Source organism: Sinohyriopsis cumingii, chromosome 15, assembly GCF_028554795.1.
Source record: "Sinohyriopsis cumingii isolate HCF-2022 chromosome 15, ASM2855479v2, whole genome shotgun sequence".
Classification (NCBI taxonomy): domain Eukaryota; kingdom Metazoa; phylum Mollusca; class Bivalvia; order Unionida; family Unionidae; genus Sinohyriopsis; species Sinohyriopsis cumingii.
The window spans coordinates 84,212,649-84,284,737 of NC_142975.1; the positions used below are offsets into that span (position 1 = coordinate 84,212,649).

The 72,089-nt window shown below is 35.3% G+C and overlaps 1 protein-coding gene and 1 long non-coding RNA gene across 10 annotated transcripts; one reads left to right on the plus strand and one right to left on the minus strand.

The window, feature by feature from the left end:
- The first annotated feature begins 3,967 nt into the window (after positions 1-3,967).
- LOC149782227 (uncharacterized) lies at positions 3,968-25,669 on the plus strand. 9 transcript variants are annotated; one of them, XR_016414279.1, is made up of 10 exons: positions 3,970-4,489; positions 4,992-5,113; positions 9,394-9,463; positions 12,195-12,309; positions 22,537-22,662; positions 23,008-23,097; positions 23,950-24,146; positions 24,647-24,804; positions 25,000-25,106; positions 25,559-25,669. It is a non-coding gene; the product is annotated as an uncharacterized LOC149782227 (long non-coding RNA). The 9 variants fall into 9 exon arrangements; XR_016414278.1 differs by having other exon boundaries at positions 3,983-4,489; positions 4,992-5,118; positions 9,394-9,605; XR_016414274.1 differs by having other exon boundaries at positions 3,999-4,489; positions 9,394-9,605; positions 22,981-23,097.
- Positions 25,670-34,374: 8,705 nt separating this feature from the next.
- LOC149782228 (uncharacterized) lies at positions 34,375-42,629 on the minus strand. Its single transcript, XM_089935094.1, has 6 exons — positions 42,544-42,629; positions 41,104-41,333; positions 39,982-40,071; positions 39,529-39,706; positions 35,524-35,612; positions 34,375-34,461 (listed from the first exon to the last, which is right to left on the minus strand). Exons 1-6 carry the CDS (start codon positions 42,596-42,598, stop codon positions 34,375-34,377), a joined length of 729 nt encoding a protein of 242 aa, XP_089791220.1. The 5' UTR covers positions 42,599-42,629.
- Between the last annotated feature and the right edge of the window lie 29,460 nt (positions 42,630-72,089).

Genomic DNA, 72,089 nt, shown 5'->3' on the forward strand with positions numbered 1-72,089 from the left:
ACACTGGGATAATTAAACGGGAAATGCACGAAAGAATTTGAAATACAACGATCAGTGATACAAGGATGTCCACTATCAATGCTAGAATACGTAATGGCAATATAAATCCTACGTCACACGATAAGAAACAACCCAGATATACAAGCAGGGGCGTATTAACCATTAAGCAGACTAAGCACGTGCATAGGACACCAGGGCCAAAGGGGGCACCACAAAGTTGAGAAAAGGGTGAAAAGAAAGAAAGAAAAAAGAATGAAGATTTGTAAAAAAAACTGATACAACTAGTGCAAATTGATCATGATGTTCTGTTTCTTGATCATGGTACACCCTAGGGTTATCTTCTCAGGTGTACGTGGAAAAGAGGGGGGCACCAAGATTTGTCAGTGCTTAGGGCACCAGTGAGCCTTAATCCGCCCCTGATTATACAAGGCATACAAATACCAAACCTAAAAAAGAATTAGAAAATGCTCTAACATGCATATGATTGCAACATCTTTATAAGAGAGGGGAAATGCTATAAGCGTCGGGTTCCTAAATAAACCACAACAAGCACGAAATCTTAAAAGTAGTTAACTGGAGGGGCAACCACCCTGGATTATCGCCCCCCCCCCCCCACATACACACACACTTACTGAGAGACACTGTAAAGGCTCTAGGGGTTTACTTTGGTAATAAAAAAAGAAGCTGTAGAAAATTATGAACATATTATCAATAAAATAAGAGAAAATGTGAAAATCTGGCCATGGCGCCATTACCTATCATGGAGCGGGCCCAAGTGGCCAAGACTTATTTATACTCAAATATTAACCACATAATTAAATCCATAGATATGGATAATACAATTTTAAACAAAACAGACAACGAAATAATAGATTATATATGGAATCATAAAATGCATCATGTAAAAAAAGAGACATTATATAGGGCCAAAAGTAGAGGGGGCTTTGGATTGCCGAGCCCGCTACTACTATAATTAACTAACATAATCAATAGATTTTAAAAAAAATGCACTCAGACCCGGCTACAGCGTGAGAAGCACCGTACATCTACTGGTTCGGCTTCACCTTGAGAAACCGACCAGAGATATACAAAAATAACAAATTAATATTAAAAAATCGAAGTGCCACGCAAACATATGAGAACTAATTTTAAAATATATAGACACAAAACATTTATGCAAAATTTAATAAGTAAAAGTCACGCTTGGATTAGGGAGGAGATAACCAAAAATATAAAATGTAGAGTAGAGCAGGACAACTGAGGGGGTAAATTGGACAAAAAATTTGAAAAATTGGGGAAAATAAGATCTGTCAAAACACAAAGTATAATTTTTAAATACTTGCACAACACCTGGCTAACAGGCGAAGAAACAATCAAACATCGTATGCGGAGGATAATGCCGAAATGCCCTTTATGTAAAACAGCGAACTTCACCAAACTACATACGATTGTCCAATGTGATAAAACTAAACATAATAGGATAAAGTTAATAATGAAAATTTGCAAAAAATATAAGTATAACAAAAATAACATTGTATTCATAGATTTAGACTACGAAAACAAAATCGTTCTAAAATGTATAGACTATATAGTAACTATGATGATATCCTGTGGATAGGTGATAAAGATTTTTAAATAAGATACGTGGTAAAAATAAGAATATTAACCACAACAAGAACTCAATACGTCTTACGACGAATAGATACTTACCGTCAGGTTGATATAACGCAATTGATGTTGGAATTGGGGGAGAGAGGGGGAGGGAGGAATAGGTATTACAGACCGAAGGGTCGCGTAGCGCAATTGCGAGCTGATGCCATACCCATACCCCCTCCTCGCACCCCACAACAGCCATATTTCAAAGAAAATTTCAAATTCTATTTCAAATATTTCAAAGAAACCCATATAACTTTTTTTTTTAAAAGAGAAAAGGGAAGAAAGGAAGAAAGAAAAAAATAAAAGAATTTTGTAATTTAATTTTTTTTCTTCTTTCTCTGAAAGAAAATTCTAAAGACATATATAGGAAGGGATACAGGGAAAATATAAGGGGGAAGTAAATGGCGATGACATCATGGGGCTAAGTCACAGGGCTCAGTGAAGTGCACAGGCCCATCATGAGTCTTTGAAAACACCCAATGTAGAACATAAACAGACAAAATAAAGACACAAATACATACTGTATAACACTTAGTTTAAAACCCTACTAACTTCTTCCGCACTGCATGGTTGACCACTATAGAATAATGTGGTCTCATAAATACGTTTGGATCTTTCAATAAAGCATAATCAGATAAACTAAATAAAGGAGGCCTAACGCGACCCAGGAAAAACACATAGAGAATAAAGAAGCGTGAACCTTGGATCGAGCGTAACCTACCTATTAACATCTTTAAAGACTATTATGAGGAACGACACATATTATCACTCGAATAATAAAATAGGAAATTATTTTTTTTAAACAAAATCTAAATAGTACACCATTCCATCGTCAAAATTAGAAAACCATAAAACAAATTAAAAGATACAATATAACATCATAAAGGAAGAAATACAACTGGGAAAGATATTTGATCTATACTTGCTGTCTCAAACATAAAGAAAATATAGCATACACACAATATAACACCATTACATATAGCTAACACTGAGACCTAGGCGACATATAGCAAAGGTTACAAAACATTTCAAGGGAAGGAACTTCGAGCAAGGTGAGGGAAATCAGACTCGGACGAACAACCCTTTAGATAACACTATGGAAACATAAATACCCCATCAAAAATTCTAAAAACTAAATTTTTTATATAAAATTTTGTTTTAATAAAACGTAGAACACATCTGAGGGGGAAATACACAAATATAAAATACTTTTTATTTTTTTTTGGAAATGGGGGCATCTGTCCGTTGCCCCCACCCCACTCCCAAAAAGGTGTGTGTGTGTGTGTGTGTGTGTGTGTGTTATTATACCCATTACATTACTTGCAAAATATATACGGTGCTGACATTTTCGGCAAGAGGGAGACCTACCGATATTCTGCATATAATTATTTTAATGTTTTTCAGAGCGAGAGTATTGGGGCCTGATCTGTTCAATATATTTCTCAACTGATACAGCAGGTATAATCAGAGGCGTAGCTGGGGGGGGGGGGGGGGGGGAAGGGGAGTACATATGTCCCCGGGCGCCAAGGTACAGGGGCGCCAAAATGAGGCTTACAACGTTACATTATAATAAGTAAACAAGGGTAATATTCAAAAATGTGATTAAACGGGGAGGGGGCTGGGGCGCCAATTTTATAGTTCGTCCCCGGGCGCAAAATATCATAGCTACGCCTCTGGGTATAATAGAGACCCCCCCCCCCCCCCCCGAGTTTGCCACAGAGCGCTCGTGTAATGTACGGTTTAATACAAAATACATGATTGTGGGCAGGAATATACAAATTTTGGTCGATATACATGATCGTTGGTATCTATTCAAACGAGGGCCATGAAATACATTAGCAAATTCCTACAGTATTTTAAGGCAGGAGATTACGAATTATTTAAACCACGTTTTTCATCTGTCACAGATTTTATAATCATTTTGAAGTGGCTGGTTTATCTCGAGGAAAACGAGCGGTAAGTGTTATACAAAACAAAATCTTAATAGCAATTTGATCACTTTTGCGTCATTTGACAGTAAGAATAGTAATAAATAGAGGATAATTTCTTTTCCTACGTTAGGCCTAATACCTGGTATGTTTTTTAGTGTGGTACACACACAAAAAACAACCCCAAAACAACACTAACAACATTTTAAAAAACCCACAAAAACGAGTGCCGTGCCGAAGCCACGGGCTAAAATGCTTTATTATCATTTTTTTTTTATTTATAGCATCAATCACAAATTGAAATATATACAGTATTAGCGTTGGAAAAGAAAGTTTTCTTTTTGTTATATTTTTTTTTCTCACCCTAGCGTAACACTTTCTGCAAATGACCTTAATAAAGAAAAATAATAAATTAACCTAAACCACTTTGAATGTCGACCGTATCTTTTATTTACACGGCATCATGCGCGGAAGAAAATACCAACTGAACCGGGATTTCAGACAGCAGATGAATTAAAGTTGATTCATTGAACATCATTAGCAATTGTACAATCAAACAGATGCAACAATGAAAAGTGGAACTATGAAAAATCGAGAATGTTAGATTTGCGAAGGATTTATTCCGAATCATTGTCTGCTAATAGAGAATTCATGTCAGTTGCTGTGTCGGCGATGCCCACACAGCGCGCCGTCCAAATGTGAAGTTGCGTTTTGCTGACAGACATAACACTGTGCCATAATTTATCTGATGGCATGTAAAGAAGCTGCTTAAATTATAGTATTTAAAAGTTTCTTCATTTTGTAAGAGCTCAAGAAATTAATTCTGGTTTGAAAGACAAGATGACGGTAAAACTCAGAAGACGTAGCTGTACAGTACCGTTGGTGTTGGAGACATCATAATAAAGGTAACTGCGTTAACTTCGCTTTTTGTTTGGTAATTTGTTGGATATTATCTTTTGCTGATCTTCTTTGAGCTTGGAGTAAATTTTACATTCTGAACATTTTTATTTGCACTTATCTGCTTAATATGTATTGCTGGGATATCATATAGAATATGAAGTCAGTATAATGGTACTATATTTTACATATTTGAATGATAAAAGACTGGTAAATGATATAATGATAAACTACAAAATAAATAATTTGCCCATTATCCCAAATATGTTAATTAAAACAAACATTGAATGTAAATTCAGATATAATGAGCAGTTGTAAGAAGTAAGAAATAACATTTTATCCATTGAACCTGTTATGTGTTATCATCATCAGTTTTAAAATAAACACATGGAGACAAGTTTGCTTAAATTCTAAAATTAACACACACACACACACACATATGGTATTTTAATCTAATACAGAAATGGTGACATTGATATATGCAGACTAATAGTTTTTTTTCTGCTACAGATATAAATTAAAAAGCCTAATTCTGAGAGTTTCACCTACAACATTCATGATGGGAAAGGGCCACTAATTAAGAGCTGACATATGTGGAAGAAAAATACCATCCATGTTGAAAAGGGCTAGAGGTAATGTGAGAAAACATAATTTATCAATCTTATTTAACATATTGTTGATATTTTATCTCAACTGGTCAAAAGGCTAAGTGGGTTTATGTAATGGTCCAGAGTGTGTTATTTATTTCACATCCCCTTCTGTCTTTCAACAGTAAGAAATTAGCTACTTTGGAGTCCATAGTTATGATCAATTTGTTTATATAAAACTTGGTTTTGGGCTTAAATCAACATCTTGGATAAATCTAATAATGAGCAAAATCCAAGTATATACATGTGATCATGTATAAGATTAGTTGAGTTTTTTAACCAGCCTAAAAGCCATACTTCCACAATATAGGCTAAAATCATTAAGTTGTCCTTGAAGTTTGATGAGTGTTAACCATTAATAATAATAAGGTGATCTTTCATCTGAGTATGTTACCACCGCATGCAATATTTATACATGTAGTGCAGTTTTTACTAAACTTAGAATACATGCTTATATAAATGAGATCTAGATTGAAGAAGTGAAGATGCATGCAAATACATGAGGTTATAACCACTACTGCTGATTCAAGTTTGATCATGCTTGGCCATTGGGCTTATATAGTCAAGTTTCACAATGATGCTTATTATGAGTGTGATAAAGGTATGGTAGTGAAGTGACCTTGCATCTGATTGGCAGAGTTTCTTATGATTTGCACAACAGTGTTTATGATCCAATTTAGATCTGACTTGTTTAATTATTTGCTTGTATGTCTGAGGCTATAAGCAAAATCTATGCATATAATGTGGTGGTTCTACATCTCACTAGCCATTCTTGCTACTGCTCTTAAAACTATTTCTCATTAATTTTATCAGACTTGGTGAATAGATTTATCTCATCAAGATATAGCAAAAGAGCAATTTTGTAAAAAAAATATTCATTCATATTAAACTCAAATTCTGCATCTGATTGGTTGACCTTGCAAATACTATAAGGGCTCTATTTCTGACAAAAAGATTATTTTGATCTAATGTAGCAGAAATGCTTATATGATCAAAACATTGAACATATTTGATGACAAATAAGAAATAGTTTTTCATGCAAATTTGATAAACATTGATAAATCGGTTCATATCATTAAAAGCTTGGAAGAGTTTGATTACATGCGAGACCATCACATATTAATCATTCTTTATTTAGAGAATTATTTTTGTCAGGATTTAGTAAAATATGTAAAATCAATATGGACTGGTTTTGTTATGTACAGCAACACTAGTTGTTTACTGAATACTGAGGGAATTGGAGTAAGGCAAGGGTACATTGCAGTAGGTAACCTGGTTGACTTGATAACAGGATTTTAACACAAACATTTTTATCAGGAGTCTAGCATACTAACCATTGATTCACTGCAGATCCTGCCCCCATTAGTTACCTTTTAATACATTAAGCATTTGGGTTTTTTATGTCACAAATCCCATAGGGATTAAAATTAACATCATAGGTCTCACTGGATAGTTTCGTATTTTGACATCCCTCTAATTTTTAAGGTAGAAGGCATGAACCTAATTATCACAAGCCTAGCATTTATAAATTTACACATAAGCTAAATCTATAATGTGGTTCAGATTTACTTTGAGTTAGGCATGGAAATAGGTTGGCTTGTTGGTGACTGCCTGTCACAGTTAGATGAGCATTGGAGATCATATGCGTAACTTAGTCTGCAAATGAGTTGCCGACTTTTATTTGTGTCTGCTACAGAGGTAAATATAAAAAAATCTTGATGGTAGAGGGGTGATGAAAAGTATGCTAATTTGTTATAGTACTAGTGAACTTTATTCATGCATAAGGCACATACTGATTCTTTTAGTTGCCTTGTCACAGAAAAATATTGAAAATAGCTATTTCTAGTAAAAATATGAATGTAAAATGTACCTGCATCCTTTGACCCTACCAGAACCAAACTAAAAGCTCAAATTTGTGCAGCTGCTTTTGCTCATCACAAACATAATTGGTAGTATAACTGCTAACCCTACCCTCTAGCACACATTTAAGATCTTTAGAGTTTTTAAATACAGCCAGGAATTACATCACAATTAATACTTCCAGTTCAGTACCCACGAATGTAGTTCTAGTCTATTTTTAGAACATTTTTTCCTCTCTCATTTTGGTGATGATAGAAGAGTTTTATTTATGCATTTTTGGTAGGGATTTAAAGGTAACTGTTTATTCTTGATAATATGAGCTCAGGGTGTTGTTGTCTGTATGTATTTTGGCGACAGTGCACAGTGAGTAATAAGGCCTTGGTGATGATCCGGAAGTGAAATACGTGTTCTGGTTACATGCTGTTATGTTGACAGTCAATGATCTAAAAAAAGAGCAGGTCAACCTTTGATAAGAACTTCACCGTGAAGTCATCTTTGAAGGTATTTTAGATTAACATATGATTTGCATTGATTGTCACACAGTGGAAAGGTCAGTACTGAGAAACAAATGTAGAGAACATATAGTAAAATTAATTGTGTACTATGTCCTGTCAGGGCAGTATTGGAGCAAAGTTTAAATTGGTATAAAATCTTTATTATTAATGATAGACACATGAAATTTTAATATGTCATGTATATTGACTTTTAAAATATAAAAATGAAATTAAAAGTAAAAAATTAATTTTTATTTTAAAAATTTTAATAAAATTTTAAAAAAAATTAAAAAAATAATTAAAAAACACCTAAAATGCACATATATAATATTTTTGGGAATCATATTAAATGTTATCAGCATGTATGTATTCCTACACCATACAAAAGCTCCAATGTTGGATTTTTGTCACATTTTGTCAGAGAAAATATCTTTGTAGTCAAAATGAGACCTTCATTAAAAATACATGAAGACAAAATTATAATTTGTATTGGCCATTCAGACTATTTATTAGGGGTCCAATCAGTTAATTTATGTGTTTACGATGGGGTCACTTCCTGAGTAACAAACATCTGCTTGTATAGCCTTCAGTAATTCTTTATAAACATAGTTATAAGGTATTTAGTGAGAGGACAGCAATGAAAACTTTATACTAGAACCTACTCAAGTTCTGTACTAAATCATTTTAAGCTGTCTGAGAATGAAATACAGGTCAAAGGGATAAAATATGCTTCCCCCAGGTATATTTACCCTTGGATGTAAGAAAAAAGCAAAATGATGTAAGTTGAATACAAAATGCATTCCATTTCATTGTTCAGTTAGGTTAAGATATTATTGGTGTAGTGCGGCATTGTGGCCTATATGATGTTATGGGAATTCTAATGATCCATCTTGCTTTATGCATTATTAATTACTAATACTATTTGTTAACTGACACTCTAAAGATTACATAAGAAGCATTCAAACAAATTATTTGAATTTAACTTTGTACATGGTTACATATCCCACATGTACAAATATCCATCCATTTTAGAATGTTTGGGATCAAAAGTTCACATTCAGTACATCATATAGGCTGACATTGTACCTATAGTGAACCTGTAAAGCACATTTATGGCTATGTGCACTGAAAATATCCCAAAATGTTATTTTCATCATGAATATGCCTATGTATGGTAACATATTTCAATTTAGTACTTTGACAGAGTGCGGTATTGAAACATCAGCTGATTTCTGATTCCACTCAATCAATGAGCTTAATAATTGGTAACTAACACTCTTCAAAATACCATATAAATGTTCAAATAGATCATTTGAATTATGTTTGCACATTTGATCTTAACAAGTACATTGTATATGTCCCACATATGCAAATTTCCATCCTTGTTTACAAGTTTTGGGGATGAGAATTTCACATTTAGCTGATAATATAGGATTTATTGGTGCTTATAGTTGATTTGTAGGACCACATTTGGCTGTATTCACTTGCAATATCCAACATTGTTATTTCCCTCATGAATAAGAATGCTTATAGTAACACATTCTAATTTAGTACATTGTCACTTGACTTTCCTGTATACTGGTATGTAATAATGTTTACACCAATGATCAAACCTCACCACCCCAACATTGCCTTAAACTTTATGATACATAGTCTACCTGATTAGTCATTTAACTTGTAAATGGCTAAATGTGCTTCTAGAAACCTCATATACTTTTAGGATGAATTTAACACTTTAATACATGGCCATTGCTTCACATTTCTGAGTGTCACTCTGTCAAGTTTAATATTTTCCCCCATGCTTGCAACCTTAATGTTAATTTGAAATCACCATATCTAACACATTTTAACTTCATTTACATAGATCTTACTGTTTTCTAGAATTAAGTGAAACATATTGTATCTTTTCAGGTCTAGCCTGGTATCTGGAACAAAGTGTTAGAGTTGGATCAGCTTGGAAGCTCTCCTGAGTAGTCTGGTGGTAATAGCATGGTTTCATAAGGGCATGTGCAGTGTACTGCCATAAGTGACCAAGATTAGTTCATATCACCACACTGATATATGGCACCTCAAAGACATGGCTTAGGTTTTCATGAGAGAGATCAGCACCATTTTTCAGTAAGGTAGAACCTCCCTAGAAACTATTTTCCTATCCCATTGCCACCTTTTGTTGTTATCGACATTGAAATGGAATGCATTTTTGCTATAAAACATGGTAGTGGTCCCATTAGAACTTTAAATCTGAATGTGCTATTAGTTATGGAAACAACTGCCTAAGTACCTGACACAATAAATGTGGAACATAGCACCTGTCAGTGTTTCTTTAGTGTGTACACCTATATGCATCTGGACAGGCATATTGCGGTTTGCTGCCAAAATCACTATGAGCTATGATGCTTCACTACCCCTGGGGAAAATGTTATCAGTTATACAGACCCAAACTACCATTTGTTTTAAATATCATTCATTAGTCAACTTTTCTGTCTAAAATTTGTCAAACTGTGTTTTAAAACTTGTATGAAAATTTAAGTTTTCAATAAAATTTAGTTTTTAAAATTTAAATGTTTATTTAATTTGCCATTAAAACTGAATTTATCAACATTTGTAACTTTCAAACATATTTTCAGACAGGGCTTATCTTGTATCACAATTAGGTTTTTACTGCATTGAAAAATTCCTATAATTAAGGAAGATATAGCAAATTTAGTTTTGGTTTCTCAAGAGCACTTGGACCAGAACTTGCACCCTGTGGAACACCAGCACTACATACTTTCTGACAGGTGTCACATGTTTTCCTTGCAAGGAAATTCAAAAAGACTTCATGTATAAAGTTGAAATAGGTATAGCATGCAAATATAAAAGTTTGACTAAAATTGGCATAAAACATGGAGCCTGTCAGGAATTACATCACAATTAATACTTCCAGTTCAGTACCCACGAATGTAGTTCTAGTCTATTTTTAGAACATTTTTTCCTCTCTCATTTTGGTGGTGATAGAAGAGTTTTATTTATGCATTTTTGGTAGGGATTTAAAGGTAACTGTTTATTCTTGATAATATGAGCTCAGGGTGTTGTTGTCTGTATGTATTTTGGCGACAGTGCACAGTGAGTAATAAGGCCTTGGTGATGATCCGGAAGTGAAATACGTGTTCTGGTTACATGCTGTTATGTTGACAGTCAATGATCTAAAAAAGAGCAGGTCAACCTTTGACAAGAACTTCACCGTGAAGTCATCTTTGAAGGTATTTTAGATTAACATATGATTTGCATTGATTGTCACACAGTGGAAAGGTCAGTACTGAGAAACAAATGTAGAGAACATATAGTAAAATTAATTGTGTACTATGTCCAGCCTTCTAATTATACAAGTTTCATTACATTGGTCAATAATTAGTCACATGTGATGACACTTGTAACTAATCAAACCACAGCAACTGAGAGCAGACTAAGCACTGATATTTATATGGTACAGTGGCAATATACAATCTGTCTGCCGCAACACATGAAACAAACTGGACAAATCTGAAAGCCTTGAATTTGACTTTATTTATCTGTATGGTAGAACAGAACCTGAGTTGAAAAGCTTTTAAAGAAAGACCTTGATATCAAACCTAATAATAACTGCAGGAGTTATATTATGGATAATTAACCATTCTCTCAGTTTCAAACTGGGCATTCTATCCCATGGGGTTCTAAATGTAAACCAAGTGTAACTGATATCCTAATGAACTGTAAAGACCATAGCAGCACAACAGCAGGGGACCAGATATGTCCAGATCCAGAAATCATAGACCAGTTTCAAACTGATGATGAACCACATACAAATTACACATCTGCTAGAACTTATGTTATGAAGATAACTTAAATTGCATTATTATTAATCCTCCTCCTCACATTCATCATAATTGAGATGCATCATATATGTTTTATTGTAAAATAGTTTATGCAACATAATTCAGTGAAGACCTTTGCTGCCAATTTACCAGTGAACCATTTGTTTCAATGAACATATTTTATGTTGTAACAAGGAGCATCATTTAAACATTATGATGCACTTATCATACCTGTATATGAAATCTTAATACTAACACTTATACTTGCAATACTACTACTAATAAAAACACCTGCATTGATAATTTGATTATGTTCAATTGGACTTGTATCAAAATGATCACCAGCTGTATGAAAAAACATATTTTAATATATAGATATTGGATGGAATACTAGTTACCACAATTGAATAGTCATATGATAAATGATATATTATTTTAAACAATTTATATTTGCAGTGAAACATACTTTTACATTATTTTCCCTTAAATTTCATTTATAGAGCAGTATACTCTGCATTCATTAAATTACTGAAATGGTTAATAATACAACAACAAATACTGCAACTTCCAGAATCACAAAAATCAAAAGATATAAACAGAAACTTCCCTACATGTATCAACAGTTGTCACTTAATAGACAGAACTATGAAGATTTAGAATAGGATGTTAACAAATTAGGTATTCAAGTTAAAAAGAAAAAAATACCAAGTAAGCTTACTACCAAAAAATCAAACAATAACAGTGAATTTTAGTACATTCCCAGGAAACAGAATATATGATTTTTCTTAACTTGATCTGATACATCTTAAATCTATAGAAAATGATTCATATTCTATGACTAAAATATTATGTAAACAAAAATTCCATCACTTTTTTCAGATGCAACATGCATACCCCAACCCATCCTTCTTGATCATAAAGTATACCAGCATTCCACTATAAGATGGGGAGCTGTAGTGGCTCAGTGGTTAGCTTTCTGGACCTGTGAAATAAGGTAGGTTCAAATTCTACCATCAGACCAACCTGGGTTAGCTACCATGGTGTGTCCTTGGGCAAGGCACTATACTTAAAGTGCCTTGGCACTAAATAACTTACTTGTGTTGGTTTACCATAAAAGGCCAAACCAAACACAAAAAACAACAACTTTAAAATATGAGTTTTGTCAATACTAAGTAAAGGAAAATCATACTGAAGAAATGTTTTTGTTAATACAGTTTAATGGATCTAAAAAATCTCTTTCTTCTGCAGGAGTTTAAAATGTTAAATTAAAAAGGTCATGGTACACATTGCTTTGTTCGTACACATCAGGCTCCGTAACCCATATCCAACTAAAACTTTTAGTAGAGTCTGAATAAAACATATTTTAATCTGGATGATAATATTCTTTCTCCATTCATATACTACACCACCAAGATTGATCCAAATAAGATTACATTTTACTATAACACTGAGGATGAGTATGACTCTTAGCAACTGACAAATGTGGAGAGAATGGAGTTAAACTGAACTTTGATTTCTTTTCAACCATAGCACAAGATGATCATTTATTATGAAAAAACCTGAATAAAGTTGGAGTTCATAACCATGACAGTCTTGATATAATATAAATTCAATATATTATTGTTGTCTTGAGGTATAGTTCTGTATATTACAATCTCACACAAGATCAGGGTATATTTTAGTACCATACAGTTAATTCGGGATTGTATTAATACCTATTCTGGTGAATGAACATTAAATAAGATTTACTATTTTGGAACCAGTTGCAATAAAGTTTACTAAACAAGAGAAAATATGACTTTACTATAATATCTAAAATGTAAAATCTGCAAACAGAATACTTGCTTGACTTTACACTTCAATTATTTATTTGAAATGGATTTATACAAATGGCATTAAATTGGGTTTCAGGCTGGTAATGACAATGGTAGTAGTGAATAGGGACGGTCTAGGGACTAGGGAACTTCCATGTTAAAAAGGGTATATCCACGGGGGGACTATGTAATTTAACATGGGAGAAAAAAAAATATCCATTCTAGGGACAAGGGGAATTTAACATGGGAGAAAGAAAAAAAACTATTCACTCTAGGGACAAGGGAAATTGAACATGGGGAATAAATCGTGGGACTGTCATGGGACTAGGGGAAATGGAACAGGGTCGGGACCCTGTTTTAATAAGGTCCCGACCTGATGGGTCTATGAAAATGGAACAGGCGAAAATTGAAACAGGGAGGGGTCTCTATTTTTTTATTATTTTTTTAAACAAAAAAATAAAAAATGGGGTAGGCAATTGAAAGTCAAGATCTTTTCGAGAGATAGGAATGGCCCTGAAAAGGGCCTTTGGTTTTATGTTAATATACCCTTAACATAAAGGGCATCTGTGACATCTTCCTCTTGACCTTAGGCTGCGCCTGACTGCAGGACCATAGATTAAGACTCTTTTGAGGCATCCTTGATGCTCCACATAAGATTCTTCGCATCCATAGGCTGGTGTCTGTCCTGTGGATAACTGTCCAGTTGGATCGGACATACATTGGTATGTCCGTCCGGAACATCATCGAAGACACAAGCGTTGAAGATTGTACGTCGGTCCACATGTTGGGGTACTGAGTAACAGGTGAAGGAATGCAGTGAACTGTACTTATTTATAGGGAGAGGAAGGATTGAAACGGATTGAGTTTGTTGACCAATCCAAACACGCGTTACAAAATTCAGTCAGCCCACGTCCAATCCGAAGAGAGCAGTCTGTGACGTCACATAGTCTATATAGATTCGCTAGCGCCTGTGCGCAGTCAATCTAAGCGACAGTTTTTCAACATGACGGAAACTCAGAAAACGATCAATTGGGGTGCACTGATGGTGGAGACTACCCAAGGGAACCAGACTTACTTTCAGAAGAGGTGAATTGGGATTTTGTGGATTTTTTTACCTTGCAAGAATTTGTTCCTGAACCTTCGTCACCTTCTCCTTCATTACCGCACATGGAAAATTTTAGACAGAGACAGAAAGAAGAATTGGAGAAATTTATACAACAGCAAAAGGAAGCGGAACAAGCTTTTCTCCTACAGCAACAGCAGCAAGAAGAAGAGGTAAGAAAAAAACAACAACAAGAAGAAGCAGCAGCAAAGAAACAAGGGTATCAAAATCAAACGGTCACGGTACTGTTAGACATTTTAGCGGAGTTAAGAAGTCTGAAACAAATGTATCAGACTTCTTTATTACGGCTGAAGAGAATACGACCTTCCCAAGCTAAACACTCCAACCCTGTGACTACGCCTACCGCACCACCCTTAGTGATTTCAACGAAATCATCATCAACAGTACGCAGTCCAGAAGTAGGCCTTGGCCGTGGCAAAGGCTTAAGACAGTTAAAGTTGATTGTTTAAACTCACCCCTTACACCAAAAAAGGCCCTTTTCAGGGCCATCCACGTCTCTCGAAAAGAGATAGACTTTCAATTGCCAATAACTAAAAAAAATCATTTTACCCAATAGTACCTGTCTGTGTATGAGTGTGCGTGAGTGTAGGTTCTTATTTTAAAATCAAAACCCAAAGACACTTACCTTTTATAATTAATTTATTCTTTTATAAATATTTACAATTCACAATTCACAACAGAGCACTTTAAAAAGTTCATAGACTTATTCTGTCTCATTGTTCACTCTCTGTTTTTTTAATTTCTTCACCGTCATAGTCTTTTCCTCCTCTTCCTCCTCACTTTCTTCCCTTCTTTTCTTCTTCTGTTTCTTTTTCTTCACCTGTCTGTTTTCTTCCTCTTCTTCTTCCTCTTCCTCTGAAGAATCCCTCTCTTCTTCTGACTCCTCTTGTTTCTTTTTTGGGCAGTCTGGTGACCAATGTCCTTTTTCTTGACAATAATAACAGGTATCTTGACTTTTGTCTCTTCTAACCCCTTTTTTTTCTTTTTTGACGGTCTGGACACTCTGAAGACCAGTGCCCTTTCTTCTGACAGATATAGCAAGTATCTTGACTTTTATCTTGAAAGGAAGGAGAGTAGTCCCTCGGCTGGTCTGAAGAGAATTTTCTAATGACCCCTCGCAAAGCTCTTATTGAACGTTCGATCTTGGTAGTCTCTTCCATCGTTGTGCTCAGTTTGAGAGTGAAATGAATAGTGAAAGGACAAGACACATACCCTTTATATATGCTGGTCTGCTATGACTATAAATTAGTCCATGGTGTTTAAACTTTAGTCATTTGACTTTTTGCTATCGAGATGAAATGATCCAATTCATTTGAGAAGAAAGAAGAAGAAAGTAAGAGGCAGAAACGTGATCTATCGCCTCGTACCAGGGCTGAAGTCTTGGCACAAATTCATGCCAGTGATTTTGAAGAGGACATGAGTGAACCAGAATCCAAACCCTCTAAACAAAGTTTACCACCCTTAGTCAACCCTGAAAAGTACTATGACATTCGAGAGACGGAAAAGCGTCCCTCTAGAAAATTTAGAACTACGGCTTACAAATACACAGTGAAGTTTAAAGATTTCAAGTCTGAAGTACTGTTAGAGAAAGCAGAAGGGTTCATCACCGACATGTGGGATTCTTTGCTCACCACACTCAAGCGACAATGTCAACCCAAAGAAGATGATTGCTTGAGACTTTCCATACAACATGACGGCTTGAAATCCCCTGTTTGGATCGAGTTTAGCAGCCCTGCAGAATTGACCACTTCCAAAGTCATGGACAAGATTCAACACGTGCAACAATCTAATGACCAGTTTGACATCACCGATGGAAAAGCCACACTGGACATGACCCACGTCTCTCCTCCTCAAGGGACCGGACAATGCAGAAAGACCTTATTGGTCAACAACCTTCGCATTACCAAAACAAGTCTTGTCCAAATTAACATGTGTTTAGCCCGAGCCATCGTGGTGGGATGAACCTATGCCGACAAGAACGACACGGTAGAATGGAAAAGAGCCTGGGAGAACATTCGAAAATCGAACCGAGCCAAACAACGAAATGAAGCAGAACTTCTGTTACAACAAGCATGCCTGTCCAAAGACACATCCTGTGGCATTCCTGAGATGCAAAAATTGCAAGATGCCCTAGCTCCACGATACACCTTGAAAGTGCACCCTCAAGAAGTGCGCGGGCCTCTGTTGTTTCGAGGGAAAGACTTCAAGGATGGAAAATACATTCACCTCTATCATCACGATGACCATTTCGATACCATTACCACTATCACTGGATTCCTGGGATACAAATATTACTGTGAGAAATGTGACTTATGATGGTTATAATAATCGAGAGCAACACAAACATTGTGGATCGAAATGCTCAGAATGTTTGGCCTCTCAACCCTGTCTGAGCGAAGGGCAAGAACCAGTGCATTGTCCTGCTTGTCTGCGCACATTTGTCAGCCCTGCCTGTTACCAACAACATCTGAAGATGCAAGGTTCACAGAAGAAATGTGCTTGTCAACTCCTGAGATTGTGCCCAATGTGTGGACAAGGTCTATGTATCAACAGTACCAAGGCACACGTATGTTCAGGAAAGAAAAAATGTCACATTTGTCACTGCATCGTGGACTTGGAACACCAATGCTACATGCAAAAATACCAATCCCAACCAGAGAAAGAGGATGGTCACAAGAAGAAGAAAGGCAATTTCATCTTTTTCGATTTCGAATGCATGCAAGAGACCGGTATTCACATTCCTAATTTATGCGTGGCTCATTGAGCCTGCGAGAAGTGATTCAAGAACCTATCTTGAGTTATTGCCCTCACTGCAGTAAGATTCCTGGAGGGCGTGAAAAAATCTTTCAAGGACCGAACACACTAGCCGATTTCACACAATGGGTCTTAGACCCCATCGACAAGACATGGAGCCAAGAGGACATTGAACATAATGGAGAATGTCATCACCATGCCACGGTGATGGCTCATAATTTCTCCGGATACGATGGACAGTTTCTTTTGAGATGCTATACGGAACGTGGCACCGAGCGTCCTAAAGTCACTTTGAACGGAGCCAAAATCATTTTCTTGCAAGTGGGACAAGTGCAGTTTAAAGATTCGATGAGCTACTTAGCCATGCCTTTGAGTCGAATGCCTAAAATGTTTGGAATGACAGAAATGGCTAAAGGGTACTTTCCACACTTTTTCAATACAGAAGCCAATCAACACGCCGTTCTACCCCATTTGCCTCAGGCTCACTATTACGACCCTGACAACATGCGTACCGAACGAGAAACTTTCTACGCTTGGTACCAGGCTCACGCCTCCGACCCTTTCGACTTTCAGGAAGAAATGCTAAAGTATCGTCATTCTGACGTGGACATTTTACGGCGATGCTGTGGAAAATTTCGAGAACTGTTCATGGAACACGGAGGGGTTGATCCTTTGAAAGAAGCTTGCACCATTGCCAAAGCGTGTTCCTTAGTCTACCGACAACGATTCATGCTTGAAAACACTGTGGCTGTCATCAGTCCTCAAACGACCAACTATGTCAAACGTCAATACTCGGTCAAAGCCCCATGCTGGTTGCATTACTTGTGCGACAAGGAAGACAAATGGATTCAGCATGCCCGCAACGGACAGGGCGAAAAGATCATCGGAATGCATTCGGTCGATGGCTGGGACTTAGAAAACCCCAAGATCATGTACGAGTTTAACGGTTGCTTATTTCACGGATGTCCCGTCTGTTACCCTGACCGCGGCACTAAAAATCAGTTCTTACAACGAACCATGGAAGACTTGTACCAGGCCATTTGTCAGCGACGCCTAAAGCTAGAACAGGAAGGATACCAAGTGGTGGAAATGTGGGAACACAAATACGATCACCGTTTGAACACCGATCCCGAGTTTAAACGCCGCATGGAAAGTTACCAGTTCATGGACCCCCTGAACCCGAGGGATAGTTTGTACGGAGGAAGGACCAATGCCACCTGTTTGCTGTACCAAGCTGATGAAGAGAAAGGAGAAGAAATCAAATACTTGGACGTGTGTTCACTGTATCCCTACGTGTGCAAATATTGTTGCTTTCCTGCAGGGCACCCACAATTGTTCACCGAACACATCGACCTAAAAAACATTCAACACTACGAAGGCTTGATAAAGTGCAAAGTTTTGCCTCCCACGAACCTATACCATCCCGTCTTACCTCGCCATTGCCAAGGCAAACTTATGTTTCCTTTGTGCCGTACTTGTGCTGAAACGTGCAACCAAGATCAACCTTGTCATCACACCCAGGAAGAACGGGCCTTGACGGGGACATGGGTCAGCGTAGAATTGTTCAAAGCTCTGAACATGGGATACCAACTGTTAGAAGTGTACGAAATTTGCCACTTTCCCAAGACACAATAATTCCACAAGGGTGACCCCACACAGAAAGGCATTTTCGCAGACTACGTGGATGCCTTTTTGAAACTGAAGCAAGAAGCCAGTGGCTATCTGTCCTGGTGTCACACTCCCGAAGACCAAAAGACATTCAGAGAGAAATTCTGGGCACAAGAAGGCATTACTTTAGATCACATTGAGAAAAACGAAGGCAGGCGATCGTTTGCCAAAGTGATGTTAAATTGCTTGTGGGGTAAAATGGCACAATGACTGTGTTTACCCAAGACGGAGTATTTGACCGAACCTTCCCGCTACTTTCAGATGATTCACGACAAAGCCAAATTCATGAAACACGTGGACGTCGTTCGTGAGGATTTGATCTTGGTGAATTACGAAGAAGATCTGAACTTTGTAGAAGATGACCCCTTTGGAAATGTCATCATTGCAGCTTACATGACAGCTCATGCTCGCTTAAAATTGTACGAAGCTTTAGAACTGTTAGGGGAACGTGTCTTGTACTTTGACGTGGACAGTTGCATTTATATCGATCACCCGAGTCAACAGCACCCTGACATCGAAGGAGACCGTTTAGGAGCCTGGACAGACGAGCACCCCGATGACAAGATTCTAAGTTTCGTCAGTGGTGGTCCCAAAAATTACGGCTATGAATACTGGGACAAACAAGAAGTGCACACGAAGTGTAAAGTGAAAGGACTTACTCTGAATTATCGTACCAGTCGAGTGGTCAACTTTGGCGTATTGAAAGAAGCCTTGCAGTCTAGAGAAAGTGACCACCTATCAACCCAACAAGATTGTACGTTTACTCACACACCACATCGTCAGTCGACCCTTGGAAAAAGTCTATCAAATCATGTAGCAGAAGCGAGTGCGGCTTCCCACCCACTTTACTTTGCCGTATGGACATGTCGGTATAAAACATTGGTTGTAAGAGGATAGCCACCCACCAGAAGGGTGACTTCGCCACAGCAAGAATCGAGTGAGAAATCCAGCGAGAACTCCAAGTTCAAACCCTACCATTTTCCAGTCTTCTTACCTGACTATTGTGATTGTGCCCGTCGATTGGACATGTTTCAAAAATGGCCTACGGATAGGGAAGGATTACCTTCTTCGTATGTTTTAGCTAGAACAGGATTTGTCTACTTCGGACCTGAGTCAGGATTGGGATACGAAGTACAGTGTTTCGCTTGCGGACTGAAGTTTCGAATGGATCTATGTATCTACAAAGATTCAGCTATTCTGGAACATACTCGATGGTCTCCGCACTGCCCTTACCTTTCAATGGCCTTTCCACCCATTAAACTACGGTACAATTATGACGGTACCTTAGAGACGGTACCTTCCAAAACTAGACGTAAACACATTGCATCCTATTTCATTGTTGTTTCTTTTCCACATAATAGCTTATTTTTTTATAAAATGTTAAACTTTACTAATCTTTTTTCAAGATCACTTTAGTTTGCAAAAATATATCTTGTCATTTATTGGCATTCTACATTGAATTTTGTAAACTAGCTATAAACCTGACCTAATTACTCAACTTAACTGCTGACAGAAACAGTCTACAGTAAATGTATTTCATTTCTATAGCTCGATGGATAAACATTACATCTTTTAAAGCTGTGCACAGAATAGGCTGACATATCACGAGTCAGGAAAACATGGGGGTGGTATCCCCTGTGTCCAAAATTAATATCATTTTGAATAGAATATTCTAGTGACAATTGCCTCTTTTCAAATGGTAAGCATTGCTTTTTTTTATTTTCGTCAATCTGTCAAATTTGGTATGCATTTTGCTTTAATATTTGAGATGGAAACCTTAGGTGCATAGAAATGTCAGACAGCATTGTACATCATGGATGGTGTCCAACATACTTTTATGATCATAAAACAAAATCCCATTGTTTTAGTTATGGCCACTGATTTAAAAAATATTCATCCAAGCTAAATATAATAATAATAATAATGAGGACTTTGTATAGCGCCTAATCTTTAGAAGCTCTAAGCGCTTTGCAACATTAGACAACATAAAAACATACACAATGATATGATTACAAAAACAAACACCATGAAATTAGAAAACATAAAAAACATGCTGAGAATATTTAAGGTAGTTAACATTATTAAGTCATTAAGTTTGTTTTTGCAGTCAGAATAAGTAGTTTTGAGAGCACTCTTGAATAGGATCACTGCGTCTTTGTGTCTAAGTTCAGTGGGCAATTCATTCCATGTTGCTGGGCCCTGGTATGCAAAAGAATGCTGTCCATGTGACTCTGTTTTCATAGTGAGAATAATGAGTATATGATTGTCGGAAGAGGAGTGTAAGTATCTTGCTTGTGTGTACACATAGGTGAGGTCGGATAGGTATGTTGGACTAGAGTCTGTCAGTGAAACGTAGCACAGAGAACTAATGTTGTGCTTGATTCTGGATCGAATGGATAGCCAGTGTTGGGTACAGAGCAGCGGGGAGGTGTGCTCTGATTGTGGTACTCTAAGTATGATCCAAGCAGCTATGTTTTGAACTTTTTGAAGTCTCTGCAGTAGATATTAAGATGAATCAGACAGAATTGAGTTACCATAGTCCAGTCTTGAAAGTAGTAATGAACACACAAGTGTTTTAGTGGCATCAACTGAAAGATATCTGAGAATGGAGCTGATGCGTCTCAGCTCAAGATATGCAGCCTTGCATATGTTCATGACATGTTGGTGCAATGTGAGAGTACTGTCCAGAGTAACACCTAGGTTTTGTACTGATTGTGTGAATTTAATGTTGGTGAGGCTGATATTTATTGTGTGAGGTAAAGGATGTGAATGAGAAAGTCTTTGTGTTGTAATCAGAATGGCCTCAGTTTTATCATCATTCATCTGCAGCTTGTTACAAGTCATCCATGATTTCACATCAGAAATGCACATCTCTACACCTTGGATGGTAGCATCAACTTCAGTTGGGTGGCTAGATTTGTATATTTGGGTGTCATCAGTGTACAATTGGTGAGACACTGGATGATGATCTATGACACTTGAGAGCAGCTGAGTGTATAGAGTGTAGAGAACAGGTCCAAGAACAGACCCCTGTGGAACACCACAACATAGATCAATTGGGCTGGAGTGTAATCTATTTGCAGACACAATTTGTGTCCTGTGGCAAGGGCGATATGCAGATTGTACATTGCTAAAAAGACTGTTTGAATTCAGACAAGATGCAAGCTGGGATTGAACAACCTTTTGTAAGATTTTTTATATGAATTGGAGATTAGAAACCGGGCAGTAGTTCTTTCAATTGTTATGGTGTAGTGTTAGTTTCAGCAGAGGTTTTACAATGGGAGTTTTGAAAAATGATGGAAATCATGCTGATGAGAGAGAGGTATTAATACCATCAGTTAGTGAAGGCAATACTGGATCTAAGCACTCAAGCAGCAGTAATGTTGGAATTGGATCAAGTTCACATGACTTTGGTGCACTCTAGGATGATTACTTAAAAATGCATTTATTGGTGGTGAGAGACTAAATACATGACTTGATACTTGTGTTTAGCATTAATTGGAAAGCTGAAGATTAGTAATCTTTTGACATACATATCTTAATTGTACCATTTAATTTACAAAATTCAATGTAATTTGCATTGGTAAAATGTGTAGCACAAGAAAAGTCATTATGAATAGAGATAAATCATATCTTTGTTTTGTCTGGAGCTTGACTAATTTATTGCACATTTCTGTACACTATTTTGTCTTTAATCCAGGATTATTCACCGCATTCGGATGCATTTCGTGGTGAAAATTCACCAGCTGGATTTAAAAGTGGTGAATATTGCTAGCGATTGTTCTGCAAACCCTGTATGTCACAAGGAGTCAGTGTATTCAAGGACTCATACAGTATTTACAAGTTCTCATTGACATTTCAGATGAAAATGAAGAACTGAAAAAAGATGAAAATCTCAAGTGGAAACCTTTCTGGTCAGCCATCTCATCCAAAACCTCCTGAAATGGAGAGTATTTTGCAGACTCCAAGATTTCCTCTTATCCTGCTGGTATGTTCTATTTAGTTTATCTGGTCTCTTTTTATTTTTTATCAATTGCTTTTATACCATGCCACAATTGGAAATTCTTTATCAAAAGTATGTATAAATTTCATCATTTTTCTGTCTGTTTAATAAGATGTGTTTAAGAGTACTTACTTACTCATGATGCTGTATGTATGAGATTAGATGTTTTGTTAAAAAAGAATGCATTTTGTGATATATTGTATCACTGCTTTATATACAGTGGTCATTGCAACCAGTATGCATTTTGTTTACATGCCAAAAAATCCAGTCTGATTTCTTTGTTTCTATTTTACTGCAATTAAGGAGTAGTGATAATCTTTATACTCTTAGCTGCATCCAGAAGGACAACACCATCACCATCCCCATCCACTCTGGAGTGGAGAATATAAAGATTTCTCTCTGCCAGTTCCTCTGCAAGTAGTAAGTATTGAGGATGGAAAAAAAATGTACATTATAGAATAATGAAACAAATACTACAGGTGTTGACTTTTATATAATCTCTTATTTCATTTACAGCTCTCTAAATACGAGTAGGTCAATTATACACTGTATTTATGAATTTAATTCTCATCTAAGGTAGTAGAACTGTTTTATGTTTGACAAAATGTTGGGTAATTTGTGGCCATACACTAAAAACACATTTTGTAGCATTTAAAAATGCTTATGTTCAATGCACGTAAAACTCATTGGTTTGTTGTCACTTCAGTTGATAATAGTCTTGTCATCTTGTAGACATTTTGAATGTTAGTGTTCAATGCTAAGGTCATATACATTGATTCAACATCAAAATTTGTTTGCAAAATGGAAGATTATGACATGAAAGCACAAGCTCTTGTAGCTTAGATACTGTTATTTCAGAACATTGTGAGATGTTAATTAATTAAATTATAGGTCATAAAACATACTGTTCAAGACTTATTTGTGCAAATAAACAATGAATTGTTTTTCATTGATGTGTCGACTGTTCATCATTCCATTGTTTTTTTTTATTTTTCTTTCTGATGTATACCATTGTCTTGTGTAAGTCAGATGCCTAAACCATCTACATTGAATGCAGACTTTACAGACACCAGCAGTGAAACAACATATCCAGGGAATAAAAAAATAAAGGATTATGGGAAAAGTTTTCATATAAACTGTACAAAAACCATGTATTTCATTCCATAAATATATTTCATTGTTAAACCCATGTTCACTGTACAGATCTTTTTAAGGAGTTTATAATAATGATCTTGATCTTTCAAAACTAATTTCATCACAAATCTGTTACAGATTTCCAGTTCAATGTACTTATGAAACTGGACACAAATATTGAGAATTTGTTGGAGCAGCTGGCCCTCCAAGTTCATACACAAGGCCCAGACACAGAATATAGAGAAGAAATTCTTGCAATGCCATGTGATTCAGTGGAGGAACTAGAGGGCCTTTGCCAGAGGTTGGAGGAGAATCCCAAACTCTCCAAGAAGATGGTAAATTGGGGCTTTATTTTCTATTTAAAAAAACTGTTATAACCTTTATTTGCTGTTGTGAACCTCAGTATGCATTATGCAAGTTCTGCAGTGCCTGTATAATTATTTTTGGGGGTGGGGTGAACATGTAGTGGTCGGCTGTTTTGTCTTACGGATGTAGGCCAAAACATGTTTAGAGATGAACATGTAACAGGTATTTTACTACATATACACTATTGCATATTATGTGACTACTTTAATTCAATCCTTGAGTGAATGTCATTTATGAAGTTAATAGATTCACGGTGGTTAATTTGGTTTATAATTGCTATTAGTACATTGTGTTGCATAGTTAATGTTATCAAATTTTTTTCAAGTTAGAGAAATTAAATTTGCTTGCAAAACCATGGCAAAAAATAACTATATACAAGCATATTTTGTCACATCGATCATGAAATACTACTACTAATAATAATATCAGAATCAAAAAATAGTATTATTATTATTATTATTATTTTCAGATATGCTACTTGAGCTTCCTTGGCAGGTTTACAATTGGGGATAGTGTCTGCAGGATGATGAAAAAGCTTAAAACAAAAAGACTGGCCAGAGTATAGTCCAAAGGGACGTAAAGGGAAAAAAGCATTTCAAGAGCTTGTGATATGTCAGGTTTTGATAAGTAAGTATGGCTTGATTTAAATTGTGTTTTTCATGTGACTTGCCAGAGATTTTTAAATGAATTGATAAAGTAACTTGAGACCACATTTCAAAGTACATGTTTTAAAAATATTCCATTGATTATTGCTGGCATTTAGAAAAATGCAATGCATCCTTTGTTGTGAAACTTTTTTAAAACATTGTATTACTCTTGCAGAAGCCTGCTTGAAAACTAATGGCAAAGCAAAGGCAAATGGAATGGAAGAGACCATATCAGAGACCCTCAAATATGCACCCAACCAACGCAGAATGATAAAAAACAAGGTAAACCAAATGACTCTTATTTCATCAATATTGGATTCAGTTTCGTCTTTTAAAGCATAGTATTTGTAAAGCGGATGCATTTCTAAACTGATAACAAAATCAGCTTATCCTATTGCCCAGGACTATCAAAGCTAGAGTCCAGCTAACTACAATATGCATATATCTTGTCTGATCGGACAAGTGCCTCCATTTGGAATTTTTATTCACATGAAATATTTGGATGAAATAAATTCATCTTTGTGCAAATTGATTGCACCATCCACTTGCCAGAAATGATAAGTAAGTGCAAAGTTATCTTGTATCATGGCTTAACGATAGTAAGGGAAGCACAAGTGCAGTAAAGAAAATTTCATACATTTTTATAATGCTGATTAACATGACTTCTGCATATGTAACTAGTGCTGAGATGATATGACTTTATTTAAGCATTACAATTTTGTTTTAATTTGCAGGTGCCTGAGCAGAAGAAGTAATAGATAAACTTTACAGTGGAGTTGGAGACTGATTCTGATTCATAATCTTAATTAAATCTAGAAAATAAACATTAAAGTCATATTAAAATATCTGTTGTATTGTTTCCTTCTTTCATTTTTCTCTTAAAAACAACTGTCTGAACTTTTAGCCTGTAAATTCAGTGGATTCCTTATCAGCCCATCTACTTTTACTTTACACCATGCTACTTTAAAAAAAAAAATGAATTATCCCCATTGGGGTAGGTCCCCCCAACCCCCCACCCTACTTTGTCAACTTACCTGCCACATTTAAATCTAATGGAAGGCCCTGCTGTAAAGCCTGTTAGTAAAACTACCCAACAAGAGGATTTCATACATTTGCAACTCCTAGGTGGATGGTAATGTTTTCATTTTTGTAATGTAGATTTGGACATTCTTGCCACCAGTATGGAATATGTGTTTCAGAAACACAAGCAGCTTTCATCAGATTTGCATATAGGTTTTATATGTTGTGAGTATGTTGTAGGAAGTTTTTTTAAATAACATCATATGAGATGATGCTAGTGGAAATGGCAGAAAAGTGTCTGTATTGTTCACCAACTACACCTTGTTCTTACAAAATGTGGCTGTTACACATTCCCATGATGATGTCACTGACAGCCATCAGTGAGGAATGCCCCAACAAGCATAATACAAATTGCTTCCATTGTAATTGTTACAATTCCATTCTGACCACTCCGGTGTCCTAGTGGTTAGAGCATCCGCCTCAGAAGCGGGAGGTCATGGGTTCAAACCCCAGCCAAGTCATACCCAAGACTTACAAAAATGGTATTAACAGCTACCTCACTAGACGCTCAGCATTAAGAGGTTAGTGTTAGGACTGATCGGCCTGGTGTCAGGATAATGTGGCTGGGTGCAACATCATACTACATGTTTGCAGCATGATGCCCCAGTGCTATACATCACTATAAACTGCCACACTGCAGACATCGTAGCAATATGACTGAAAAATTATTCAAGCTACGTTAAAAATCCAATCACACACACACAATTCCATTCTGCGATCCAGAACCAACACTAATTCCGTACTACAGTTCTTGCATTTCAATCCAATTTTGCTTTTGAAATGTAGTGCCACTCAATTCATAATGAACCCATTCATTTCAAACACTCGCAAATACATATTATTCCTGTCTACAACTGAAAAATATCTATATAAAAAAACGTGTAACTGTGTTTTATGCAAGGGCATGGAGATGCACAAAAACTTGCACCTGAAGCTTGAATAAATCCCCGACTGTGGATAAGACTTTACCCATCGATTACCCCAGCTTGGGGATAAATTCCGACCGTGGCGATTTATTATATATCCTATGACTGCTCCAGCTTGAGGGCAAAATCCAAGCACATCCCTAAAAAGATAACAAGTATAGCGGCTCTTTACCTTCTGTAAATGCCACTTGAGCTTCCTGATGCTGTTGTATCTGCCATTTGACAGAATCACGAATGTGGATATATTTCTTAATTGCCTCTAGTTGTTGAGTTAGTTTAGCTGTATGAAATTCCTTTGTGCAGACTCACTCATTATTAATATTACAACAGTGATTTAATTACACATTACCTATCAGCACACCGATGAGAAGTCACTTATTTTATAACACACCAACAAGCTTGCCCCTTGCACCCCCCCCCCTTTTTTTTTATTTGGGCACCTGTGGACATGAATCTGCAAGGCTCAAATTGTCATTTTTAATATAAGATCTCAACATTTTTAAGGCCTTAATTTTAAAGACATCCTTAAAACCCCCAAAAGGTTATCAACTGGATCACCAGCCTTCGTTTAGAGTAACAGCAAGTATATATATATATATTTAGGTCTAAGGAAACACAATAAAAATGTTTGATTTAACAATGACATATTTGCCTCAGGTCTGTGATCCTGAAGTGAATATTAACTGTCCATTTATTTTCTTGGCTTTTCTTTACTAGGAAATTGATTATAGAGATTTCTGCGATGGTGAAGGCAATGTAAAAATTGGTTACTATAACATACTTTTTACGCCATGTTTGAAAAAATAAATCTAATGGAAAGGTTATAGTCTGAAAATCTTCATTAAATTAAGTTAATATAGGGGAAAAAACTTTAAGAGTTCATAAATATTTTTCAGTGCTGAATAAAGATATAACATAACACTTTCTGCTGTGATTTTAATAGTTTCTGAGAGCATGAAAAATTTCTAGAACTATAATGTATAAATGTTTTCAAAAGATTATATTAATATGAGGGAAAAATCTGTTATGAAATAAACCGACAAGATCTTGTATGAATTCATGTTATCTTTAAATATGATATTTGTGTGAAAATATCTGGAAGAAAAAACAAGATGGTGCCACTCACACATACAATGTGGTTGCCACAGTAGCCATATTAAGAAACTTTTTATCGCTACTTCTGAATGGATAATTGTGTCAGCGTGTCAACATGTGTACAAAATACTTATGTTGATGTCTAGCAGGTCCTGAATGAGAATTATGGTGCTGTACAGACATCCTATAAGGCCACCAATGTGGCCATCCTGAAAATCTTGTTATCACTACTTCTCCTGAATGAATCGTCATATCAGTGAAAGACTTCTTATGTCTAGTTGGACGTAAATGAAAATAGTGCCAATCTAACCTCCAATATGGCTGTTTTAATGGGCATCTGGAAAACCCCTTCCTTGCTACTTCTCCTAGATGGCTGATCATTTTGACATTGTGCTTTCACTAGATGACCTATTTGATGTCTGGTTGGCCGTAAATGGAACTATGCATATGGTTTTGATGTCTAGTTGGTCCTAAATGTGGTTTTTGCTGCTCATAAACTTCTAATGGTATTATAGTTGGTTCCTTAATGAAACTGCTGTACAAAATTAAAAGGCCTTCTGACTTTCTATCAAGTTGGATACAATTATCTTTACCAGCTAGGATTTCTTGATCCTCTTTTTTATACATCAACCCTTCGCATATGTAGTTAGCTAAAACAGTATTTTGAACAATTAATTGCCCTCTTGCAAATAAAATCCCAATTGCATTCTTTTACCAGTGTGAGAGCTCCTTATATAAGTAGCTAAGTATTCAGTAACTGAATTTCCACATCCACATGCATCAACTCAGAATTAAAAGTTGCAAAACATATACAAATTTGAAAATCTTGAGACGTGTCACTTTGCATGGTGGGTGTTATGATTTAAATGCAACAAGGAAATTGAATTAGGGTTAATTTCTTTAAGCTGTATTCAATCATGGGTCCCTGGATTATAGAATGGTCTAGGCATACACATCACTAATCAACTCTCTCTAGTCCAACCAATGTGTGTATATGGGAAAGCTTGCCAGTAGCGTTATGTGTGTTGATTTCTTCCAATAAATATGTTGGCTGCCATGTAAAGTCTATGATGTCCTGAAAAATGGTGTTAAGCTCCATACAAGCAAGCTAAACAATCAATGATATAATGGAACAGTAGACACCATTTTAGCTAAATATGCCAAGAATTGATTTAGAGACTTGGTTAGTGATGATGACTTAAAATTGGCAAGGGATTAAAAAGATAAAAGAAATGACCTTTCATGGCACTGTAATATAACAAATGAGGAAAAACAAAAGTTTATTGCATTTGAACCTTTTGTTTTTTCAGTTTCAATTTAAGTCATAAGGCCCCTTATTTTGCCTTACCAAACATATAGCAAGTTATTACCTCAAACCCTAGCACTAATAATGCCTCACAAGTAAGCAGTCTTTTATGAAGTCTCAGGTCTGAGTATATGTCTAGCAATACTTATGTCCAGTTTGTTTATAAAATTCTTTCTCACATGGTACAGTTTTCAGAGAGACACGATACATTCAACAAGTGTGGTAATGAAGGGACAGGCATTCTTTATTTATGCACACATCCCAAAGGGACATTGCTATGTTTGAATCAACACTGAACTGAAGAATGGAGCATCAGTTGCATCAATTAAAATATTGTGGCCCACACAAAATACTGCAAGGACTATAATCAATTTATGAGTGCAATGGGCATGAATTACTGTAGCAGACTGGAGGAAGTAATCCGAATTTATTAATATCTTGAAGCTAAATATAGTAAAGTTTTCATCTATAATCTGTGGAATCGTTTTTGCACACAGTTTGCAGGATTTGTCTTTGGGTCATCGTTTTTCTTTTTCTTCATCTTTCTAGCTTATGGTATCTTGATAAGTCTTATGGTGCCGTGCAACTGCACTTGATGATTACCACAACCAGTGACATTGTATCAAATCTTCTGGGATCAGATGATTCAATGCAAATTCCACATAACCTATCACCATCCTCATGTTTGCCATCTGACTTACTAAGTTATTTTGCCTAAATAATAATAAAAACAATCTGGTCTGATGTATTGATAGCGTTCTGAATGACCATAATATATTCTCCGTATCTACTCTAGAAAATCCTGAGTGGATCGCTGTTTGGTTTTAATAAACCAAAGTAATCCAATGAAAGGCATTTTACAGACACAAGTGTCTGTTTCCTGTATGCAGTGATTAAATGATAGTATTATGTCTTTATTTTTTTAAAACTGATGATACATATGATCACCTTCAATGTGCAATATTAGTTATGTTAATTAACGAGTGGGCAATATTTGAATTTCAAAGATAAAAGTGTATGCCATGATCACTTTAGTAGGATGATTTGTCAAGTGAGGTTATCTTTTCTGTTTGAATAAATATTGTTAACTAAACTATTTTCGCAAGTTATGACATAAGAATGATTCAAAGAAAGAAAATTCATTAAATTGAACATATAAAATGTAATACTGCAACAGAGTCTAGATGAACTATTTCTTCAGAGACACAATCCAGACTCTGTGGCAGCAAAATTATCAAATAGGACACAACTAAGAGACAATCACATTTTCAGTCACAATGGTTTGACAATTATCAATGGCTTGAATTCATTGACTGTGAAGGCAAAGTGATTTGCAGTTACTGCAAAAAAAGTTCCCAAACTGTCACAGATTTTAAATTCTACCAGTGGATTTGTAAGTGTAACTGACAAATTCAGGATTTAATCAAGCAAGTCTCATGATAGTATTATACCTAATAAAGCAAAATGTAGCACAGTATATTCATGACACTTAGGCCAGCATGTACAAAATATTCCTCAAGTTACAGTTGCTAGCACTCCACTAAGAAATGTCATTTTATAATAAATAAAAATGTAATGGAAAAAAAATCGATAAAGTGATTGCACTCTTTAACATAGCCTACTACCTAACTCAATAATGAAAATGATTTGGTTCATTATATCTTTGTGTTTTATGGAATAAATGCATACATCTGATTGAATTTTAGGCAAGAGACTGAACTTTTGGGTTAAGTTAAAATGTATGTGGAACAAATGCATTTTCTAAAACTACTTGTATCAGTGTGCATTGTGACTTTTCTTTAAGATAACTCTAAATGGTACTGGGTATATATCATTTTCTTCAACTGCACACTGTTGTCTTCCATTTGATTTGATGACTTACAGCTATACTGTCTACACAGTAGGCCTCAGTATCAGGAAAAATTCTGTATACTTCAGTTACAGCTGAAATAAGTTTTGCATTAGTACCTGAATCAGACAAAAAAGGTTGTGTTCTGGTGTGTGAATAGAAATGGCTAAAAGTAATATAGACAAAAGCCATAAGAGTACACAAGTTACATATGAAAACCACCAATTCACTTGCATGTGTGGCATACAAGTTCAAAGATTTGCTTCATGTTTATTTCTGTACACACATTGTTCAACTCCTAAGATATTTTAAGAGCTATTTCTCTATTGTATGCATAATTCATTTACAAATGTGATTAGTGGGCCACACCGAAGGCCATACTATTAGTTCACTTGGCAATATGGTAACGTCAGCTGAAAAGCATAATCATCCATTAAAAGAGCATTATGATATGAACATTAGGTATTTAGAACATATAGATTTTTCTTTTCCAAATGGAGTCCAAGTAATTATTGCCCAATCCAGGTATAATTTTGTACACAAGTAAAGAACAAAATAAGATAAATCTTCATTTATTTGCAATTGACAATACACTTCTTAATGAATATACACTTTTACATTTATTTTGTATCACTTGAATAAACAATATTTCTTTCAGTTCATTTTAAACTTTTATTTTATATCACTTGAGTAAACAATATCTCTTTCGTTTCATTTAACACTTAGAAACAGGTTCTTCAAGTTACAATAATCAACTCTGGAAACAATAAACAAACTGGAACTTTTGACCTAATTATATTACATTTACTAGGGTTAAAACAATAAATTCCTTAACATAATAAATTAACAGTTCCAGTTAATCAAACACAAAATCATCTTTTATACAGGGTGTGAACTGTTAATATTTACAGGATAAAGCTTATAGTTTCCAAATTGATTGAAGCTTACATGTTGCAGTTGCTGGCACATATCTATTTCCAGCATGGTTTGCATACATTCCACCTTTAATAATTTTGTTACTTCCCTACCCCACCCCATTCAGTAACAAGTATCAAAAATCAGGCTCATTCTAAGGCAAAGTCTGTAACTTGTGTACCACAGTCATCAGAGTGACAAAGATGCAAAACTTTATGATGCCTGTCAAAGGAAGAAAACAGTTTGTTGTTTACCCAAGTTTTGAACCAGTTAACTTGAATTCTCAGACCATCAATTGCTACAGCCCCACTAATAACAATTGTTAGGGAATAATGAGAACTCACCTTCAGTTATCTGTGTATATATATAATTTTAATAACCAAGAATACCGGATGTCTGGGAACATTATAGCATTCAATGGTAACGTCAGAACTGAGATGAGAGAATTAAACAAGCATAGTACATGACATAATATATCCATAAACTATTGACTGGGAAAAATACTACAGAACACCATTTCTGCTGGCAGTAAGATGTTGAACCTATATGTCATAAATATCAGGTTGGACATCTTGGACCAGTAATATTCATAATGGGCAGTACCCACCCCCCACCCCCCAAGTGAGAAGGGCCTGATTTGTAATCTAAGCCACCCAACCTATCACAGCCTTTATAGTACTTAAAACAAATATTGAGTAATAGTAAAACAAACTCTGAAAGTTATTAAAACCAATTTGTTATATTTCCATAACTCTGCATAGTTAACTGTGCAAGCAGACTTAAACATATCAGTGTATGACAGTTAAATTGAGCTATAGCATCGATTAACAGAAGCTACGAATTCATCAACAAGCAGTGAACAATCATCTTCACAATAAATGTCAAACATTAGCATCCATAAGCTGTCAAGACAAGTTGTTACACTGGATATATAATCATCCATTTATTTCAAACAAGCTGTGAAAAACGAACCTCACGTCCGCTATATGTACGCTGGCCATTGCAAAGGATGCTTTAATAGATTAATGTTTATCGTCGTGTCTTGACAACCATTTTGCGCGCGCACACCGGAAAGTCATGCTATATATTTGTTACTTGTGAACGTATTCGTGGGCAGTACGCTATATATTGTTCCCGGGGCCGTATTCGCGGGCAGAATGCTATATGTTTGTTCTTCGTGAACGTATTTTTGGGCAGTTACTTTGTCATCTTCAACCTAAAGGTCAAAACTGCCCATGAAATTTATATATCTGCCCACGAACCGAAAACATGAATAGGACTATAACATAAGTGTATATACTTATTTTCAACATATACATAATTACTATGTAAGAAATACAACCTATGTATATGTATTTTGATTTGAAATGTAAACTATATCATGTCCTTCCCGTAAACCCACTTTCGGGATGACTGCCCACAACGCACCTAAAACGTGTATATATATATATATATATATATATATATATATATATATATATATATATATATATAAAATCGGAAAATACCAGCAGCAGTATTGATCGTGATATTTCCACCGTGAACTGCGTTGTCACCCTTAATCTCCAAGTTAAAGTACTGGGCGCTTGGTGACGTGTAGCTGTTTAGTTCCGAGTTGGTACACAGCGTAGCAGACGCGGAGTCTGAATCATCCACAAATACTTTTACGGTCAAATGGTTACATTCGGCAGCGCTGATACCGTCCGCTTGTATAGTGAAGGTCGTCTGTTTAACGATGAATAAATACTTCAATAAAAAGAACTAGAGTAGTGAATGATTTGATAAATGTTTGCATAGTAAAATAGTACTGTCTGAAGTTACTGTTATGAAGCGACCTTAACTTTTAACATCTTGCTGACTGAATGAAATCCTTGCGACTTTCATTCCATTTTTGAATAGTTAGATGCAACGTCCAATATTCGAACAGTAGATGTTTGTATTAGAGGAATAGGACCCAATGTTGACCACAAACACACACATACACACGCACACCTACGGGTCATAGGAATACAGTCTTCAAATGAAAGCTTTGTCATAAATATTAAAAATGGATTCTTTAAAAAAAAGTTGTAAACAATGCCACAAATAAATTCTCTAAAATCTTACATTTACTCAGAAACTCGCGTGTATATTATCAATTAGGAGAAGTGTCGGCATGTTTTAATGCAGATATTACAGAGTATTAATCACTTTCATAATTCATCATCATCATCATCATCATACTCATCATCATCATGCTCATGATCTTCGCCTTCTTCTTCCTTTTCTTCTTCATCATCATCATCTCATTATTATTATTATTATTATTATTATTATTATTATTCACTCCCCTGATTATGGTTTTGTCGCTGGTTACTCTTGGCCTTAAATCTCAAGAATTCATATGGTATTCTTTATGCCATGATAACTTCGGCTTCTAGAAGTAGGTCTGGCTTCAAGGTAATTTCCATTTTTCTCCAACTTAACCTGGATTTGTCAAGTATTACTTCAAGTGCTTCCGCTACAATTGGTTCGATCTATGTCTTTTGTGCAGACTCAAGTTCTTTTTACAGATTACAGAGCTTGGTTACTTAGTACCTTCCATTGTTCCCCACGTTTGGCTCCAAATATTGCTCTATTAATGTTTACGTATCCTTGTTTCTCTGACATTCCGTGCTATTTAATTATCTGACATTTTGTGCTGTTTTCTTCTCTGACATCCTGACTGTTTCCTTCTGTGACACCTTGTGCTATATTGTAATCTGATATCATGCTCTATCTCTTTGGTCCTTCGATCTGGATACTTGATTCCCAAAAAAATATTCTCCTTCTTGTATGCAATGACTTTTTCTGAATTTTTATCCTAAAAACTCGTCTGCAATCGTTATTCCATATTTCTAAAATAGCTGAGACCGTCTTTCTTACTTACGTTGCACTTATTAAGTGCTTAACCTTGTCATCTTTATATTGTCATTTTGTACACTATCTTGCACCATTCGGACCGTGATTGTCCGGTCTTGAATCGACATGAACAGCTCTTCCTTTTCACCACTTAACACTGATGCGATCTCACTGTCGTTTTCTCCTTTAAACTGACGAAGAATTTCCGTTTGGCACCATCGCAGTGTTCATTCGCTTTCTGTGTTGGTACTCATACCCTTTGTTCTTATTAATCTACATATCCGTTTTGAACCTAAGAGCGGGTATCTGTGCGATTCAAGCCTCTTTTTCCAGTATTCGTGTTTATGTACGTATTACCTCTGTCTGATTTTCAGTGCCAACAATTCTCTTTCTTGGACCATAGCGTGTGTTTCAAGATCATGTCACGTTTTCGGAGCTCCTTTCATTTTGACATCAAACAGCATAATCTCATGAATCATGTTTCGATCTCTAAGATCTCTCCGATCAACTTCCGGATCTTTCTGGTTACATACCAACAAATCACATACAAGGATTGTTATATAGGCCTTCTTATTGTAAATCAATGCCTTACAAATGTTTATTTTGCGTTTTCTGCATTTTATCAGTTATTATTATTATTATTATTACCTGATCCTGCTGACACCAGAATCCTGCTTTAATCGTTGAGCCGGAAGATAAGTTGCTAATCTGTATTGTCCTATCATTAACTTGTATACCTGCAACGGGATTAAATTTTATCTGATCAACCTACCTTAGCATGAACCTACATAGTCTTTGATTGCTTGACTCCATATATATATATATATATATATATATATATATATATATATATATATATATATATATATATATATATATATATATCGATAAAATACTATTAGAGTTATCTTTCAAACGAATATTACTCGATCGACTATAGTATAGCACAGCATAAATTGATTTAGATATTTGAAAAATACGAAGATATTTGAAAAATACGAAGAAGAAAAAGAAAACAAATGAATAATGTTTAAGGATCGCCAAAAGGGTAGAAAAAAGTCGCAATCTGTATATATAGTTTTTAAGTTAGACACTTCGGCTTCTGACACACAACGGCACAGTAAAGCAAGCATAACAGGACAAAATTTCCACATGCAACCAGCTGATAACTTTATGTTCATTTAGGCTATCTTCAAAGGCAATCATGCGTGAAAATAACGTGACTTATTTCCCAATAATTGTCTTGTTAACTAAGCGCTGTATTGGCCTCTGAACGTAAATTCATTGATGTTCTTCCTTTAATGAGCAAGGCAATGCTGTCTATTTTATATGTATCACTGACTTTTCAATTCGAGTTATGAAGCATACGCGTAATCCCCGAAATCTTTTACACTACAATTAAAAAGGTATTCGTAGTATCATAGTTACAGGGGTGCAATTATGATGTGGATGCGCTGAATATCGAACATCACTGTTTGAAAACATTCGTGAACTAAGTTGTTTTGATTTTTCTAACATTCATTATATTACTCGTGTACTGGATTGATTATTTGGACATACCATAAAGGATATATACGGCTCTTTAAGCCTCGATAAGATGGGGATTTATATTTGTCATAAACTTGTGGGTGCCTTTATTAGAATGATATTTATATTTGAATAGCTACGGTATGTCATATTTTTGTCCATAAGTGTCTTCACATTTCCATCTCCGTTCGGGTCCGACTATTGGCCAGGAATGTTGAGAATCACATACAATTAATGAAATTTCAGAAACATTAGCCTATTCATTTCTTTTGATTACCCAATTTTATCGCCACAGCAAAATCACATGAGAGTTGAGATAAACTGAAATTTTGTTAGACCGCGAAAATTAAACATGCGAATGTCAGAGCTCATCAAATTGCGAACACTGTACAAAGGGACCATTTTCATACATACAGTACTGCACAAAGAGGAATATTTGCTCAGTAAATTTGCATAGCATGTATCTCTAAATACGGTATTTACGCAGGGAGTAATATTTGATCTTCTGAGGCATATTAAATCTCAAGTTGTGTGGGGTGATATTCACTTTACAAAACGGGAGGGTCGTCTACCCATTCATCACAGTCTTTGCTGATAACCAAGGCTCGGAAGATACGAATAATTGTAATTTGAACCTTCCGTATTTTTTCCTGTATCTTAGATAGTATCGATTTACATAGTACGTATGATCAACGTTCTTTAAACTTTTATTTTCAAATTAGGAAATTGTCCAAAAAGAGATACAAACATTTGCTACTATTGATACTTTAATTTCACAAAACATCTGCTATGAATTCTCTTGATATATTTAAACATATTTTACGGATATTTGGTGATAGCCATTGTAGATAATTCCTCAATTGCTGTCATAATAGTAACATCTATCAGACTGAAAATCAAAAGTTGTCTACTAGAAATAGCAAGATAACATATAGAAGACGGGTGTCGTAGCTACAGGTAACTAAAATGAAAACGATTTTAATAGTAAGATTGTCTGTCGAAGATGGATGTACTATGGGCAACTGAAGTAAATCTTATGTGACGTGAGTTTTCATGTCATGATTCTTGTTGCACTGTACCTCTCTAATTATTGCACCGATCATACCAAAAGAAATTAAATAGGAAATCCGATGAGTATTGATGCTTAGGTATACTATCAAATCACTATTCCGTCTGGAGCGGCCATCACACGGTTATCTACTATCCATCGCACATTTATCTACTGCCTAAAACCCACATTTTACCATCAACCCGCCGTTTGGACTGACCAAGTTATTCATCAACACGCCGCTAAAGCGACCAATACCCAATATTTACTAATACTCTGTGTCCAAGTTATCTGCACTCCCCTCGACACAACTCTGTACGATGGATCAGCTAAGTAAAGCTCAAGTTGCGTGCTTGCACGTTGTCGTCATGTGGTTTGATCAGATACATACAATATGTCTAATTAAATAGCATACGGTGTATGCGTTAAAGCGTAGGGGAGTGTGGCTCTTTTTCCTCTCGTACGATAAACCGAGTAGATCACGGTGTGGGCATGAAAAGGTCGTAAAAGCCCGAATGGGTGCACACGACTATCATCAGAACTCGGGCAGTCAGCCAGTCTTGACATATTCCATCATCTTCTTTCCTCTCCTTCTTAAACAAATAACGGCGTAAGACCAGGGTCCAATACAACCATTAGCTCAGAATCTAAAAGAATACGTAAACAATAAAAGGTGTTCCAAAGCACAGGCCATCAGGCCACCGGGTGGCAACGATCGACACATAATAATAATTTATAAATAGGACTCGACAACTGACCCCAAAATTAGTTAAGTGAACAAAGCGGTCAAAACACCAGGCCATCCAGCCCCGTTTAACAAGGTGACAATGGTTGATACAGAAAATATAAACCAAACATAGTACCCTCTAACCTGAGCCACTAAATAATACAGAAATATAAGGTGGTCAAAACTCCAAGACCATCAGATCATACAGCACGAAACGGTAAATATCAATCCTTCAAACAAAATACACAAAACAATACGTTGGTACCTCTAGGTTTGAAATAAAAAAACACGGCTCTTATAAGGTGGTTAAATCACAAAATCATCAGACCACAGCCACATAAGATGGCATTGATTCAATAAATAAGAAACTAATCCAATGATCAAAGACCAAACGATTACTAGCTTAAAAATGTCCCGAGTAAGGAAAACCATTGCAGAAACCATTGTCTCCTCTAAACTGCATTCTCTACTAATACATAGCATGAAAATACAGGTAACCTTTTTCCTAATTACGTCCAAAAGGGACTATTGATGCAGGTTATTGGATAAGAATAACAAGTAGGTATTGGATAGGAATAAAATAAAATTGTGCTAGACAGTATAAAATGTTTACATTATATGTCATCTAGAGATCCATACATTTGTCATTATGGAAATGGTGAACAGTAATACATTATAGGTGCTGGGTAGTATATAAAAGAACTGACATACTATCTAAAATTGTTAGCATTAAATTTCCCGTAGAGGTCTATACATGTTTGTATAATGAGTAATGTTAAATGCCCTATGTGCCCCAAGTGGCATATCGCATTACTGCCATCTATCTATACACGTAGTGGAGCAATCTATCTCATTATTCAAAGCAGTGGAAAATTCACGTTTCTACCTGTGTTCCAAATTTTAATTTTGTACCTTAATTGGTACTGCATCTATGCCCACTTCCAGTCACCCTCTGTGTGTGTGTGTGTGCGTGCGCGTGCGTGTGTGTGTTTGTATGTGTACGAGAGAGAGGGTCAGATCATGTTTTGTATGATAACGTTATCGAACATGGAGATTCCTTACGTTGCTTTGCGGTGATGTTCGTTTTGCAATTTCTCGGCTAGTGTTGTTTGTTTCAAAGCAAATCCATCAGGCACAACAAAGGACAACATAGTAGTTCCTATAGTGTGGACGCAATGACTGAGACAGAGACTGAGAAATGAAATATAATATTAGCACCTCTGTTAGATTTGCCTGGCGCGTGGATGATTAAAATGGATCCTAATCCCCGAACCTTGTCTTAAAACAGCTCAGGGAATACAGCCCCATACCAGCAATGAATATTAAAGCATGTCCTTTAAATGAATCTTACGTGCAATCACATAATATTTATCCAGATCGACTTCTTCATCGGAACTGATATTCCTCCCGTCATACGCCATGTGTTCCTGAAGGAAGTGAAGTGTATCGTTAGTATCGAGAGTCATATATTTTTGGACGGAAACCGGTGTGATTTGGAAATCCTTTTCTTCGATCTTCAATATTCCTTCCTGTAATAATAATAATAATAATAATAATAATTATAATAATAAGAAGCAGAGGAAGAAGAAGAAGAAGAAGCAAAGGAAGAAAAAAGAAGAAAAAGAATCACCATCTCAAACAGGAAGCAAATTCTTAGCCAATTTTAAAAATATGTGGACAAATAAAACTCCATTACTTTAACCTTAATCATTTAAAATTCTGTAGGAAAGGAAGCTAAACTATCTTTACTCCAAAAGAAATGTTTCGTATTCAGATACTTGCAAATAGCCTTAGTCGAACCTACCAATGTTCTGGCGCAGTAACGTCCCACTCTCTTGACACAGCGAACAGTAAAATAAGATCTATTCTCAGCGTTTTGGTAGTATTTGCTTTCCTGTAAAACATACAGCATTTTTCACTTATTGTTACTCATTGTGAGCCGTTTCAATTGAACATAGGCTTTTACCGAATATCAGGCAAGTCTGAAAAGATCACTATAAGTATTCAAACGAGTAGACTTTTTAAAAAAAATATTGTATTTACTATGTATTAGTTGGAATAATAACTGCCATTGATCTAATGCATCCTTGTAAGGTAAAGACTAACTCAAAACTGAGAAGTAAAATAAATATATATTCTCTGTAATATTTTCACAAACTACAAGTGGTTTGCAGATATTTAAAATAGATTTTGCTTTTGTCCGAAAACAAACAATGCCTGAAAACATTCAAATTATCAAAGGTCAGGCAGATAATTGCCACTCACTCGCCATGTATTCACCAAACATTTGCTCAATATCGCTTTTAAACTATAACCCATGAACTTCTGGCCTTTATGTCATATCTCTTTAATCAATATTTAAGGTAACAAGTCCCACAAGAAACTTCGAGATCTTCCTTGAAGGCGACAACTGCAGTCTTCTGACTGGGAATTCTATTTTTTAGTACGATCTGGAGTCGAATGAAGTTGTATGATTTAGAAAACTGTTGAATGGATGCCTGTTGGCACTTGGTTATGATGAATATAGCTAACACAATATTTATGATAGTTATCGCTTCGAAAATATGTCCATGCATACACATTAATGAAATTTTAAAACGCATTACTCTAAGATCCAAAAGGTTTATTTATATTGCTGACTGTAAGAATCTTGTGGTAAAATGTATTCATGATGTAAATAATTATGTCCACTAGTTAAACTGTTACGGTATGTTTCTAAAATGCGAAATATATGCGACAGAGGAAATATGAATAATAATTTGGGAAATATTATTTTCATATTACAATCATGATTATATATTAAAATATGGTATAAATCAAAATCCAGTAATTTACTATGGGATGAACATTAGGAAAACGCTTATTACAATCAAGATCTTGTATTGTTCATTGACATTTTACACCTGGACTGAAACATTCAGCTTACATTTTTCTCTGTCAATGTTGAATTCACAGCATCCACTGAACCGTCCGTCAGAGACTGGACAACGTACATGTCGCTGTCGGCACGTATGTGCGGATTTTTCATCAGGTACAGGTATATCCATTTCTCTCCTTTATAGAATTGAAACTGTAACTCCTCTGGAAGAACAACATCTAGTTGACGCTTGTTCTTGTCATTGTTCTTATTTCTCAGCCACACGTACTCAGAAGTACCTAGAACGAGTAAATAAGTAGAAAAATACTTAAGTAAGTAAATACAATAAATCAATAAATAGTAGTTTATCTATCAATCATTGAATGCATAGTACGTATATCTCACTGAGTCCTAAATTTATCTTATATTGGAGAAAGCCGCAAAGGGTGCTATCATTATCAATCACTCTGACAATTTCAGTCAAAAAATCAAAGCACCTTCAACCTCAGAACGCTAAAACTGTTCCCAACAAATATAATTTATTGTAAAAAATTACAAACGTTATGAAGCACCATGCAAAAAGTATTGCTTTGAGTTAATAAATCAAAAGATCTATTATCGAAGTAAAGTATCAAACAAGCGGTTGATCGAATAATGTATGAAATGACTTTACAAATAAGCGCAAATTAAAGATTTTCCGCGTGTGACAGTACCTAGATCTCACACGCTGTTGACCTAAAATACACAGGCGTGTTCTTATGCACTACGAACACAAGAAAAGATGGCACAAAATAGACGCCGAAGACTACTCTTCACTAGCAAACATGATTTATTCATGGCATCAAAACAGTCGGACAAAGAGATGAATAAGGTAGATTTTGTGTTGTGATTACAATTCAATATATTTCATTCAATACACGTATAAAGAAAATGATATAGTGCCCGAAAGGAAAATCAGACCAGCATTACAAACTAATTAAAATTTATATTTGGTAAAGTTTTTTATCATGAAAATTTATTGTGCCATTGCCTAATTTTGGTACTAAGAGGTAATACCACTTCTATGTCTCTCTTATTCAAAATCGATTTCATAATTAAAATAGAACACGCTGATATATATATATATATATATATATATATATATATATATATATATATATATATATATATATATATATATATATATATGCTTCTTGTAGAAAAAGGCCTGTTGTATGTTGTGCTATCATCAGACAATTGTAAGAAAGATAACATTCAAAAACATTGGATGTCCGTTGAGGTGAATATGGCTGGAGATGAAGATGGCATTCATAGAAAATATTGATAAATCAGTAGCTTTGCACAAATTTAAATCTATCGGTGAGAGTACTGTTGGGGAATCTTCAGGTTAACATCATCCGTCATTTGTTTGAGAATACCTCATTAAATAAAATTAAATATCTTCCATTTCACCAAATAAAGGAAAAATAAAGGAAAATTCTGCATAGTAGAGAAAAGGGGATACTTCACCTGCGTCCCATACAGCTACAGTACAAAACATGAAGATGAAATGATAACCTTTCATTTTAGTACGTTATACAGCTTTGTTGCCTTCTACCTAGAAAGTGAATAATTTACTTCCTTCAAAACTATTACTTTATATAGATACCAGAATCAAAGGAAAAGTACTTTATACCAAGCCTATTGTGTCTGCTAATCTGCCTAAAACGGATCTTCTTTAATCCGTAACGAACACCGTTGTTTGGATAGAAAGCAGATAAATACAGATGAAAATTAAGTAGGATAAGACGATGCCCTATCGTATGCATGTCATAAAAGACTATGTATATAAGGTCTTAATCATGATTATTTTCATGAAACGAGAATGTATTATCACTTAAACTTTCTTAATCTTCTCAATTAGATTATACGATTATCTAACACTTGCTGTCTGCCTGTCATACCAAATTATGTAAATACGGTCCTAATCATGATTATGGCAATCTAATGTCGCTTAATCTTTATTAATCCTCTTTGCTAGATTATACGATTATCTAAAGTTTTAAGTAATATTAAACATACTGTACAGAGCTGTTAATGTGAATTCAATAACTCTAGTTTGTATCTCTAAGCCTTTTATAAAGAAATTTATAACACCTTACAATTTATCTTGTGAATTATTCAGCATAATGCACCTATACCAAGATATAATAACACGTTTAAATGAAACGTGATGAAGTTGCTGTCGTGCTTAGGCTTTGAGAATGTGAAGTGGCAAATTTCTGGTGATCTAACAAGAATACATTAGTTGAGACCAGAGAACCATTAATTAGATTTATGGAGACAAGCGCGTATCATATCGCCATACTACCGTGTACGGTAATGTCCTTTAGAGGGAGAATTTTGTTCCTAATTAAGCATTTGTTTATACAGCAGCCAGGCGGACTATTAGGGACAAGGAAAACTTCATTTTTCATGGTAAATTGTCACAATTGAGAAATCGCAGAAATTCTGTTACTCAAACTACCAGGTCAAACTGACCCTGACTTTGGCGCTTCTGGAAAAAGGCGGCAGAGATATCTGATTCTGATTGGTTACGTTAAATAATAGGCGTGTTTCCCACACAAAAATTTTCTAGGTTTTAAAAATTGCCACATCGGAAATTTTAATCAGTCTAAGCTTTTCTAATTGAGAAACCAGAGTAGTCTCGGGGGATTCGCAAGAAATTCCTCGTAAAAGAACGGTTGTCCAAAGGGGACTATTGTCGAAAGGAACCGGCGAAATCATTTGCCGATTACAGGGAGGAACGTTGAAAGCAAAGGTAGTGTGACAATTCCATGTAATTGGTTGACGCCATATAAAATGCTTTGCTGAAGTTATTTACTTGTAGTTGCATGAATCTTTTTTCTACATTCGTGTAATAATTTGCTTTATGAAGTATAACTGTGTTGAGTTTATGCATAGGAAGTCGTACATTAATCTTCTTTAGATAAATTTGACGAATTGTTTGAATTTGTCGTCTTCTTTACATAAGAATTATGTTCTAAGAATTTAATACATTACATTAGTTATTATGATTACGAGAATCCGTGTGAATTCGCCGAATTTAGAAGATTTCATGTATGATTAAGAATAAGTGTGTATTGACTGAAATGATTTAGTAATTGATTGATGTGATGTATCCTATTTATTCGCTGTGTAAATTGAGGCTGGCTCAAAACCCCAGGCCTCGCGTATGCGTTAATGTGTAAGGTCAAGGCGTAACGAATTAGCCATTTGGCTAACTAGGGTCATTATAGAACATGTGAAGTCGATTGATAGCCTTAGCATCTGTTTAGCACTGATAATAAAATCTGATCACGAGGGAGAATAATGAAGAATTAACTGTTTCATAAATAACGGGAAATTTAGGTTGTCTCTATTTATATTTATTTAAAAGGGAGAAAATAGCTCCTGAAACGTATGATCCTGAGACGTATAATCCTGAGACGTATTATCCTGAGACGCATTATTATGGGACGTATGATGTGATGTTATTCTGTGACGTATACTGAGAAGTATAGAGAGGAGTGCAGTGAGACGTATAATCCTGTGACGCAATCCTGCGACGTATTAATTTCTGAAAGGTATTCTGAGAGTATCCTGAGACGGATGGTGGAAAGTATCATCCTGAGATCCAAGCGTCTGAACAGCTACAGTGGCAGCAGAACAACTGAGGATGAACAGGTTATGCAGTCGTACAAGACGTTGACTTCGCTTGTTCACTCGATCCTATGATGAACTAAATCTATCAGTAAACAGATCGGCTTTTTTATTTAAATCTAATTGCGTTTTCTTTGTATTTCGGTGAAAGTTAAATTTCTAAAAGCAGAGTATATTCCTGATGTAATGAATTTTCACAGTGCTTTTATGTAATTGATTAAATTGTTTGTTTACATGTACGAGGGCTCGTGTTGGTTTGTTCTATATACCTGCTCAGATCTCTATCTATTTCACTATAAGTTTCACCACTTATATTTATATTTACTCGAACCGGGCAATAACATCGAGGGCGGTCAACCCCTAGATAACGAAAACCAAAAATTTGGCGGGACACCCACCAGGGACAATTCTCCCCCCCCCCCTCCCCATTACAGAAAATATGACTAGAAATTCTTGGATTAACTTGCAAATTGTGTGAATCTTCTTTACATTAGTTTAATTTTCAGAACAACTTCCGGTACAAAACGGGAATAATATTACTGCGAATGATCCTACTCATTTGGAACATTCATTCTGTGTCTGTCACAAATATGATACACATTTCTTATTTTATAACAACAACCATGACCACATTTACTCTGATTAGAAACGTATATGACAATCAAAAGAATTTATCATTTGTTTGCGGCCAAGGCTACTTCTGTTGGACGCATCAATGCGTACACCTTTATCATCGTCATTATTGTTATTATTATTATTAGTAGTATTATTATTATTATTCGCCTCACTCTATCTTTCTCATAATTTGCGATTGGCGTGACCTCTGCAATTAATCCAGGTACCAGTAAGCCAAGCTGTGTTTTATAGACTGCGTTCTCAAATACTTCAAACTTTGTGTATATGCCAACGGAAAAATGCGTGCAGGTCTATTAAAGTTACCACAGTTTTAAAATGTATAGAAAGAGAAAAAGAAAATTTAAAAGCTGTATAATAGTTTATTTAACTTTTCTATGTGAATGCCATTAAATCAATTTCACAAAACCAAATCAATTAAAATTTCAATATAAAACACAGCATTCAATATTAAGTGAAGTCGTAAATAAATACAGATGATATGCTTCAAGATTTATGGAAAAATGTCATTTCTCGTCCACTTAACTGTGCCTATAGTATGCGCTTATACGTTTACAAGACTGTTCTTTTTGTTTTAAATTTTCTTTTATTAAATATATTCAAACATGCAATTTCGGCTTGTTAATTAAAACAGAATGATACCGTCTCTGTGGCTAATACGAAATTTACAAATGTTTTCACACAGCTCCAAGCCATAATATGCTGACATGGAACATGTCTTCTACTATAGATTTTGTGAACATAAACCTAAAGTGTTTCTAATATAGGTGCAATGTTTGGAGTGAATTCTAAATAGGTTTATATAATGTTATTTTACAGTCGCAAAATGTTACAAAAAGAAACATAATTAAAACCATGAGAATGCAAATGATTTAACGTCAAGTAAAGGAGTCCATCTCCTGTAAATAATGTTTCAAATACCGAGTATTCTTTAATGTAACAATAAAATATTAGAGCTTATTGGTCATTGCATGCCTATCACTCATCATTTATTGTTTATCGCCGCAACCGCACGTAACATTTTCTTTTCATATGCAATTACGTCTGGTGAAAATACATCTTTGTGAAGAATACAGTAAAGACCCTAATTTTCGTTTTATCATGGAAATTTTATTCCTCGCAATGGAAAGCAGTGCAAACATTCTCTTGTATTTACCACATTCGTCCCAATCGTTCCGGTCTTATTTCAAGACAGCTTTTAGAAGTCTAGACCTTCATTGTCATCAACTCATCATCAGGAAACATATTAAATATAATCGCCCGCATTCGGTCTTACTAGATTTCAAGTTGCAACATCGTGTTCACATTTAACGGCTTTCTTTCCTGTTCCTGGAGCTATATCCAAGATGAAGTTCTAGTTAAACACCATGCAAATAAAATTATCCTCCAAGAATATGTATAGAGTTTCCGGAAAATCAACATTCCCTTCTAATACAACCATTTTCAGCACTACAGTAGATTTTCCATGTTCGGTATTGTTTTCACCTTAGGATCTTTGACTGTGTATGCTCTAAGCTGTTAATTTATCACTTCAGATGTGAATTTAAATTCGTTTTTTTTTTTAACCTATAAACTGTTAATTTACCTCAACCACTTCAGATGTGAGTTTGGATTCAGCGTGCAGTTATATAGCAAAAGAAATGCCCTCATCATTGAAACTTACTGAAAGTACAGTCCAAGGTCAGCTTCTTATAAACATTACCTGCTCAACTTTATAGTCTTAGGCTAACTTTGGAATAATCGTTATCATTACATTTTGCAAAATCTCCTTGACAATGACGATCGAAGTTTTATATTGATCCTTGTATACATCTGTACATTATTTCGATAGACTTATATGGATTATGTAAATTTATTTTGTATTGTTTTTCAGTTTTAATTATTTTTTTTAGTGCCATGGGTATTTGTATTTTGGATTTGACATTGTCCAAAATCAAGTTCATTTTCTACCTATCCTGAATCATTGATTTTGGTTTTGCAATCTTGTTTATCTCAATGTGTCCAGAATATTGAAAGATTACATGTGCAATGCATGATCAACTGTTGTGTATCAAATTTATGTTATAATTTTGGAAATAAACCTTCTGATACAATCTAAGACTTTATCTTGTAAACATTTGTAACATTCCAGAATGAAATTTTTCATTAGGTAATATTTGTAAATAATGGTATTTGTGACCTGAGGTCAAGTAGGGAACTTTATAATCTTAATTTTCCTGAAATTATTCATTCATGCTTTAAGATTTGTGCAAAACAGATGTATTATTGTTTTGTCCATTCATTTTCGCAGGAATTTATTTATTCAAAATATTTAAATCAAGTAATTCTTCTCTGGAAATACAAAGTGTTCAGCATAATATTCTTGGAAATAGAGACTTGAACTAATAGCGAAATTCAATTCAGGGTATATTTTTTTATTGTATTGTTAATATTAACTCCGGGTATTGATGTGTCATAAACAAAACTATCCCATCTTGTCGTCATCCCATTTCCTAACAAAACATTGCATTATATTTAATTATTGATTGCAAGTGAGATTCTCTTTAAAAGCAAACAATATGCAAGTAGTGTACCCGTCATATAATTTACATCTTCCATCTAGCTGCCACTCAAGACGCTGCAAACGTAACACCACTTAGAGTCATACACTTAGTATCAGGAGAATTCGCTCCGTTGAGAATACTTGAGATAAAAGGTGTAGAGAACTATACCAACATCTCACAAAGCCTTGCTACAACAGCCATATAATAGTGGAAGCGGTACGTTAAGCCAAAGAAATAAACCCTTCTGACCTCCTAAAACACAGGGGGAAGAAAAACGTGGAACGAACGCCCTTCTTCCCCACATTCCAACCAGAGAACGCACAAGCACGTGGCATCATTCACAAACATTGTTCAATCATCAAAGCGTGTAAACAGTTTATATTGTTCTTTTCACATCAGATATTAGCAACATTTCTCTAGCCTCAAGGGATGAGAGCATGTATGTGAGGGTAAAGTAAAAGCCATCCTCAAATCAAAGAATATATAGGAAATCAAAGCATTGTGGAAATTATGCAAGACTTACTAACACATGAAAGAAACAAACACATTCTCCAGCACAGTCATACGTGAAAAGCTTAATATTCAAAAACCATAATATCATGTGCAACACAAAAATTGTGATCTACCTAATCACATGCAAGGTATGTAGCTCAAAATATATTGGAGAAACGTAGACTGGCAAACCAATGAAGTAGAAAGGAGGCCAATAGTGGAACATTTATCTTCTCAAGGCCATCCATTCAATCGGATAATCTTTAGTCGGATCGCGCATTATATCAAACTGTAGCACGGAAATTAGGAAATCCAAGACAATCTAATGGATGGCGTACACTTAAACGCATCGGCTTAATTCAAGAATAATCCAAACCGGCAATTCTCAATGTATATGTAACAAGAAACTATAGCATACCATAATCACATTTGCCTGACATTTATTCGGTTCTCAAATACATATTATGAAATATCATTTTTCTATATAAAAAAAATGTCAAAACCCACATTCATAAATTTACTAAAAAGCGTTTATTCAGCTACTAAATATAAGAAACTCAATGAAGCAATTTTTCTCTGGAATCAATTCATGCAACTTTTCACATACAACCATCTAATCAAAATACAAGATCCAGGATGGAAATAATACATCTGGATTATGAAATACTATAGATCACGTAAATTATTCATAGCCACCCTGTGAACACATGTTCTAGACTCTCTTGCCTTGCTAGCACTAAATGGTAGCAACACTCAACTTCTTTCAACCTTTATCTTGTAAGTAATTCTACGTATTTACAGGAAACACCAATGTAGACGTTGTATAATACATGCGTTATTGTTATGGTATTTGTTATGTTTTCTTTGGTGTAATTGGTCTTTAGAAGCTTTGTGATAATCCAAAGAAATCGATAGATTCCAACAGCATTTGTGCTGGTGTTGCGCTAGTTTTGCACTGTTGTACGTCATTTTTTCTGCAATATATGCACAAAGTGTCATTTTAAAAAATCTTCCATTACATTTTACTTTATTCACTAGTAATAAACTGAATATTCAACAATCACCTAGATTCACGGAAACGCGTCACAATGATGAAGATGCGAACTTTGACATCAGGTCTGACATTCGGGTATCTGTCTTGTACGGTTGACTTTTATCATTGCTTGCAGTCACTGATGTGCGCGGAAAACATCGCCAACTTTCTGTATCTGTGTGACTTGACTCCTACTTAGTTATTATTGCTGGCTGGCTGTGAAAAAAAAAGGGGGGGGGGTACTATTTAGAAGATTCTCTTTATTCATATAATACACCATCTTGGGCAGAAAATAACTTTATCACTCAAAATTCTCGTAGATAATGTTGACTTGAGTTAATGGACTGCAGTAGGTCAAGGGAAACAACAAGACTGTTTCCTACACAGAAAAGAGTTCTATCCCTTAGACAGCATCCTAACCGACGACTACTCTAAGTTGGATGTGGTTGTGGGGTGGGGTGATTATGTTCGCCTGACGAACGCATGAGAGTTTCAGTCTAAGAAAGTGTGAAAAATTTCAAGATAAATATATAAAATATATTTTGAAAAATAGGTGTGATATGAGGAGATAATTATTTTCATCCAATAATCACACATTGTATATCAGTAAAATCGTAGTATGCGAAGAGAAAATGATCTCATTCAATGACCACGCACAATTAATATTAGTTAAAGTGTGGTATGTGAAGAGAAACTGGACTAATTCAATGACCACACACGACTAATTAGAACAGGACGTTATTTGGTGAGAAAACGTCACCAATGATTACCCAAACGAAGTTTTCTAACTGCAATGTAGTTTGATTTTTATATTGATTGTATAGTGGTCACTCCCTAGCTTGTCCTTCTCGCTGACTTGTCATTTGGCTATTCCTCCTATTCTTCGTGTGCGGAAGGACAAGTCGATAGCCGATGTTTGTCCCGTTATGTCGTCTAATCTTATGTGGGATCCGTTGTTTAGTAATAACAAATTACATTTTTTGGCCATTTTGCCATGATATGGCCTTTAACATCAATTTTATTTTACTGCTCGGGCGCTTAGGCCGGGTGAGTTCCATTGCCAGATAGCTATGTCGTCCTGGGTTGCCATTTTCACATTGCCTAAATTATGTGGTTTTCTTAATTATCCTAAAGTGTTGCATTACTTTTTAAGATTGTGCAGACCCTGTATAAATTGGGGACTTTTTCTAGAAACTGCGGGAAGCTTTTCTGGTGCAATCACTGTGGTTTGCGCCACCCATACAGGAAAGACTGCGGCACAACCAAACAGAGCTATATCAACTGCAATGGCAACCACAAGACAAACAACCCTGAATGCCCCAGAGCCATTAGAGAAGCCCTAACAATAGAGCTAATGATCATGAAGGAGCTATCATATAGACAAGCCAGAACCCTCCCCCCCCCCCCGCCCCATAAAAGCAAGAATAACAAGTATGAAGATTAACTATATATAAAAGGTAAATAATACACATCAGGTGAGACAGTATTATAGAGACCAACTGGTCTACCAGTGGGATTGCGTATCGTGGCAATATGAAAAACGTGCTTCGTTATTGAACTTTAGACACTGATGATGTCAGTAAAACTGATTATTTACTGGATTAGTTCACTGCCCAACAAAGAGAGGAATGGCATTTGCAACATCTGGTAATGTAGACAAGCGCTGATGCAAGATTGGCCCTGAACTCAAGCTGCGACTTAGAAAATGGCGTAAAAAGCGTTACTGTGTCTGAAAATATTTAAAATATCCAATAAAAATGAAGAATTAATACACACCTCGTTTGGGATACCATTATCTTCACCGGCACCTCTACTATATCTACTACTATTAGAAACAACTTTCTTTAATCATACTTGATTGACTCTTACGTAAATACGAAAGGTTGCAACTTGTATTAGGTCTGAAAAAGAATTGTATATTTTGAACTACTGATGAGAGTGACGTTGAACATTGCATCAAAATCCACTAAATGTGCTATCATGCAGAACTCGCATTACGGCCTGAAATATTCATATATTACAATGTGGACGTATCCCTCTTTTAGAGTCGGATTGCATGAGTCAATGATACCTTGATGTGTTGTTTTATTCATTCTTTATCCGGGCCTCACCCACAACAAATGACTGAAGTACGCACAGTATTTGTGTTTACCAAAAAAATTCAGCTGTAGTCACACAGAAGAAACACACTTTTCTAGCAGAGGAATAAAACTTGTTCGCATGCCTTAACATGCCTGATTCTTTCAGATCGATGAAACATCGATGTATGCAAACAATAATTTCAAGTTTGACTGGTCCAAAGTAACCAGCGTGTATTCTTATTTGCGTATCATTGAAAAGACAGTTCAGAATATGAGCTATTTCCCGAAAGTATCTGCCAAATATCTGATGCTTGCTTTATTCCTGCATCCTTTTGTTTGGTACGTATTTATGGAAGAACACCGATTAAAATGTTTTATGGGGGCGGGGAGTTGTCCTCCTGGAAATGTCGCCCAGTAACTCTGGTGTGTCGAGGCTCTCATCCATCGTGTTCAGGTTTTAAGCCCCACCTGCCCCTTGCCTCTGATGTCGAAGAATGTTGATATTCAAAACTAATTAAGTCCATTCTCTCATCCAGGTTTAAGCACACAACTTGCCTCAGATGTCGAGGAATCTTGATACTCAGCAATAAGTGTTTATGTCAATTGCTTATGTTCCTTATAACGTGATCAGTAACACCTCAGTAGGTTTGTAGCAATTCGCACTTTAATATCTATGTCACTACATATTGTCTTTATGCGTTACACATATGGACCTTTTAATAGAATAACGAATTAGAAACTTTTCCTTGATTTTGCCGAAATCGTATATTTGAGGTTTCTAAACAAACAGTAATGAAATTTTGAAAGATGTCTTGTCCTTGGTTTAAAGACACTGACTTGTTTTATTTCCTCATTAACTGTTTGTACCCCAGCTATTTATCCATGTTCTCTTTACAAAATGTAAAAGGATCGCAAATAATACTATGTCCCAAAACGAGCAAGTTTGCCATGTCAAACACAATTCTTTTTTTTTCTTTTTTTCTGGGGGGTGTACCAGACAGATCCTCCCCCCCCCCCATCTTAGCCAAAGCTTATAAAAGGTTTATGTGTATTTGTTACCCCACAAAGGTGTGTTGTTTGTGTTGTTTTTAAAAGGTTTTTTAAAATTTTTGGTTTAAAAATGGGGGGTGGGGTGTTTCTAAGTTTCCCTAGTGTGTTTATAGGGTTGATCATCGGAGAATGATTTCTATTATCCTCTCGGAATCTCTTCCCTAGTAAATGTGTCGACCTTGCTAGGGTCACCTACGTCCCATGTTTGCTATATGTGTGTGCTATATGTTTTGAGTGTTATTTTTGTTTCTATGTTGGGACAGCAAAGTACGTCAAATCTAACTCAGTTGTCTTATCTTCTCCCGTGTTTATGTTTACACCGGGAGTGTTCATTTAATTTTGAAATTTGGCGAGGAGTGTTTTTTTATATGTATAATATTGAAACCTTATTGGTTTATATGTGTGTATTAAACTTATCACTCTCTCGTATAAAATTAAGATTCAAACTGTGCTCGAGGTGGGGTTTATACTTTCTTTATTTTTTGTATGTCTCCCATCTCGAGCAGGTCTATCTTGTATTTGAAAGTTATGCCAAAGAGCCAGAATAAATCTATATAAAAATTGTCTTCCCTTTCGGGGCGTTTTGTACAGTAGATCTGTACTTTTGTTAGTAATAAGAATGGAAGGTAGGAAAAGGTAATATTTAAAACTGTAATACGTACAAAGTCCTAGCCATAAGGGTTTCTTTTCCAGACTCTTTTATGGGCCTGTTCACTTCGCGTAGCGCCATGTGACATAGCCCCATAACGTCCTTATCTGTACTTTTCCTTATGGTGGAATTTATCACTTTTTGTCTATTATTATAACTTGACCGCATGCTTTCATTGTTGTAACTATAAAGTTTGTTATTTTGTAAAGTGTGTTTTTGTTAAAATTACCGTCTAGATATAGTATATTTTGTTGTTTGTATGTATCGTTTTTTTTTTGTATTTCTGTTATCACTTTTTCTCTATTATCTTTTTTTGTCTGCATTGCAGCAGTGTATGTTTTTTTTATTAAAGGGGCCTTTTTTACACAGCGGACATTTGGGCGGTACTCTGACCATATGCCGTCTCGCTACCGCCTCTCCCGTCAACCAAGCATCATGCATGTATTTGAAGCAGAGACTTTGAATTTTTAGGGAGCCTTGTTTCGACCAGTGCCCCCATGCTCTTGTCCAATTAACATATATATGTCCTCTTTCTATTTTGCATGATAGTTTTCCTGTTATTTCCTCTCTTATCCAAGTATAAGTAAGTTTCTCATCCACATCCCATAGCTCTTTTTTATCTCTATATTTAAATAATAAATCTTTAACACTTTTAAATTTCCCCGGGCTTTCAAGCAATTTAGTAAGATAATTGTTTTTATAAATATCAATCCTATTCCTTAATATAAAACCAAACCAGTAAATATATATTCCCTCCCACAGTAATTTGGGGTCTGCATTTATTCTTTTAAACCCATTTAAAATGTTTGTTATTTTTAAAAGTATCGGGCTAGGTATTCCTATCCCACCCCTTTCTTTGGCCCTACATAAAGTTTCTTTATTGATGTAATGCATTTTAAAATTCCATATGTATTTAATAATCTTATTATCTATATTATTTAAAGTAAGGTTGTTTATGTCAATAGACTTCATGATATAGTTGACATTAGCGTACATATATGTTTTTGCCACTTGGGCTCGTTCCATGAGGCATAGCGGCGTTAGTGCCAAGATATCAACATTTTTTTTAATTTCATTTTCTATTTTCTTACAGTTTTCTTTTTCTTCATTTAATCCAGAGTATACAACTAGTGCCTTAATTGTATTTTTAAACAGATGTGCTGGTAACCCTGAATGTTTACCTCGCCATTTGTCTATTTCTAAAATTTCTGTTTTATCTTGATTAACTTGCGATCCTGATGCTTTACCAAATATTTCAAATTCCTTTATTAAGTGTTTAAAGGAATTAGGATCTTCTATAAAGTTTGTGCAATCATCTGCATGCTGCAGCATTTTCACATCATCTTTTAAATTTGGAACTTTTATACTAACTATTTCTTTGTTGAGTTTTATGCTGATGCTTAGCATTTCAATTGCTATTACGTACAATAGCATAGGTAGTGGGCATCCTTGCCTCACTGATCTTAGGATTTCGAATTTGTCCGTCATGATCCCATTTTAACCTGTACTCTCAAGGTTATGTTATTGTACAATATTTTTGTCCAATTTCGGAAATTGTCTCCGAAGCCGAATTTTTTAAAAACTTTTTGTATATAGTTATGTTCTAATCTGTCAAAAGCTTTTTCTTGATCGAAAAGTACCATGGCAGCTTTTCTTTTGTTTTCTTTTAGATAATCTATAATTGTTTTTATATTTAGAACATTATTTTGTATATTTCTCTTTTTAGGTCCACATGTCTGGTGTATATTGATAATTTTATCCATACCTTTTTTATTGTTTGCCAGAATCTTACTTAAAATCTTATAATCCATATTTAGGAGGGAGATGGGCCTCCAATTTTTAAGATCTTCTCTGTCTCCCTTTCCTTTATATATTAAAGTTATAACTCCCTCCCTCATTGTTTCTGACATTTTATTATTTCTAAGTAAAATATTATTGTATAACCATTCAAGTATGGGCAACAACTCTCCACAGAATTTCATATAGAAATCCGCAGAGAGTCCATCTCCTCCTGGTGATTTCCCTTTATTTGCAGTTTGTATACTTTCTTTTATTTCCTCCTGCGAGATGAAATCATCACATAAGCTTTTATGTTCTGATGATATCACCTCGCAGGGGATACTTTCCAAATATTCATCGATTGTTATTCCTGCTATATCCTGTGTTTTATATAAATCTGAATAAAAGTCTTTAATGTAGTTCATAATTTTCTTCGGATCTGTTGTTAATTTATTTTCAGCTATTTTTAATTTATCCAATGTTCCCCCCCCTTCTTCTCTCTTCTCTTTTATATAGACCTTCTGCCTGTTTATATATTTGTGTAAGTTTTCCAGCCCTAATTTCCTACCTCTCATTTCCTCCTCTATGATTTCATCTAATCTCTTTTTTAGTTTGTTTCTAAATCACTACTATTTGTTAATTGTAGTTGAAATTTAATAGACTCTTTTTCCCACTTTAATTTCCTACTTTTAATATTTGAAAATTTAATAGATATTTCTTTAAATTTCTTTTTTAGGGTTTCCCATTCCATAATAATGTCTAAATTTTATTTTTGTTTAAAATCTTCTATTTCCTTTTTTATTTCATTTACAAAATTTATATCTTTTAAAAGTGAAGTATTAAACATCCATTTTCCTTTTCCCCATCTTTCTTTAGTTTTTGTTTCTATGGTCATGAATATAAGTTTATGGTCCGAAATTTTTAAGATAGATATTCCCGCTTCTTTGTGGATTTTTTCATTAAAATTTATACATAAAAATTTGTCTAATCTACTCCATTTATTAATTTTATATTCATATGTGTATTCTTTCCGTAAAATATTTAATCTTCTATATACGTCCACCAGTTTATGTTCTTTTAAAAATTGTTCCATATCGGGTTTAATTCTTAAGTCATTTGATGTTAATTCCCCTTCCCTGTCAATGTCTTCTCCTATCCAATTGAAATCCCCCCTAAAATGACATTCTCCATTGTATATTTTTCTAAATATTTTGTTAGTTTCTCTAGAAAAAAAATTTTATGCTCCCTATTGGCTGGCATATAAAATTTGTAGGCTCCCTATTGGCTGGCATATAAAATTTTATAAAATGTGTGTTTTTCAATCATAATATGTAAAAGCCTTCCTTTAAAATAACTACCTTCATTTATTTTTCCCCAAAATATACTTCTTTTATTTTTTATTAAAATGGCTACTCCCCCTTTTGTCATTTCCTGTATAATCATTCGTTAAAAGAATACCGTTTAAATGGCTTTCACATAATGCTTTAATTTCATTATTAAAACCGTTATGTGTTTCTTGAAAAAAGCATAATATCATAGTTTAAATCTTGTAGAAATTTAAGTAGTCTATTCCATTTACATTTATTGACAGGACTTGTAAGTTCATTCCTTCCATTCCTGTCTCTTCCCAGGGTGTCGCATTGATGGTTATACCTCTATATAATTATTGTATCTTATGAAAAAGATTATATTAAATTTTTATTATCTTAAATTATATTGAAATAAGTTAAAAATAAGTTAAGTGGGGGCACTGGTCTGCCCACCCCCCTGTAAAGAGTTGTGTGTGGTTTCATTTCCTGATGTTGATGTTAGGTTATTTTCATGTAGTGTGGTATTCGGTTCACTCGTTGTTCCGGTCATAACGGTATCTTTTGTGTTTTCAGTGCTGTAGTCTGTTTCCGTTCCAGTCTCTGTCACCATCTCTGTTATTTCCTCCTCATTTTCTCCCTTGTCACTCTCACTGTCCATTTCCCCATCTGTTTCTTCTTCTTCTCTTATCTTTTTTGGTTTAATCTTTCTTTGCTGGGTGGGTTCTTTTTGTGGCGATGTCATCTTTTCTTGCGGAGATACAGATTTCGCTTTCCTTTTATGTCTGTTCATTTAGGTAGAGGTGTCGACGTTAAAGTTGTTATCCCCATACTTTCATTTTCTTCCTCTTCTTGGATTGGTTCGATCTCTAGTCCTTCAAATCTGTTCTTTGTATAAATTTGGTTCTCTTTAATTGGTGTTGAGATTTTTCCAGTCTTGTTTGGACTCAAAATCTCTTCCCATTCTGGGGTTTTCTGCCCTTCTTCAATATTTGTTAAGTCCATTTCTGGTAGTGTCTGTATCTTACTCTCTTCTGTTATCTGCCTGATGAGTTCCAGGATTTTTTCTTGGTCCTCTGTGTGCTGTTGTTGTTGTTGTACCTGCAAATGTTTGTTTGCGGCAGCTTTGCTTGCATAGGTTTCTGCTTCTGGTGTTATTATCCCTTTACAGTCTCTGGGGCCATGTCCTGTCTGGTGGCATTTAGGGCACATTCTGTCATTTTCACACCCTTTATACCTGGATTTAAGCCCAACTCCTAGCACATAGAAGAAAACCTGTATTTTCTTGGCATCTTCTTTGTCCACATAGATTAATCTATTTCCAGATTTTATGGTATGGGGGCAAAGCCCCACACAGTTGCCATCTTGTGTATAATCACCCTTGCCCCAAACCTTTTTTAAATCTTTTCTGCTAGCGCACTGCTCTCCACTTCCATTGGGAGTCCCATTATATGGATTTCAGTTGTCCTGGGCTCTATCTCCCTTATAAAGGGAGGAGTTTTGGTAACCTGGACCTGCATACCTTTGATCTGTATTGTATCTGTCTCAATTAAATTTCTTCTTTCTTTTGGGTTGAGTACCAACTTGTTGATACCTCCATTTTGTAGTGCGTCGATTTTCCCTATATCTATGCCTAGGGTATTGAGCGCCATCAATACTTCCCCTTGCCTCGGGATCAGTTGAATATCTCCAAAATCTAGCATTTGGCATCCTTCAAACACAATTCGTACAAGAATAGGTATTCCTGAGTCAAAGAAGTCAAATGTAAAGAATAGCTTGTTAGGTTGACTTTTATATGATGTTCTTAACACAGTAAAATAAAAACATATGGCCATTAGTGTCTAGCCTTATTGTAAAACAAACTCGCACGGTTTCCTAGCCGACTTAAATATACAGCTTTGTGTACTGACCGTCAGTTTGACAGGTAGGATTATGGCTTCTTAGTATGCCAACACTTACCTACTGAAACCCTGACTGCTGATAAATAGACTTATTCCGACGACCTTAATTGTGTTAATTATTTAAGTTAATGTAACAATTGTTTCCAGTATGGTTACTATACTTTGACCCTTAGCTTATTTATACTTACAGTTATAAAATTGCAGTGTAAATCAATATATCTCATAATTCTTAAACGTCAACCGATTTTTATAAATAAGATATGTGGTCCTACGTTTTTGATACTGATAGTAACATCGGAGTAATCAATTATTGGATTAAAATATCAAATGAAAAAGTTGACATTTTATACTGAGTCTCGATAAGTACAGGTAACGGATGTTTCTCCTCCATTACCTGTCTAATTGGGGTGGCTTTAACATTTTTTGTTTGTTTGTTTGTTTTGGGGCACCAGACAGATGCTCGCCCCCCCCCCCCCACTTGTCCAAAAAAATGGAAAGTGTTTTTATGCATGTGTTTTCCCCCAGGTGTGTTGTATGTTGTTTTTTTAAGAAAAGAATTCCGATAAAAAATGTATTTGAAAAATATTTTGACGGGGTATTTGTTTGATTTCCTAGTGTTTTCTACAGGGTGGTTCTTCTTAGTTGGTTTCTATCACCTAACTCGAAGTCCCATTCCTGATTTTCTAGTTGATCTTGGCTAGAGGTCACCTATATTCCGTGTGTGCCATGTGTATATTACTATATGTATGTGTGCTATATATAGTTTTCTTTGTAGGGATAGCCAGTTATTCAAATTTTAACCCAGTTGTCTTACAATCTTATATTTTATTAATGGTTATATTTATTTCAAATTTGGAATTTGGCGAAGAAACGGTGGACTATTGGTTTTAAAAGAAAGAATAAGCTGTTGTTTTATGTGTGTGTTGGTCTGTGTCGTTCTTCGCTTAAATTAATGATTAGGTGAGATGGGCTCGAGCAGGGGTCTACACTTTTTTTATTTACTGTATTTCTTCCTGCTCGAGTTAGTCCGCCTTTATTTATTTAAGATTATGTTCAAAAACAAACAAAAGGTAATTTTCATATTTATTTCCCGCTAAATGGGGATAGATACACAGTACGTCGGCTGTGTAACAGAGACAGAGTGAATTAGGGCGAGAGTATATACGAGTAGTTATATTTTTGTGTTGTACGCCTGAGTTTCCCACCTGGGGATATTTCCAAAACTCTTTCACGGTCCTGTTCACTTCGCGTAGCGCCATGTGACGTAGCCCCGTGACTTCATTATCGCGTACTTCCCCCATTAGGGATCCCTGTCCCTCCCTGTTTTTCTCATTTCCTATACCCATTAAGAATGAGAATATGAAGAACAAAATGAAGGAAAAAAGGTTTCTTTAGGTTTAGGAAGTTATCTGACTGGAAGATTTGAGAGTCATAATAATAATTTATGTGTGGGACATTTCTACAAATATTCAGTTTTAGGAAGTTATATGATTGGGAGATTTTTATATTTGCTTGTTAAATGTTTGAAATTTAAATTGCGATTGAAATTAAAAAATTGAATTTTGTTGTTTTTTTCAAATTTTAATTTTATTTCCCTATCACTATGATCTGGCCACAAGCTTTCATTGTGTCTACACTATAGTCAGTTATTTTATATAGTGTTTCTTTGTCAAATCTCCCATCTAAGTATAGTAAGTTTTCTTTTCTATATATGTCGTTCTTACTAATGTTCCCTATAACTCTTAGTCTTTCTACATTTCTTTTCTCGCACTGAGTGATAACATGATGTTTGCTAAAAATAGTTTTTATACACAGTGGACAATTTGGCGGTATTGGACCATATGCCCTGGCACTGTAACCTCTCCCGTCAACCATGCATCATGCATGTATTTTTAAAGCAGAGGCTTTGTATTTTAAGGGAGCATATTTTAACCCAGTGCCCCCATGCTCTTTGCCAATTAATATATAGCTTATTTTCTTCTACATTTTTTTTTACTTTTTTGTAGTTATTTTCCTTGTACATTTGTATGTCAGTTTATCGTCTAGTTCCCATTGCTCTTTATTATCTCTATACATCTGTAGTAGTTGTTTAATATATCTATATCTTCTAGGTATTTCTAGTCTTTTTACAAGTTTATTATTTTGATAGATGTCTCTTCTGTTTCTCATAAGAAACCCAAACCAATATACATATATCCGTTCCCACGGTTATTCTGGCTCTGTATTTTCTAAAATCTATTTAGAATATTAGCATGCTTAATTAACATTCGATTCGGCATTGCTAGTCCTCCTTTTTCCCTTGCTTTATATAAAGTTTCTTTTTTCATATAATGTGTTTTAAAATCCCAAATATAGTTAATGATAGGTTTATCAATTTTTTGCAATGTTGTATTATTAATGTCGTTTGACTTTAGTATATAACTAATATTTGTATATATGTATGTTTTGGCCACTTGGGCCCGTTCCATGAGGCAGAGTGGCGTAAGTGCCCAGATGTTCACATGGTTGTCTATTTTTTCTCTCATTTCCTTACAGTTTGCTTGCTCTTCTCCTTTTCCGAAATATATACCTAGTGCTTTGATTTTCTCCTTGATCTGATGGGGGTAATCCAGAGTGTTTTCCCCTACAGTTTCCTATTTTTAGTAATTCCGTTTTTTCATGGTTGATTTTTGACCCCGAGGCTTTTCCAAATTTTTCAAATTCCTGTATCAGATATTTATAGGAATTAGGGTCTTTTATGAAGTTTGTACAATCATCGGCGTGTTGTAACATCTTTGTTTCCTCTTTTATGTTTGGAACTTTTCTGCCTTCAATCCTTGTATTTAGTCTTATATTTATACTTAGTATTTCTATTGCTATTACATATAATAGCATAGATGGAGGGCATCCTTGCCGCACTGATCTTTGGATTTCAAATTTCTCAGTACTAGCTCCGATGACCTGCACTTTTAAAGTTATTTTGTTGTACAGGATTTTGGTCCATTTTTGGAAATTGTTTCCAAAACCTAATTTTTCTAGCGCTTTTTGTATGTAGTTATGCTCTAATCTGTCCAAAGCTTTTTCCTGGTCAAAAAGTAGCATGGCACCTTTTTGACCACATTCATTTAAATAATCTATAATTGTTCTTATACTTAAGATATTGTTTTGAATAGCTCTACCTTTCGGTCCACAAGACTGATTTTTATTAATTATTTTGTTCATTCCCTTTTTAAGCTTTTCTGCTAGTAGTTTACTTAGTATTATATAGACAGTGTTTAGGAGAGAGTGGCTTTAACCGGCTATAATATCATTTCCGTGAATGTGTCACCTAGTTTATGATTACTATACATTGACCTTTACATACAATACAATCATGTATAGTCCTATGTTTCATGTGTAGCCTGTTTGTAAACAAACATTCCCATTCCGAGATTAATATATGACTCTGAGTACTGACCGTCAGTTTAACAGATAGGATTATGGATTGTTTGCATGCCACCATCCTACCTACTAAAACCGTCATTGCTGATATCTAGTCATTTTTTAACAGATACGTTGTAATTAATTGAGATATTTCTATCTACTAATTCACATAGTAATTGTTTGGATTGCGACGACGTTAGGCAGCAATGCTAACATAAATTTTGATGTTTATGTGAACGCTGCTGTTTCGGAAACTAGCGAATTTGGGCGTCTTGTCGCATGCAGTTTTTTTTTTTTTTGTGGCAGTTAAAAATAGGGCCTAGCCGTTTGTTAAATAGCAGTTCAAACAGAATTTATGCATTAAGATTATGGCCTTTCACCATAAAACGGATAATGCCATACAGCCAACTATTTCCTTTTCGGTTTAAATGAACTTATCAGCTGCAAAGTATTTGGGCCTAAATTGCCTGTATTTGCAGAAAACGATACGGTCGTTATCTTTCAATCTCGCAGCCAATAATTTGTTTACTGTTATATTTCTTAATACAATATTCGGAAACTGTCATACCCCTCGGACACCCTAGGGGTAGAATATTTCCAACGATCACTTTCTTGATACCTTTTTGTATCAATTCATTGCAGATTTTCTCAATATTATTGGATACGTGGACACAAGATAAACTATGAGTTAATTCGTTTCCTCCTATTTGCCAAAATACATAATCAAATGTTGGTTGAATTTGTAACGTTACCAATCTCAGATTGTTGTCTGTAGTGCCACCACTGAAAGCGCAAAATTCTGTTTGTACCCCAGCTATATTTACTGGGCATTTTTCCATGTTCTCTTTACAAAATGTAAAAAGATGGGGAATAATACTATGTCCCAAAACGAGCAAGTCTGCCATGTCAAACACAGTTCGTACAAGAATAGGTATTCCTGAGTCAAAGAAGTCAAATGTAAAGAATAACTTGTTACGTTGACTTTTATATGATGTTCTTAACACAGTAAAATAAAAACATATGGTCATTAGTGTCTAGCCCTATTGTAAAACAAACTCGTGATGGGTATAAGACTGTTTCAAGACTACATAATTCATATGGCCGTTCTTTTGTCTTTACCTTGCTTCCCTTCTGTCATTGGACGATTTGGTACAGACACCTATTTGATGATAGTAAGTTATTCACACTTTCCTGTTTTTACTAGATTGGGCCGAGAAAGGGAGATGGAGCGAAGGTAGGTAGATATGTAAAATGTTGGATAGGAAAGAAAGAAGAGTATAACAGATGTTGATGTACAGTTAGTCAAGTAATATCTGGTTTATTTTCATGGAAATATTGTTTTTAAAATTGTATAACACAAAATAGCTATTTTCATTCATTCACATGGAAAGCTAAACTCAGACATGAGAAAATGGATAACTAAATTGTGACAGATAGATGTAGATATATTTGCTGGGTTTTTTAATGTGCCGCAGATGCCTCCAAAGAAAGAGAAGAGAGAGAGCTACTACTTTCCAGTTCTTTTCTCAAAACGAATAAGGAGTTGTCATAGCTCTTACAACCATACCGTTTGTAAACGAGACTGATTTGAAACCTTAACGTGTCATTTATAATGATTGCAAACTATCTTAATGTCTTTAGCATTTTCATACCTATATTCTACGTGATTGTAGGGATGCAACAGAACTGGGAAAGGGTGAATAAATGAGGAGATATCGAACGAAAAAGAGGAAAAAAGATAAAATGTAAACATTTGTGTGCAGAAATTTTCTTTTAATTAAAACTTTCAAAATTATTCGCAATACGTCTTGACATTAGGAGTGAGATGAAAGCTTCATTTCATACTTCATTGCTTTATTTAAAACATGGAACTTTTGCAAAACCTAAAATGTTAATCAAATAAATTGCTTATTGGCATAAAGTATACTTAGCAGAAATTTATTTTGTTTAAACATTTCCCTAAACAAGGACATAAGATATAATAAAAAAAAGAAATTGTCCAATTATTGTTGACAACCTAACAGCAAGGAGAACTATAGTATTATCATTAATCCTCACTAGAAACAGTGAAAAGTATCGAATTAAACAGTAACTATATCAGTTGGGTGCTAACAGCCGTACTTCTCTGTAAGGACCAGGAAAAATTGGTGAAAGACCAGGTCTACTAATTGGCAGGAGGACCAAGAGGACCACGAGCACCAGGAATACCAGGCAAACCAGTAGGACCAGGACGACCCTTTGGACCAGAACCTCCAGGAACCCCAGGCACTCCATCACGTCCACGAACACCCTTCGGCCCTGGAGGACCTAGAATGCAATTTAAAAAATTCACTTTTAACACTCCTCTGGATCAACGTACTTACATAAAACACAAGACTTGAAAAAGCGTTCAAAATCGTTTCTAAAATAAAATAGCAGATCTCGGTATTTAAATTTACTCGTCAAAGTGGCGTTGTTATTTTGAATACCATCATCAACATTATAAAGAAGTTTGATCCCAAAACCTGATAGATTTCTATGTACGATGGAGTTCGGGACTGAAACTGAAATCTATATATAGAAATCTAATACTTATACATGAGGTGTTGATAACTTAGAAAGACAGAAAACCTGGTAGCCACAGGAATAAATAATTCATGTAGCATAGACTAGATTTTAGGAATAAAATAAACGAAAGTATATAATAAGATAGGAGACGAAATACACTGCTCTGAGTGCGCTTTGTTATTATATGCGCCCACCGCCCATTATATCTTCCTATTTTGGATAACGTGGGTACGTAAGAAAGCTTGCCAGTAGCTTCTCGTGGGTCGGTGATTACTCCCGGGATTTTCCAGGGTTCATCCTCCACTAGTTATACTGGCCGCCATGTATAGCCTATCCTGTGCTGAAAAATGGTGTTAAACCCTACAGTAATAACAACACCAATCTCTTTTTGGAGGCGTTTTCTTACCTTACGGTAACTTAATCTTTAACTCTTATCTCTTTAGTTTCTGTCAGGGGTTGGTATAGCATGAAAATGAGGTAACATTTCGATCAAGGTCAGGACATTTTATCTCATGAATTAATACATGTAAATGTTAAATAGCAGGCTTAAATTTATAGACAGAGAGATAGATCAGTACCTATACAGGCGTACTGTTAGAAGAAAAATAACACAGTGCATAACTTACCTTGTTGTGCCAGAATTAAATCGAGCATGGACACAAGGAGAAGAAGAATGACAATTGTTTTCATTTTTCTTCTGTGTTTGTCTGAAACAATTGAGACTTTCATGATTATTTTTAAGTCATTTAATATCTATAATTTTAATGATCCATCTGTAGCGACGCTCACTGGTAGTAAGCGAGAAAATGAAGATTTAACGTTGCATATTTGTGCTCCTCCCACGCAATCAATGCATTTGCAAGATTTTGTTTTAGAAGGGAAAGCTCCGTTTATCTAAAGAGATTGCGAAACATTAAACAACAGGAAGATAAAGAAACAAACAAATACACAAAAAGAGGTGTAGTTGCATATGGCACAAGGACGTATTCACCAGACCTTTACGCATGCGTGAAGAACAACATTCTGTCGGGTCATGGAAAGACAAGGATTCGACCGTTGATTTTGACTATATCAAAATTATGCAAAATAATATTAATTAGCAGTGAGCAAGATACATGGTATGCTTTTGTCCAAAGCTGCTATGTTTAACTGAGAGAGAATGCAGCTTTGGAAAAGAAAGTAGATGTTATTGTCCAAACGTTTTATATAACAGATTGGACGGTTGAGACAGGGATAGATTTGCACATTCTTGTTCAGTTCACCTAGAGTTTGTTGAATTGGCTGAAATTATTAATGTATTTCTCCGTAATATTCCAATAAAAATAAACTTCGCTCAAGAAAGTTTTGGGGAGACTCACGATATTTCTTAAACATTAACATACTCTATGTAAAACCGTTAAAAATGTGTGTCACAACAGTGAAATAGTACTTTCAAGATATACCAGTGTGTAAGAAGATGTAACTGCATGACGTGAAAGAGAGAGGACCATCCTAATGTAGTGCCGTTTGTAGCCTTATCTCGAGTTGCTTTCAATTATGAATAGTTCAAAGTTTGTGCCTTCACTGACACCAACTAGTCTCCCAGTGGGATTTTATATCGTGACAATATGGACAGCTGTGCTTAGCTACTGAACTTTGACACCGATGATGAACAAAATATGTCAGTAAAATTGATTATTTACTGGATAAGTCCACTGCCCAATCAGAAAGGGATGTATGGCATTGCAACATATGGTAATGAAGACAGCGGCTGATGCACAGATGGTCATAGAAACTGACGTGAAAATCGTTATTGTCTCTGGAAATATTTAAAATATCCACAACAAATGTAATATTAATAAACACCACAGATGGAATCCTATTATCTTTACCACAACCTCTACCACATGCCAAATACTAATATTACTCCTGCAACTAACGCCACTAATGCGTAGACTACTAAAAATACTACTATTACTCACAGGTTTTCTGCAATGATACATGATTGACTCTTACGTAAATATGAAAGTTTTCAACTTGAGTATTAGGTCTGAGAAAGAATTGCATATTTTGAGTCACCGCTGTGAGTGAAGATGAGTATTGCCTCAATATCTTCTAAAATGTGTTATCAGGCAGTGCTCGCATTACGGCCTGAAATATCCTTAAAATAAAATGTGGACGTATGCCTGTTTTAGTGTCGGATTTCACGAGTAAATGACGCTATGATGTGTTGTCATATTCATTCTTGTTCCGGGCCGCACCCGCAACAAATGACTGTATTACGCACAATGTCTGTGTTAACCAAAACATTCAGCTGTAGCACACAAAAGAAATACATATTTCTAGCAGAGGAATAAAACTTGTCCGCATACCCTAATATATCTGAATGATCCAGACGATATACATGGCGATACATGCAAAGAGGAAATTTAGTTCGACTGGTCCAAGGCAACCTGCTTGTTTTCTTATTTGTGTGTAAATGAAAATACGGTTCAGATTCTGATTAATTTTCCTATTACTATCTGCGAAATATCGGATACATGCTTTAGCAATTGCCTCAGATGTTGAGGAATCTTCATACTCAGCAATAAGTGTTTATGTCAATTGTTTATGTTCCTTATAATATGACCAGTAACACCTCAGTAGGTTTGTAGCAATTCGCACTTTAAAAATGGTGTCACTACATATTGTCTTTATGCGTGACATATGGACCTTTTAATTAAATAACAAATTAGAAACCTTTGCTTGATTTTGACGAAATCGTATATTTGAGGTTTCTAAAGAAACAATGATGCACATTAAAAGGAATAAACTAAAAATCAAATGAACATAAAAGCTATACAAAACAATCTCTCGGATCTGGGAGATGACTAGATAACCGAAAATGTTCAATAAATTAATTTTTTCGCAAATGTGTATGTAATCGGATTAGTCTCTGAAATAAAATTGATAAGAATGGTTCAGTGTAATGTATAAGATTCTGGATATTGCATTTTACTCAAGTCATTATTCATTCAACATAAATAAGAGTTTATTCAATAAAACAAATCTAAAAACGAAATTTCAAATCTGCAGGTGCTTTAGTTATTGCACGTTGACATACTCGCATCAAATAAGAAATTGGAGCTGTTAGAGGATACCTGTGCAGTTTCCAGTTTGTCAGCAGAGGATGGAGAGTGCACAAGTATAATCTGTCTATAGGAACCAGGTATACCATGGATTTCTGGGTCTTCTACAGGACATGGTTATGTCTACTCTGTCCTGCATGATTTAGACTTATCCTTAGTTAGTGAGGACATTCATCCCCACATTTATCTGGAATCTTGAGAAGGAACCATCTTACTTTTTTCTCGGTTAGACAAAAGGGCCCAGTCTAGTCCCCATGGTTTGCATTCTATGGTCTTAAAGTAACAGAAAAGTGATAAAACCAACATACTTTATAAATTCAACAAATAATTTATTTCCCTATAATGCAAAGTAAAAGTTTAAAATAACTTACAGTATTGCAAATTAAATTACAGATAGCCCTAAAAGTTCTATCACAATTCCAAAAGTATAGAGTTCCCAATGTACTCCAGTGGTGTTCCAGATAAATTCAAACCTTGAATGTGCTGATATATGAATAACCTGGAATAGTACTGATTTTCTAAAAGTATTGAACCCCATTTTGTATAATTTCAACAGGCGTTTCTTGCGGTCAAATTTGTCAAACGCATCACTGAAGTCCACTACAATGACACCACTTTCATCACATGTTGTAATCTATCATGGATCCATTAAGACAACCGTACGAGCTGAGACTAACATTTGAGTTTCGTTCTAAATCCAAGCTGGCATGGGTACAATAGGTGATTTTTGTCAAGGCATGTCTTAATGTCAATGCTGACTTTGGTACAATAGGTGATTTGTGTCAAAGTAGGTCATAAGGTTAGACACAAGAATGTGTTCCAGAATTTCATAGGATATACAAGTTAGAGAAATTGGACTGTATTACTCTAATTTGGTTTTTGGACCTATTTATAGTAAGTGATGACCAGAAACATTTTTCCAATCTGTTGGGACTGAATCAGAGGAGGTAAACATGCTGCAAAGGACTGGGTTTTTAAGGATGCAGAGTGTTAGGATGTCATGACTGCTTTGACTGTACTTAGATTTGAAAGCTGCTTAACCACGTCTTCAGTGGTGACAAAATATTGTCAATTGATGGCTTTGTTCAATTTCTCGGAAGTGCACATTTTTCTAAGCTTAAATGAAACTGGTATTGTGAAGATTGAACGATATGTTTTGTTTGTTTTGTTTTGTTGCTGTTGTTGTTTTGTTTTGACATGCTTTGCTTGAGGCATATTGACTTTCACTGAAGTAGATGTGTTCCTGTGAGTTTTATTTCTACACTGTATGCGAATATCCAAAATCTGTTATTAGGTTTGGTGTCTTCTCATCCGCTTTTAAAGGGCTCGGCTAATAGTTATCAGCTTGCCTTTTGATCTTGAAATCGATGAAAAATATTTAGTGGAAAATCTTTTATGTCTGAAAGCCTCTTGGTGCTTCACCAATATTACAAATACGGCTGACAGTAGTCTAAATAATTGATTTTTCCACGTCTGCCAAAACATAAATTGGATCATATATAGTTGCAAATAAATATTGTCATAAAATCAGACATTTAATGATGTACGTAATAAAATACATTAGGTACGCGTGGAAAAATATACTGCCGCCAAATAAAAAGGCTTACATTATGATTTTGATTATAGACCATCTGTGCAACTACGCCTCAAGCCACATGCAGGTACCTAACCACACAAGTTAAATAACAACTGTCATTAATATTATCGCGGATCGTTGTGGTTATGCTTTAATGATTTCCAGTTTAAGGTAAATTCTGAGAACAATATCAACGATGATATATAAAATATATAAAACCAAACATTGTTCATGCATAATTTGTATCCGAATGCAAACATAATAAAGTATTGTCTGTTATTCCATAATGCACCAGACACAGGTTTACGATATTCATAATACGCACGTATGTTGCATGAATATTTATGGTATATGTGTGTCTGCCTAAATACCCTTCCGTAGGTTTGACCATCTGTCTGTCTCTGTCCGTATGTCTTCATGCAGATATAGTTAATCAATTGAAATTGATAAGGTCTTAGCATTATTATATATTGTCCCAACTGTAACAATACTGATTGGCTACAAACTATTGAAATGCATCATACAACGTACCTTCTACTTCTTTTAGCTCATGATCACGATTTAGTAACTCATATTTTCGATTTAATAAATCATCTTGACTTAGTAACCCATGATCTCGACTTAGTAACCCATGATCTCGATTTAGTAACTTCTGAGTCTGACCTATCTAAAATGCATTTTATTTAATGAATTTAAACATGAACATAGCAAGATATGCCATATAGAAGGTAAAGGATTAAGACAAAAACCATGACCTGCAAGGTTCTCCACGCTTGACGATGCATGAATTGTAAACAGATAAGAACATATGTCGGTTGACAGTAAGTTTTAATGACCGAACAAATTTTGAATAGTCTTGGTGAAGACTATCTTGGTTCAACAGTAGCATTTAGGAACATAAGATCGAAATTAGAATTGCACAGTACTTCCTTCTAGAGCGATTCGTTGCGAATGCGAATCATTTGGAAAACTGGATACTTGCTGTTTACAACTGTTCATGACCTGTGGAAGTGCATGCTTGTTAGAAACATGTGCGATTAGGTACATCTATTTGACTTTTACCATATGGTGTGAGGGATTGAAAGAGTTAGATACGTTGGTGTTGGTAATAAAAGCAAGTGGAGTGGAAAATAAATTGTGTGCACTTTCAGCATATTCATATCCCCAAAGAGGTGATTCGATTATAATAAGTGAACTGCAATTTGTCTAAGTATGACATAAAAAATGGTAAATATATCTCCAGATAAAAGAAAGATGTCTGGGAACACGAGTGTTAATGTGTTTTTGAAGTTTTAATGGAGTCAGTCTGCCGAGTCGCAATGGATAATGTATTCATTCTCGAGTGGCCGAAGGAAGAAACGAGTTGTAATAAAGACTGGTATTAACTTGTTTATATTAAGTAACAGCTGGGTGAATCAGAGGAGTGAGATCGGGAGATGTGCTGTAGGGAAGTGTGAGATAGGGAGGGATTGAATCAGTTGTCGTTTTATTAAAATATATTTTAATAAATCTGTGTTTTTGTCGGCTGGATTCAAAACTTAATTCTCGATGTAGTGCTTCAGTAGATACTTATTTCGTTCCACAAGTCACGATAATGGCTGCCTCATGCTGTATTATTGTTTGTTTGTTTTCGTTTTTTCATTTTGTTATCTGTTCTCGGGGTAATATGCGGTTAATTTTGATTTAGTAAGCTGTGATTTCGACTTAGCTAGAAATCTCGGCTTACGAAACTCATGATCTCGGCATAAGAACTCGTAGTCTCGACTTAATAAATCGCTATGTCGATGTAACACCCCACTTGTAAGGGAATTGGGTTGATTGGCGGATAGTACCTTCTTTCAAGGTGTCCGCTTTATTCGGTTCTCGTTATCTAGGAGATGATCGCCCTCGGTGTTGTTGCCCGGATCGAGTAAACTTTTAGGTAGAATAAATAGAGATCTGAGCTGATATAGAGAACATAATGACCCGAGCCCCTGTACATAATGATCAAAATGTAATCAATTACATAAACAATGGTGATAATACAATACGTTAGGAAGATACACTTCTTTTTGGAATAAATCTTTCATCGAATTTCAAAACACAAATATATTTATAAAAATAGCCGATCTGTGTTACTGATAGAATTAGTTCATCATACGATCAATTGAACAATCGAATTCGTTGCCTTGTACAATTGCATAACCTGCTTAGCTCTGGTTCACTCTAATTTCACTGCAGCTGTTCTCTATCTTTCCGCCTTTGGCCTTTCTTCTTCTCTCCCAACCTCCCTATTGTCTAGCCTCCTTTCGGCCCTCAAACTTTATGTGGGTATGTGGATATGTAAGCATGTAGATACACAGATACTTGGATACGTCAGTGCGTAATTACATCTGAGGATACGTCTGGGAATACGTCTGAAGAGCTATTTTCCCCTTTTAAAACAAACAGAAAACAACCTAAACTTTCTGTTGGTTATCCTACTGTGAAGAGAACATTACTCCCCTCTCGTTATCAGATAATACTATCGGCATTCAAAGAGAAACATAAGGCTATTTAGTCGGACCAAGCATGGCAGACCGAAACAATCCTATACTGTACTTCCTAATGGCTAATTCATCACTCCCATTAACAGCACACGAGACATACCAGTTCCGTTCTAGTCTCAATTATACAAATGAATGAACGAAATTCATTATATGGCTGAACTACCTTATGTTCAGCGAATACACACATTCAAGTCTTTACATACATTAAATTACACTTCATGGCTTAACAACGTTAATTTCAGTCAATATGTACTCAAGTCTTTATCATACGTAAAATTACCTAAGACCGGTAAATTCACACGGATTCTCGTAACTCATATCAACTAAAGTAATACCTGCAATTCTAAGAACCTAGTTCCTATACAAACAAGACGACAAATTCAAACAATCGACAACCTTATATAAAGAAGATTATTGTACGATTCATATAGATAAATTGAACACAGTTACACTCACATCAAGATAATTGATCAACGAATTTAAATTAATAAATTCATGCAAATATTTTCAAATAATTCAAGCAAATCATTATATTGGTATAAACGAATCTTATGAATCTGACGCAAATACCTTTGTGCTTTCAACCGTTTCTCGCTTCTACCGCCAAAATTGTGTCCGTCGACCTTCCAGACATCCGATCCCTTGGACAAATGTTTCAAAAGAGAATTTCCCCTGTACCTTTACTCTTGCAGCAAAGATTAGACTATTTAGATTTCCTGCAAGGAAATTTCGTTTGGGAAACACGC

Excerpts from the sequence above, each read along its gene's own strand:
- LOC149782228 (XM_089935094.1), bottom strand. The coding sequence starts at position 42,598 with ATGAAAGGTTATCATTTCATCTTCATGTTTTGTACTGTAGCTGTATGG. Across the intron at positions 40,072-41,103 it reads CAACATTGACAGAGAAAAAT|GAAAGCAAATACTACCAAAA; the intron begins GTAAGCTGAATG and ends TATGTTTTACAG. Across the intron at positions 35,613-39,528 it reads TAAATATTATGTGATTGCAC|GTATACAAGTTAATGATAGG; the intron begins GTAAGATTCATT and ends ATCCCGTTGCAG.